At 39.2% G+C, this 61,365-nt stretch overlaps 1 protein-coding gene across 4 annotated transcripts; it reads left to right on the forward strand.

Moving 5' to 3' along the window:
- The first annotated feature begins 4,357 nt into the window (after nucleotides 1-4,357).
- On the forward strand, nucleotides 4,358-36,992 carry Cav1 (caveolin 1). Of its 4 annotated transcripts, none has more exons than XM_015488270.2 (3): nucleotides 4,358-4,657; nucleotides 6,033-6,197; nucleotides 34,755-36,992. In XM_015488270.2, the coding sequence occupies exons 1-3, from the start codon at nucleotides 4,421-4,423 to the stop codon at nucleotides 35,094-35,096; spliced, it is 744 nt and encodes a 247-aa protein (XP_015343756.1). In that variant the 5' UTR covers nucleotides 4,358-4,420; the 3' UTR covers nucleotides 35,097-36,992. The 4 variants fall into 4 exon arrangements, with proteins under 4 accessions (XP_015343756.1, XP_048641976.1, XP_048641977.1 ...); XM_048786019.1 differs by lacking the exon at nucleotides 4,358-4,657 and adding an exon at nucleotides 5,158-5,350; XM_048786020.1 differs by lacking the exon at nucleotides 4,358-4,657 and adding an exon at nucleotides 5,236-5,372.
- Nucleotides 36,993-61,365: the final 24,373 nt, after the last annotated feature.

The following is a 61,365-nucleotide window of genomic DNA, read 5'->3' on the forward strand; positions in this document are numbered from 1 at the left end:
GAGAGAGAGAGAGAGAGAGAGAGAGAGAGAGAGAGAGAGACTGGGATAGCACGATTCTTTTCAAGGGCATACCCCAAAGACCTAAAGGCCTCCCACTAGTCCCCACCTCTTAAAGTTTCTACCACCTCCCAGGAGCACCACCCTGGGGACTATGCCTTTTTCACATGGGCCTTTGTAGGACACTAGTTCCAAACTATAGCAGAGTTCAAAGGACATATCAAAGAAGCATGAAGGACAATATTGTGGTCTCCAAATGAACTAATGTCTCAGAATAGACAAGTTGAAGTGCTTATTAGTAGATGCCAAGATGCAGAGTGAAATAGGAAACTCTCCTCCACAGACCCATCCTGAGATCCCTGGGCATTTCATAAGTCCCTGGAATTTAGATGTGATGCTGACAAAATGGAAGAAACTGGGAATTGACTGAGATGAAGATTCTGAAAGAATGAGGATATGGAAAAGAAAGCAGATTCTGTTATAGAAACAGAGAGTTGCAGTCATAAAGAACTTTGAGAACATCTATGATGTTTTCTATTAAGAAAACTCTAAAGCAAGTCAGCAATAAGGCAAGCCAAGCAAGGTGGCACACGCCTGTAATCCCAGCAGCTCAGGAAGCTGAAGCAGGAGGGTCACAAGTTCAAAGCCAGCCTCAGCAAAAGCGAGGCACTTAGCAACTCAGTGAGACCCTGTCTCTAAATAAAATACAAAATAGGGCTGGGTATGTGGCTCAGTGGTCGAGTGCCTCTGACTTCAATCCCTGATACTCCCCTAAAGAAAAGAAAGAAGGCAAAATGATTGTGTCTGATCAGGCTTAATGGTAGGTGTTCCTCCTACTATTTGCTATATTTTGGATGGTTAAACTATTTTATGATTTAAAATACTGTGAAATACATGTTTAGTCATGTCCTAAATTTGTGGACTTAAATGTGTTCCCTTATCCCTAGCATTTATCATAATTAGGGTAGTAATCTCAGTGCTTTAACTGTATCATCTCATTAAAAAATGCTCATAGTGCCCCAATGAGTAGAAATCAATGACATTTTCCATTTTAAATAAGAAAAATTAAGCTAGCTTAAAGAAATTGTATGGAAATAGTATACTCTAGGCATCTTGATCAGAAGACTTTTAAAAAATATATAGTAATAGTTGTTTGCATGTTTTTTGAAGAAAATAAATTGAAAAATATTTAAAATACTCAAAATGGGAGGCCCCAACCAAAGGAAGAATTTATTTGTGCCTTCAAACCAGACAGGGGTAGGAAGAGCTCAGGTGATGTGGGAACTCTTCTGTGAGAAAGCCATTACTCTCCGTATATACAATGGTGAGATATGGGAAGAAGGCCTCTGTGGAATTGGTGGATGGGGGTAAAAGAGGAACAGCTGTACGAGGGGGTGATGGTGATAAATAGAATGAATATTCAGCTGAACACAGAAATTATAAAAATATCGACCCATTTATGCACTTGTGTGTAAACAGTCAATTTTCTGACATGTACTCCCTGCCCTTATCCTGAGGGAACCTAACTTCCTGATGATTCAGCAACTAACCGGAGTATTCTAAGGCAAGCCCCAGTGCTACCTTAGATTGGTGACCAGCTTTGCCATACTGGTTGTTAAAAAATAAGATTTACATCACACCTAGACATAACCTGTATTATAATCCACACTACAATCCCTTTCTGGCTGGACACAGTGGTGCACTCCTATAATCCCAGCAACTCGGAGGCTGAGGTAGGAGGCTCTCACTGACAAAGACATGTTTGGGGGTAAGGGGGGGTCACAGGATTCTGAGTGTTGGGAAGTGCTGAAAAGATGCCTGCTTCCTAAAACCATTGATAGCAGTGTAAGTGGTCAGACCTTAGGCTTCAATCCTAAAGTGAGAATGAGACGAAGCTAGCTGAGATATGAAAAGGACCATGATAGTAGGAATGGGAAGAGGAAACAAGGCCAATAGAAGGGAACAAGGAGCAGAAAATGAGAGGAAAAACAGAAGTAACTAAATTCACCATTTTGCCACAAGCCAGCTCTGACTAGCCTACTTAAAGAGTCCCGTGTCCCAGAAGTTAACAGGTTGTATCAGTTATTTATCCACTTCAAAATGTTCTATTATTCAACAAAACTTCTTAGGAACAAATACTTTCAGTTGTATGTAAACCTTAGCTTTTTCATCTCTAAGATGGTTGGCTTAGATAATCTGGGTCCTATTTCTTTTTCTTTATTTCTAACCACATATAATCCGTGAGCTGACTTTTAATTCTGCTTCTGAAAAGAAAAAAGAAAAAAAAGGGGGAAAATGAGTTGCCATCTACCCATTTTAGTAAATGATTCGGAGAAAGTTATTGACTTGCCTCCAAGCCTAGTTGTCTGTGTGGGTATCAAAGAAAAAAATTGTTTACATCCTCTATTCATTTCAAATCTTGTACCTATGCTAACAAAGTTCTTCATCTTTATTTTTCATGAAGTTGGAACTCTCTCCAAGTCAGCTATTATATCCAGAACAGGATGTGTTTCTTTTGGGTGCCAGCTTCTTGTTGAGGCAGGTTACTTAAACAGTGTGTGGTTTTTCCATTCATTAGGAATTCATTTTGGCATTGACAACGCTTCACTGATCCTTATGATTACATGTGCTGCTGTTGATTCTATTGACTTGGGCTTCCCTAGCAAAGCTGCTTTCCCTCTGCCCAGTACTGGTTAAGCATTCACTCAAGGGCCTCCCCAGAAAGTCCTTTCCTTGCTGGAATGCAGGACGAGCTCTCTCTGCATTCCTGTTGACTTTTTCATTTAAGATTACTCATCATAGCTGAAAACTGAATAACAATAGATGGGAAATGGTGTCCACATTTTTCCATAGAACAGAACCCAACTCTTTGCAGCACTCATTTATAAAAGAATATTTACACACAAACAGCAATCTTTGAACAATCTTCAGAGGTGAGCTAGGTACTTCGTAACACATTGAACTAGCTGCAATCCTTTGGGAACACACCATTCGTTCAAAGAATTAAGAAAGGCAATTTGGAAGAAATATAACTAAGAAAACTCAATTTTTAGAACAGCTTTTGTCTTCTAAAAGTGGATAGCCAGCACAAAGTCTTCCCAGTTGTGACATTGACATTTTCTTTGCCATTCCAAGTTGAAACTGATCCTTTTTTTTCTTTTTTAACAAAACTTAATGCTAATTACCCTGACTTGATCAGTGCATGGCGTATGTATGTGTTGAATTGTCACACTGTGCCCCATTAATGTGTATAATTGTTATGTTTAACAAAAATAATTAATTCAAAAAATGGATTGCCTTTTTGCTATCAACAATAGCCTGTCCTTTATAGTTCCCTCATCTTTATGTCTTCTTTCCAACTAGATAATTAATATTTTTAGTGTTCCATTTTCTATTCCTTCTCATCTCCTCTTTCCAATTTCATATTCCCCTTTCTGGACAGCCAGTATTTTAAATTTAACCTGTGAGACTTCATGGGTACCTCAGTTTTTTATTTCAAGTTTTTGTATATGGATCCTTAGGTAAAACACCCTTTCCTTTGATTAGTGAATTTTCTGAATGCTTATAGTAAAAAAAGTAAAATCACTGATCACTATTTAATTTTTCTTGTGCTGCTTTTTAATAAAGTAAAAAAGAGGGATCCCAAATTCAAAAACCGACATTTTAATTGCTAATACTTAAAAAAAAAATCTAGTCACTTTGTAGAAAAATCAAATCTCTGCTTACATCCAAGCACATTTTTAAAAGTAAACCCTCCTTAGTATTAAACTTGAGGCTCTAATTAAATTTTTCTACAAATGTAACTATTCAATATGTTTAATAAATATGGCATAACCTGTTAGTATGAATATCTTTTGTTCCAGAAAAGATCAGTAATAAAATTATAGCAAAGTTAAACATTTCCACTATTTTCGAAGAGTTCGGAAGAAGCGAATGAGAAACGTTCAATTTTGCGTGCCTGCATCTGTCTCCAGGTTTCCATCCACACAGACTGGATGTCACCAAAAGCATACCTCACACAGGCACCCACACAGATTCCTTCCTCGTGTTTAGATGTGAAATGTACCTAAAGGCTCTGAGCCTTTTTTCATCTCTTCTTCTGTGAAAAAGGATAACAGAAGTGTCTTAGAAGGCAATGAAACATGGGTGGGGGGAAAAAATTTCAGCACAGGGCAAAACACAATCTGCCGCCCGGTTGCTCATACAGGGCATCTCTAGATTGCTGGGCTCCTCCACCCCTGCTGAGATGATGCACGGCGAAAATATTCGCCCTCCCCAGGATGCCTCTCCGCGGTTCATAGGGGAAAATGTTGCCCCAGGTCTAAAATATCTGCCCAAACAGCCTGGCGCGGGTGAAAGGCTTTCTCACTTGCTCTGGGCTAGCTGTGGGCGCTCCCCGCCCTCTGCTGCCAGAACCTTGGGGATGTGCCTAGACCCAGCGCGGCGCACGTCCCGGCCAACTGCGAACAGAACAAACCCCTGGCGGGCAGCCAGGAGGCTCCCTCCCAGCCACCGCCCCCCGCCAGCGCCTTTTTCCCCCCCATACAATACAAGATCTTCCTTCCTTAGTTCCCTTAAATTACAGCTCAGGGAAACCTCCTCACAGCCTGCAATCCAGCCACGCGGCAGCATGTCGGGGGGCAAATACGTAGACTCCGAGGTAGGCTTGGGTGTGGGCGCGCCGGCCCTGGGTGCGCGTGGAGTGCCTGCTTCTACTATCTCCCACTCCAAATATTCCGGCTGCTTTTCTCGCCCTAGCCCTCTCCACTTCGGAGCACTCCTCTCGGGTTGGCACCGCCAAGGAATGGGCCTGGGCGGGGAGGTGAAAAGAAGCCAGGAATGTTTTATATTTTCCTATTGGGGAGGGCATCAAGGGAGCCCCTGAGTAAGGAGACCACGGAAAGGGGGATCGAGGTCCTGAAGTTGGATCCGGCCGAAGGCAGGTTCCCGGATGGGTCCAGGGTGCTCCCTTGACACGGGGCCCCAGAAATCTATCCGCTACGGTGTGGAAGGCGGGGAACTGGAGCGCAGGGTTGGGGGTCATTTACCCTTAGTTCTTAGGACAGTCCCTGCCAGGCGTCTGGACTGGCTGGCCGGGGAGGAGACGCGCGGGCGCACGAGTGTTTGCGATTTCCTAAGTTCTTCGGCCATCTCAAGAACTCTTTCCCTATCTCCAAGGCTGCAGAGGTGTGCAGAGGTGCACGTTGCGGGTGGGAGGAATCTCCCTTCCCCCAGCTACCCCCACCCGCAGTCGTCTCTCCGCGCTCCGGCTCAGCCTGGGTGTGAAGACCACGTTTTCCCCAAACGCAGCCTCTGTTCAGCTACCCACCGGCAGCCTGGAAGGGATCTGAGGGTGGGTCGGGTCAGTCGTGCAGGTGAGATAGAGTTGTAGGGAGTTTAGGGGGTTTGGCATATGGTTCTTCCCAGAGGTAGGTGTATGCGGGATTTTTACCATCGCGGAAGTGGGGTGGGGTAGCCATGGAGATACAAAGTAGAGAGAGGGGTGAGGAACGGCGGCAGGTGCGAGGGGGACGCAGCCAAGAAGCATCGAATGTGGGACACTTTATGGGTCAGGAGATTCAGTTGGATCTTAGGGATAAAGCTGGAAGGGGTTATGGGGGCAGGGGTAATGGGCCCGGGACAGGAAAATGGAGCAGGTGAAGTACTAGGGGCGAGGGTGGAGTGGCTGAAAAAGGGTCAGAAGAAAAGGTAGACGTCCTCTCCGGTGGTCCCCACGGGTTCCGCAGGCAGGGCGGGCGCAGGCCGGGGCTCGCCCTGACCCCTGGTGGCGGGCGGGGGAGGCAGGCGCTCCCTGCCTGGTACCGAGGGGTGTGGTGTCCTCTCCTCGATCCTCTTAAAAAGCTTGCAGTGCGCAGGAGTTTTCTGTGAGCGAAGCAGTAGCTGTTCAAGCGGTTAGTTCGATTTTGAGCTCGAGTTTTGCTCCGCCGCCAGGCTGACTTCTGACGTTTGTTTTTCCTTTTGAATTTTTTTCTTCCCATCGCGGTTGCCACCCTCCCCCTTCTGGCCCTCCGCAGGGACATCTCTACACTGTTCCCATCCGGGAGCAGGGCAACATCTACAAGCCCAACAACAAGGCCATGGCAGACGAGATGAACGAGAAGCAAGTGTACGACGCGCACACCAAGGAGATCGACCTGGTCAACCGCGACCCCAAGCATCTCAACGACGACGTGGTCAAGGTAAGTCCAGTTGGCCAGAGACTATGCGATGTGCCCGCGGGAGGCCGCTGTCAAGGGCCCACTGCCCTTCTCTGGCAAGCAGCTGTGCATCCTTCTCTAACTTACACACACACACACACACACACACACACACACACCGTTTTCTGGGCTTGGTTTGTGGGAACTCCTGTGGTCCTCAGAAATGTCACATCTCCCTCCTTCCTCCTGCTGGTTAGTTCAGTTGGAATTTAGCTAAAAGGAGTTTTGTAGGAGTTCACGTAACTACACATTTCTCCTGACAAATAAACCTCCTGACCTCAATCACAGAGGGGCCCACACTTCTTGGTAGCGGAGGATGATTGGACTGCATTCTCAGGTTGAAATTCTAATGATGAGTCCCCTTTGCACATTGAATTAAAGCAATAAAATAATTGTGCCAAAGGCAAGAGTCAGAATGGGCATGTTCCTCCAGCTAAAATAACCTGAACTGATTCTCTTAAAAATAAAAATAAAAAATGATAGAAATGCTGAGGACTGACAAAAGTTATATATTTATAAATTTTATGTGATATTGTATGTACATATGAAAGATATGGTAACTAGGAATTTTAACTAGAAAGATATTCTAAATAGAAGAAAGTGGCACTTGTGCAGAAGTAATCCAATTTATAAAACCAAAAATAATGCCCACCTCTTGATTTTGCCTCTGGATACTTCTAGTTAGGTGTGAAAAGTTGCCTCTTCAGTGATGACCTGGGTCAGCCTGCCCTGAGCTAGCAGGACGTTTGAATTATGGTTCCTTGTTATACTTTCAGGATGTGCTTGGTGGCATTGAAAATAGATTAATTGTCTGGATTATTGGCCAAACTTGAATCTGACACAGTGGTCAGTTTTTTATTATCATGATGTTATTCAACTTTGACCTTTTTAACAAATTCAGTGGGAGGAATTTATTGTCTGAACCCATTTGGATTGGGAAATCATGGATTTGAGCCATCCCTGGCAAAGGATTTCTTTGAGGGGCCAGGGAAGGCCAAGGAAAATCCTGGCCTCTAGGGAGAATATGAAGTCAAAGTTCTGAACAACCTCAGAGCAGCCAATGAGGTGGATGAGCAATTTCCACCCACCCACCTGCTTTCCATCTATGGATGGGAGGAGCCGCAGAGACTGTTCACAGTTATGAATAATGCATTTCAATAGGGGGAACAGTTTCATCTGTAACTGGAAGGAAAGTATAGCTGTCAGAATTGACTTGCTTGGCTTGCTGGTAGAGGAAAAAGGAAAATTGGAGCATTCACAGATTTTTCTATTAGCCAGATTATGGAGTTTTTGAGAGCCCCAGCAACAACAAAAGTACCTTATAAACTGGGAGTTAGAATTGCTAAAAACTTTTTGCTAATCACATTACCTTAAAGGGGAGAGGGCATTTTTCCTTTTTTTTTGCCTTCTCCTGTAGCTTTGGACAAGAGGGAGAGTTGCCAGGAAAAGAGGCAGATTTGAGAAAGGGCTCACTTCACTGGATCCTCCCTGTTGTTCCACTGCACTGTGAACGGGATTCCCTGGAGCAAACCAGCCTCGCGGGATGAGTCAGAGAGGCCAGCAGTGTGGATGTGGGTCTCCACACATAGCATGACTAAGTTGAGAAAGAAAGGCCCCACTGGGAAAAGAGGCTTCAACACAGATGGAAAAAAGGCATAACAGGCTTGGAGGAAATAGCGGTTTACAAAACAGCATTTCAAAAAGTAAGTGTGGAGATCTTCAAATTAAAGAAATTAAAAGAAGAGCTAAAGCAAGCTCCTGCTGGCCTAAAGAAACCAAACCCTGCCCACTTGCTCATAGAGCTAAGAGCAAAACAAGAAAGTCAGACAAGAAAAATCTACCTTGAGAAGAATTTGGCAGGATCACTAACTCAGATGGCCCCACCTAGAAGGATTGACTTCAGAGAATGCCCTGCAGAGATACAGAGGCCACAGATGCAAACTAGGCCCAAACAGTGGGTGGTGGAAGGGGACCTACCTATACTTATGAAGACTTATGTTTTATAAAGTTTTATCTTTGAGTCCAAGCTCAAATGTAATGATAAAATAGGGAAGATCCTCTCCCTGTTACCATGATGGTAAATAATACATTTCCCTAAATTTTACTTTTGACATCAATTTCTTAAATAATAAATAATTATTCTTAATTATAAAGACATCTAAAACTTTACCATGAATAAATGGTAGTTCATAGCCTCACACAATGATAAAGAGACAGTATTGGTGGAATCTACTATTAAAAGTACCAACCAAGTAAGGAAAGTTCTGTTCTAGAAGCAAACAGCCTATAAAAACTGGTCTATCCAATAAGGTAGTTACCAGTCACTATGGCTATTTCAATTTGAATTTCACATATTAATATTAAGTGAAATGTAAAATTCAGTTCCTCAGTCATACTAGGTATATTTCAAGGGCTCAGTTTGTGAGTATAGAAGCATGGATGTATTACATTTCTCTATCAGTTGGTCACAAGATGTATAACATGTCATTCACCGCAGAAAACTCTATTGGATAGTGTGTCCTACTAGAGTGTAACATACATTTTTAAAATGTCCCCATACTACGAAGTAACAACTCTAGATATAGAAGAAATGAAACCCGATATAAAATATAAAGAACAACATTGTGTTCTGTACATATTCGTTCAGTCCCGTAAAACAACTATTTAGGAAGGAAAAAAAAAACTTGTGAATGCTGTAAGTTTGTATTTCAAGAAGGTGCTAGAAATTAAATGAACAATTTATTTATTTATCTGCTAGAAATTAAAGAGTACAATTTATTTCCAATAAAATTATTTTATCTTCTAAGTTTGCTGCTCCACAGTATGATATACAAACATTTATCCAAAAATATTGTGATTGTGAATATTTTCTTAAATTTCCACTGATTGAAGTGGGAACAATCTCAGAGATTTCATTCTCTTCCTGAGATTTCTGGGTTTTGTTTTTGTTTTTGTTTTATGTTCACATTTTCTTTTCTGTATTCATTATGTACTTATTTGGAATTTCTAAGTAAAGAAAATGGCTTCAAGTTGATGATTCTGATGTCACATTAATCATCAATAAATTTATTCATCAAACTGTTAGGCTATCTTATGGAATCTAGAGTATATGCTTTGCTACATGATTCCTAAAATAAAGCCCAACAATCGCAGTTATCACAGTTAGTGAAATGATACTCCCAATCACAATGATAAGTCTCTGCCAAATAACAATGGGTCCTTTAGTTTTGCCTTGACATAGCTAGATTTAAAATTTGATTAACCCATGTTACCCTCTTCCACATTTTGTATTTTCACTTTCTTTTATAACTGGCATATTGTTTTATTAGATCTCGACTGTAAACCTTCTCATTATCATTTTAGAAACAGACCAGAGACATACTACAATAAATCAAAAGTAAATAATACTGAATATTATGCAATATTCAGTATTGATATTCAGTGAATGGTATTGATAGTAAATGTTAGACCCTGCTGTGAACAGGGTAATGGGTGCAGAGAATGCACTGTAGATGGTTTAATGGAGGGGGCACAAAAGAGGTGCAATCTGAGTTGGGTTGTGGGGAATAGATGGAATGCAAATAGCTGAGCCAATCAGAAGACGCCATTCTAAGTGATCAAGGCATGGCGATAGGAATGTCACACACAGGGAAGTTTTGGTAACCCATTTTGATTGGAATTTGGGAATTTATGTGACAGAGGGGTAGGTGATAAAAATAAAAGGATTGATCCCGGACAAATGCCAGAGTACTGAAGCCAGTATTTATGGTGTTTGAACTTTCTCACATCAGATGTGAGAATCTCTAGAATACATTACGCCCAGGTTTGGCATGGTGAAGGTGGGCTTTTTGGAAGATGATGCTTATGAAGGCAAAGGATATGATGAAAGATAACCATTCTGGATAAGTAAAAGAGTCAAGATGTACAGATGGTCCCTGACTTACAATAATTCAACATGATTATTTGGCTTTCTAATGGTGTGAAAGCAACACACATTCAGTAGAAAGTGTACTTCGAATTTTGACCTTTTCCCAGGCTGGCAAAATGTAGTACAATGCTCTCTTGTGATATTGGGCGGTGGCAGTGAGCCACAGCTCCCAGTCAGCCATAAGACCACAAGGGGAAATGACAGATATTCTACAGTGTACTATGTGGCTTAAAAAAAAAAAATGATACTTGGTAGGTTAGATGTGTTAAATGCATTTTAAACTTATGACACTTTGGACTTAAAATGGATTTATGGAACCCCATGGTAATTGGAGGACCATCTACAATTGTACCAGGGTCCAGATGTGAGATGAAAAGATTAGGGCATGCATTGAGGATTGAACCCTATAAGCATTTTAAGAATTTTAGGGAACATAGTGGTTATCAGTCTGGCCTCCAATTTCTCCTTTTTGACCTTAATAGAAGTTAAGAGCTAACGCAGCTTAAAATTTTAGCCATTTTTTTCAAATAGTTACTGCTCAAAACAGTTATTTCGAAGTATATCATGAAGGAAGACTAGACAAGACAATGTGATTGATTCATCATGGATTATTGTCATAGGGAGAAATTAGTTTTGATGAGTCTGAGATTAGCACTGAGACAAATCAGAACATCTGGGAGGAGGTCTTTGTTGAAAAATAAAAATATGTAACTTTATTTTATAAAGCTTGAATGTAATGATTCTTAAGTATACAGACAAAAAATATTCGTTTTTCTTTTTGTACGGGGGATTAAACCCAGAGATTCTTTACCACTTAGCTACATCTACAGTCCTTTTAGTTTCCTTTTTTGAGACAAGATCTCGCTAAATTGCTTAGAGTTTCACTAAATTACTGAGGCTGACCTTGAACTTGTGATCCTCCTGTCTTAGCCTCCTGAGTTGCTGGGATTACAGGCATAAGGCACCATATCAGGTCCCCCAAAATATTCCTTAGCCATGGAGGAAGGGTGCATGCTATGCTACAAGGCAATCAGATCAGTTTTGGTTTTAACATAATAACCTAATGCCTCTATGTTTCCTTTCAACTGAAACATGTTCTACAGAATTTGGTGATTAATGTCAGCATTATCATTACTTATAAAATTATGTTTATCTTATATACTTATCCCCAAAGCATATGATTTAAAATATCAGATTGTATCAAAGTCCTTGGTACCATGTTAATATTCTCTTTTATTGGAATTGGCATTGGTTTTGCTTGCTTGTTTGTTTGTTTAAGAGATAACTTCTCAAGATGGAAATTGATATTCTGTCACACAAGAAATCATGCATGGAATTCAGAATCCCTTGCCTATAAAATAGCATGGTCATCTTTGGTAGAAGATTGTTTTCACATTACTGAGCTAAGAATGACATTGCAATGGGGGACACATCATTCATTCTTAAGCATCAGACATGCTTTCAACTTTAATCAATAAGGACATGCATCCATGCTTATTAAAAGAAAAAAAAATTTTCTCTATCTCTTAGCTCTGGAAAACAGTGAGGAACTAGCTCAATTTTGATTTTTAACTAAGTATAATTTCATACTATTTATTAGAATTTAAGACAAGGTACACCAAATATCTTTCAATTATGAAAAGGTTCATGATGCAAGATATTCTTTCAGTTAACAGGCTGTTGGCTACATTTTAAGAGAGTTAAAATATGAACAGCTGCAATAGTGAGCAGCACCTGGAAAGTCCAGTAATTTCAAAAAGCCACCTGCTTATGCATCCTGCCCACTCAATTCCACAGAATAGCCAACACTTTCATACTCCAAATGAGACTGCTTTTTAGTTTGCCCTACTTTAAAAATAAGTTTTCTATAATGAAATGCCAGAGACAGCTGGTCCCTGAGAGATGGGACTCCATGCACTGACCTGTGATCCTCTGGCCAGGGTTTGCAGTGGAGAAAGAGCAGAACTTAGAGGATGGTTTATGCCAGTAAACAAAGCAAAATAAGGAACCTCTATTATTTTAAACAATTTGCTCCTATTTTAGTTCTATAAAAATTGTAATTAAATTGTGGGAAACATTTCAGTTCCTTTAATATTTTCTCTTCCGTATTCAAATTTAGCCAATAATGACATGCATCCATGCTTATTAAAAGAAAAAAATACTTTTTCTTCTAATCAACCTTTTATCTTCCCGTTGACAATTTGAAATTTGCAGCCTTTTTAAACCCCATAACCTCTTTACAAACCCAAGAGGATTCTTAAATTTTTCTAGGAATCAGAATGGCCAAAGGAGTTTTAAAAAATATGGATGCAGGGGCCTACCCCAAATCTATTAGTTTGGAAGATCTAGAGTGGACTCTGATTATCTTTATTTTTCAGAGCTTCAAAAGATCATTCATTAAATGATGACACTTAAGTGTAGTCATGTAGATTTAGAAATGATTGTACCAAGGTTGGTTTAAAGATACACACCCTGTGGATTCCACTCTAAGAGAACAGATGAGTCATATGGTAGAGATATAGCTGTATTCCCTGCCAGAACACGGTTTGAGGGTTGGACTATTTTAAATCCTCCAGAGAGTTTTGAAACACCGTGAAGTGTTCCCAAATCAATCTTGCTCAATGGTCCTCCATCTCTTAGGCCATTTGGGCTTAAAGCCAACTGCAGGCTTGAAGCCTCAGGGTGACTGAGGAGTAGGGTGGCCATATGTTCTAGGTTGTTCCATATAGGCACCAAGTAACTCCCATAGTGCCCCTTTCACATTCAGAAATGTCACAGTTTGGAAGAAAAAATAATGGTCACAAGTGGATTGGAAATGAATGACCTGTTACTGATTGTTGCACTTGGAGCACACCAGAAATCTCTACTCACACTCATTTTTAGAAAGAAGCTACAGAATTTCCACGTACCAGGCACCACATGCCTCTTTCTTCCCCACCTCATTCTCTAGTGCTACCCTCTCGGATGTTTCATCACAGCAATCAGGCTGTCTACTCTACCCTCCACCCTTAGTTTCTTTCCCTGAAACACAGGGTTAATAAGACTGACATCCTTCCATCTCATGTTTGTCAGCTACTCCATCAAAGATTAAAATGTTTAAAATAGTTTTAACTATTTTTTTTTCAGTGAGTCCAGGAAACATAAAATGGCATGCTTTCACATGAACCATTGTTCACGGTGGGGGAAGTGTTCTGTCTTAAAGGAAATCTGCATGATCCATGTACTATGCAACTACCAAGGGAATTAGTTGGTAGAACAGATTTACACCTGCACAGAATACATATTTCCTGCCTCTCACAGGAAACGTGTTGATGGTTCAGATATAAAATACATCTTGTTTTCTTTATTGAATCTTGAGATGTTGTCTCTTGTTTGATTATTTCATGACAGGGAAGTAAATATTCCAAAATACACAACCAACCAAGTTTTCCCTTAACCATTGTTAGCTGTTTTGGCAATTAAGAGCCAGGCATTTTTTAATTTTGAGGTGGTTTAAGTGAATTTTGATGGCAACTAAATATGCTTAATATTCTATTTCATAGCAATTTAAAAGTTAAACTTTTAAAAGCTGAATTTCATTCAGTATATAAACCTTTTCTGATCCAAGTAAGGCCTTTGCAATACAGATGGACATTGATGGATTTTATGTAAAATGATAAATGGTGTCTAGAGATTGCACTGGGTCATATATGTCACAGCTATCAAACACAATCACATTTTCTCATTTACAATGAGTAATGAAAAGATTCTGAGCCCAAACAGTGAAAAAGTAGGAGATTGGGAAGCAAAGAAGCAAAGATGAAGAAAGTTTCATGAGGCCCTTGTCCCTGGCCTGCTATCTGCTTTGTGCTGGACTGGGCTACACACATCCCAACTCCAGGATTCAACCTCTTCCATTTCTTTGCACACTTCTGCCATGACCAAGGACCTGATCAGACTCAGGTATAGACTGAGTAGTTAAATTACAGCTCCTACTCCCCATAGGGTTTAGAATTTAGTGGGGAAACATACATGTAAATAAATCTGAATGAGATCGTGCAACTAAAAGATGGGCCCCAATTGGGCACAAGGCAGAGAGTTTTCAGCTTCAAAGCCAAACATATATTCACAAAGAAAGTGATCCCAGTGGAAAGAGCAGCAGGAGCAACCAGAAAGATAAGAGAGCCTGGCACATGCTGAATATTAGCAGCAGGTCAGAGTGACTATGTCAGGGACACAAGTGGGAACCAGATCAGCAAAGACCTCCTTTGCCCAGCCAAGGCATTTGTCTCTTTGTAGGCAGCAGTGACACCCTGAGGGGTTTCTGGGACAGGGAGTGTCCAGAAGGGATACAGCCTTTCAATGGCCAGCTTCAGTGTATGATGTTAGAAGTGCAAGTGGAGTGAGACAGGACGTGGGATGCTTCCTGCAACACTTCCTACAGGCTGGGTTGGTAACACAGGTTGTTTAATGACTCCTTCAGTGGGCCCATGTGCTGGGTACTATTATTAGCATCACCATCCTATTCATTTTGCAGGTTTGGAAACTTAGGATTAGCCAGTTGCTCAATTACACAGGTAGAAAGTGGGGGAAGCAGGGTTTGAACTCAGACAGTGAAATTTGAAAGCCCGGCTTCTTGACCATAACTCCCTGTAATGAGGCACAGTCCAGATTGCTAAAAGATGTACCACTGCTCTCACATTCATCAGACAGCAAATGGCAGCAGGGATTCCCGCCATGGTTTGTGTTGGGAGGAACAGGTTTGTGAGCCTAGAATCAGACTCCACATCCTAGCAGGTAGGTGGGGAAGGAGGAGAAAGACCAACGTAAAACCCCAGATGTCAAGGAAAATAGAGGCTGGGAAGATAAGTTCCACAGACCAGAATGGGGTGTGTCTCAGGGATGAGAAGAGGAACCAGATAAGTTACTAAGTGACACATGAATTACCTGACTCTTTAAAGGGCCCAGATCACCCTGCTTGGTCCGGGCATCTGGGGTGGGGCTGATCTTGCAGGGTTGCAGGGAGGGTAAGTGTGAGGGAACACAGCAGGTCCCAACAGGAACTAATCAGCTTCTTTGAATGTATTCAGTTTGTCAGTTCAGTTTCTACAGACATTCTTTCCACCAAACCTTCCATTGTAAAAACAGGAAGCAATTGGGGGAAACCTTAGTTTTCTGCTGGTGAGAGAAAGGCCTATTGAATCCCTCAAGCAGTTTCTCCAAGACTTCCTCCCTAGAAATTACATATTTGTTCTAAAAAACAAACACCAGAAGCAAAGACAGACTGAACAGTGCATTTCATAATGCATCATTAATCTCTCAGAAGAATACTTGAAAAGTTTCATCAATCATAACTTACTGCCTGCCTTTTCTACATTATTAGCAGTGATGCAGGGGTAGAAATGAGCCTACCAAAATATGTCAAGGAATGGGAATTGTATTCACCAGATTTCATCACTAACAATATTTGTTATCTCAACAACACTTTCTTCTTCACTTGATCCTGAGAATCAGGCTTTTAAATAGGAAGAGAAATTGTGACGTGCCGCTGATGCACCGAACCACTTTGGGTTCGCTTTTTTTTTTTAAATATGTTTTTTAGTTGTTGATGGACATTTACTTTATTCATTTATTTATAGGTGCTGAGAATTGAACCCAGTGTCTCACACATATGAGGCAAGTGCTCTACCACTGAGCCACAACCCCATCCCTGGATTAGCTTTTATTCGTCTAGTTAAGAAGGTCTGAGAATGTGGGTCATTCCCATGCACTGTTCAGAGAATACACTTGACCAGTATTTAGATGAGATTGGGGGCATTCAGGTTGGTAGGGCCATGGACTCAACCGGTATTTAGGAAACATGGATTCCTTATTAGTCACAGAGCAGGTCATGAGTCCTACCTTCGAAGCCACAGCCATCTGCCAGGCTGGTCTCTGCTATCTGGGCCTCCTCAGAATCAGCCATCTCTTCTATTTTTTTCCCACTACATTTGGATTTTATCTTGGCTGTAGCATTTATCCAGCTATTCTGCTTTATTGTCCTTCATTATCCACTTTCCTCTTTCCTCCTTCCCTCCCTACTTCTGCACATGTCCTTCCTAGTGGGACAATTTTTCTTTACTCTGTAGCTGCCCAGTGCCCACAGGAGAACCCAGGATCCCATGGAGGTAGCCATCAGAAAATGGAGTCTGAATTGAATCAACACTCTGAAATTGCTTTGTAAGTGAACAAAAGGGCTCAATAGACTACATTATTGAATCATTTCCTTTGCTTTTTTTCTCTCTATTGGCCATATTTAAAGACTTTTTAAAAATCCAAAACATAAATAAAAATATAAAGAATATTCACTCTACTTACATAAGGGAAAAAGCATGTTCCTGTGTGTTATATATTTAGAATATTCATTTTTTAAATTGTTTTTAAATCCCCAGTCTTAAGAAGACCCAAGTACATCTCTTTTCAGCCTTCTGGTAATAAGCTCCTGGGGCCCTGGAAGATAAAGCTAATCTCTTGAGTATTGTGGTAAATTCCCAGGATGCCATCCACTCTGGCTTAGCATTGTCCATCTAATGAGACTAGAATGAGATGTGTGCAGGCTGGGGTTGGATCTCAGGCCACCTGAGAACTCACTTGCCATAAAGGGATGGAAGGACTCCCTAATGGAATCCACTATCTGTCCCTCCAAAATGGCAAGATTCAGAGAAATGACTAGATTAGGCGACAGCCCTAAAGAAAATTCCAAACTCTTCCATACCTGGGGGAGAAAACCGTTTTGGAAAATGCAAGCTTCTTCTTTCTCTTTGGCTTTACTACTTCTAAATGTTAAGTACACAGACATCTGAGATTTTACTTGCTGGGAGGCTTCTTTCCACCTCCAAGGTGGTCTCTTACAGATCTCAGATCTCTTTTTAGGGAAAAAAGACAAGAAAAACAAGGCAGGCAAAACATTTAAGTGTCTCTAGAAGGGATCAGATAACTTTCATTTATTACTGATGTCTGTGCCAACTGAAATGAATGTTAGCTCTTTTTCCAGAAGGCTTCCTTCTCTATTCTCCTATGATAGGAATGGATTCACTATAATGTGTATACAAGTAAGACTCAAAGATTTGACCTCAAATAGTTTCCCTATCAACAGGCTAAGTATAAATATCTGGGTTGTTATTCAGTCAAGAATAGGTAGGACTAGGAAGCCGTCATCAGAAAAGAGTGACGATGTGTAATGTCAGTTTTAGGTGTGACTTGGTTTTTAACATACAGCCAGGACCACAGTCCTAGCACATTTACTATTTTATCAGAGACCAGAGTGAACAAGTTAAGAGGACTCTCAACTTACAAATGACACCAATTAACATGACCTTGTTAACATCTACGATAAAAATAATATCAAAGTGACTTATGAATTATAAATAGCCCATTAAAAATAAGATAAAGACCCATACAAATTGCAGTAATATTAAAGAATTAGAAATAAAATATATAGATGCTAAGTAGGAAATAAATAGGTAAACATAAAAAATAAGAAAATATCAAGAGATGAATGTCATTTTGGAGAAAGCCTATAATGTGGAAAACCAAGATACCTGATGAACATAATAGAAAAGGAAACTCTTTATAATAATTCCAAACAACCAAGATCTCTGGGTTGAAAAGCACTATTGTAAATAAATCCTTAGATGAATCCCCACTGCACAGCCCTTAGACAATGGGAAACCCAAACTAAGTTTGTCATTGTTCTTAAACATTAATCTCTATAATAGAATGATACTTTATTTATTTAATTAATTAATTCATTTATTTTTACAATACTGGGGATTGAATCCAGAGGTGCTCTACCACTGAGATACACCCTCATCCTTTTTTAGATTTTATTTTGAGACAGTATCTCACTAAGTTGCTGGCCTCAAATTTGTGATCCTCAGCCTTCTGTTTAGCTGAGACTACAAGCATATACTCCAGAGCCTGGCTACTGATATTTTAAAGAAAACAATGAAGAATCTAAAAAATAATGTAACACACAAGGTTCTCCAACTTGCTATCTTCAGACTCATTATAAATGGGCTTCTGTTTTGATCTTATGAGAAGGCAGAGATTCTGGAGAAGCCCTGGGGAGAGCAAAGTGCAGGTGATAGAGAAATCCCCACGTGGCGCTGGGGTAACACTGCTTGTCTAGATGACTTGTTGCAAGGGTTGCAAAGGAATGTGGACCCGACCAACAACTGCCTTTGGTTATTGCCAGGTTATCACAAGATTTACAAGAAAACATTGCTCTGACACAGTCACCATTCAGGATAAGAACTAAGGGGAGGGCTAGTGTACTCAACTTAAAAAAAAAAAAAAGTACTGTTATGTGGGGAAAATTCTTTCAAGTAACAAGAGTAGTTAATCCAGAAAAAGTCAAAAGAGGTTGTTTGGTAATTGTTGAGTGTTAACTTCCTTATATGTACAACTCCCCAACACTTCTACCAGTTATTATTCAGTCTATAGCAACCCTTACACACACCCTCATGAAACACAGACATGCATATGAACACTTTTCTCTAATCCAGCAGGATAACTGGTTTGTAGGGGGCAAAGGAGAGTTGATGTAGCACTGTTTTAATCAGCAGTTCAGAATGCTAGTGGTAAACATTGGAAACAAAAATGCTGAAAAATACATGCATTGTATGTACTGAAAGGTCAGCATGAAACGTTATCTTTATGGCAAGCCTGCCCATCCACTCCTCCTACACACTACATATTCACAGAACTCTGCAGCTTGTATAAACCCCATTGTGATATAAACCCGTGAGAGATTGTAGTTTCTGCAAAGGGTGGCCATTCTGCAAATTTAGACTAGTGGCTCCTCATCCTGCCTGCACATCATCTGGGGAACATTTTCAAATACTGCTATGCATACTTATCCCTAGAAGCTCTGATGTAATTGTCTATGGTGGGACCCAGATTCACTTATTTTAATTTTTTTAGCTCCCAGGTACTGCAAATATAAAGCCAGAATTCAATTTGGTGTAGACGCTCAGTCAGAATTTCTTAATAATAAATTAATAATAAAATAAATAATAATAATAATTTGATAAAATAATAATAATTTAATGATAAATAAATAATAAAACTGTATCATGATAAGACCTTCAGGACCATAAGAACCACAGTGGGGTGTAATTATTACTTTATTAGGTCCTCACGGGGCAGGGGGTGGTCTTAGAATTTTCATTGGAATTTGATATTTGTCACACAGATTCCTATTGAAAAATAATTTCTGGAACTCTCCTGTAGCAACTGCATGAAAGATACTTTGTATATAGAATAAAGCTCATATTACCTTTGTGATCCAGCTCTGTTGTTTCTCCCTTATCTTTCCCTGTTCTTTTTATTCTCCATAAGAAAAAGTTCTGCTGGTTCAACCCACCCACTTGGCATACCTGTGTTCGTGCATCAGGGATACTGGAAATGAAGCTGGCAATAGGCACTGGTTTTTCTCCTAAAGGTGCTGCAAAATCCCTGCAGTGCCAGCAGTTCTGGGGAACTCAGGAACAGGAAGGTTGTCACTCATCTGTCTAGTACCTGGCAGAGAAGCGACACCATGTCATTGGGAAGTACTTTACTGATGTGGATCACTCCTCAGAACAGATAGGGAAACCGAGCCTCAGAGTAAATCTGAATTTTAGTCCCCTCTTGGGCCAGATCTCCAGGATTACCTTGGACCTTGAAAAGTCATGTGTACTCCCTAGACAGCAGTGTCTTCACTCACAACAATCAAAATGCAGAGGTATACAATCTCCAAGTTGCTTTCATTTCTAAAATGGATTCCACTGGACCAGTGTTCATAAAAGATGGAAGCATAAAAGTGCATTGGACCCACACAGGGAGAATGACAGGACTTCTCCTCAATGGCATTTTTTATTACTCTTTTCCTACATTTTACTGGTTGGCATTCCTCACTTTTAATATTCAGACTGTGGGATTTAATTAAGTCATCTTTGAAATACTGAGCTTACAGATGGACCTCTGCATGCAAATGTACCACAAGTGAGCATTTGACACTAAAGAAGATCAAGCACTGGAGTCCATTTCCTCCTCTGATCTGAGGTCAGTACTGTGTAGTCTTTCCTTTTATTGTCCTTGCCTTCAAATTGAAGGTTTAAGTTCCAAGAGGACCAGAAAGTCAGTTCCAAAGCTGGCTACAAACTTACAGTATTTTTATTGTTTTTGCAACCTGCCAATTCACCTTAATTCACATAACAGAGAAATGTGTAATTACTTGCAACTTCAATTAGAGCAATAGTTTGAAAAAAGCCTAACTAATAGAAAATGCTCAGATGACGACAGTTGTCAAATTCACCTAGATCATGTGGCCATGTTCACGAAGTTCTTTTAACAGCCCATCTGTGAGCAATAGGATCAGATGACTAAGAGCGACCAGGCAGAAGCACTATTACTTTGAGTCACATTTTCCCATTGCCCAGCTGTAAAGTTTGTTTCTCTCTGACCCATATAAAGTTTGGCCTTTAGGGCTCTGTATGATTTTAATCACATCACTTAGCATCCCAGCTGTATGATTCTGAAGGTAAACATGATGTCTGAATTCCAGGCCTCCTGCACACTCTTTGGAACCTATCATCTCTTCGAGCAAAGCTGTGTCAAAAATCTGTAGGTTTGAATACAAATTTTATGATAAGCAAAAACTGTAGACTATCTTCCTTGTGATTAGTCACCCTTTATTCGTTCTTTTATAAAAATCATGCCTGGGTTAGACAAAATAGATACAATCAAGGAATGAATTATTAATCCTTGAGCCAGAGAAGAACACATTCAGAGCTCTCTTCCCTAAAGGAGATATTATCGGGATGGTGCTCTTGTAAATAGAAGAAAGAGGTAGAGATAACTTAACAAATGGCTGCGTTCACTAAGCCATTCATGTATTCAGCAATATTCACTTAGTACTACTACATTTCAGAAGTGTATTTGTTAACAGAAATAATAACCACACACAATCAAAAATATATCACATATGTGACAGGCTGGACAAAGGAAAGGTCCAGGTGAGAAAAGAGGGTGGGAGTTAGAAAAAAGATTGTGAAGAAAGAACATTTAGGTTAAGACATTACAAATAACTCAGAGTTAGCCAGGTGAGGAGAAATGGCTTGAAACATTGCAGGAGTGTTCCAAGCCAAACCTAGAACAAGTGGGTAACTCTGAGGCAGGAAAGGGCTTGCGGCATTGTCCTGAGAGAATATTCAAGATTCCAGTCAGAATTCTAGAAGGCAGTGATTTGTGAAGCCAGGCATGTATAACTAATTAAAAAGGAAATGACTCCATCTCTTACATTAAAAATAAGGGAATGTTGCTGAGGTTGTGGCTTAGTGGTAGAGCACTAGCCTAGCACATGTGAGGCCCTGGGTTCCATCCTCAGCACCACATAAAAATAAATGAATAAAATAAAGGCATTGTGACTGCCCACAACTAAAAATATTTTTTAAAAAACAAGGGAATGCATCCCAGACCGAGGACCCTGCCCTCCATGGTAATGATTCCTGGGTGAGCTTGAAAAGCCAAAAGCCATCTTTGTTTTATTTGCACTGCCTTGTGAAAACATAGCCATAGCCAGCCCTTCAACCCTGAGCTGGTCCTGCCTTCTTATCTAACTTATTACATCCCCAAAGAGTAGGTACATTCCAAATATTGAATGAATGAATGAATAGGGTCACTATAGTGTAAACCCAAAGTCCCTGTGAAACATAAGCAATCATTCTAGGATCTAGATATTTCTAAACATAGGGTCCTGTCTCATTACATCATATTATGATTTTCTAGAGCAGGGTTCTCAGCCAGGTGCAATTTTGCCTCCCCTCCAAGAGGACATGTGACAGTGCTGAGACATTTTTAGTGTCATAATTTGGAAGATGCGACTGACATCCAGTGAGTAGAGGCCAGAGAGGCTGATAATCATTGTAGAATCCACACAGCACAGTGACCCTTTGCTCATTCTCCAACAAAAGGATTGTCTGGCCCCAAATGCCAGTAGTGCCCAGGTTAAGAAACTGTACTGTAGAAGTTATGGACTGTGTCCTAATAGTCACCTTACATGGAGTATCAGATAGTCTTGTACAATGGGCCAAGCTTATCCTTGCTTAGACATGGCAAGAGCCCTGGTGTATATCTTATCCCCTCTTTCCAAGCAGTGTTCAGAGATTTATTTTATTTATTTTCTATTTGTTTAATAAACAGACTCGAAGCACTGCAGGGAAAAATATCCCAGCAATGAGGTAAGACGAATGCTGTTAGCAACCCTAGTTTCACTTAACTGAATGGTAGGAAGCAACCTCTGCCACCAGGAAGTGTAATGTAGAAACCGAAAGATGTTAATGGTGTTTAAAAAGCTCTGGTTCAAAGAAACGTGATTGCAGACCAATGTGTAGCTTGAAAATAGTGAAGATATTTTCTTGTGTTTCTGATAAAATACAGCTTATATTTTCTTCAGTGTGGTAATCATTCATATCTGTCCATGACATGCCCAGAGGGTTAAAGAATAACAAACTCCTAAGTGTAAACACAGAATTCAGTGAGCAAACCAGACTTCTGGATGAATCCCTTAATTGCATATTTAGAAAACAAAACAAAACAAAAAGATTTCCATACATTACATGAGGCAGTATTTTCTCCCTGGGACAGAACCTTCAATACTCTGAAGGGCCATAGTTATTCCTCTTCAAGGATGGCAAAGACAAGTGCCACCAAGGTATCACTTCTCTCTCTCCAAGTTCACTGACTCATCACCGAAACTCCATGTTCCTATCGCTGGCCCTCGCTCAGCCTATTTTTACACTGTTCTGTTCTATGTCACTTGTTTGGTGACACTCAACATCAACAAGTGCCACCAAATAGATACCAGAAGGCTGTGGAGGAAAAAAAAAAGAAAGAAAGAAAAGAAGAAGGAATCCAGAGATGTGCAGCCTGCTTCATACAGATTCATCTACAATGGGACATTTTTCGTGATAATGAAAACCGAAGTTGTGTGGACAGGAGGGACCAAGTTCCCAAAGAAGGCTCCTGCTCAGCTGGTATACAGTACACCAAGGATAGCTTTAGGTTCCCACCCAGGATTGTCCTAAGAAAGGGTGGGCAGCCTGCAGGAAGAGGCATAAAAATACTCTGGAACCCCAAAACTCTTTCAATGAAGGTAGGTTCAAGCAACTTCAAAGGGGATCTGTATATATCACCTGGGGCTTCCCTCCAAAATGTCACACACTGGGTATCTAAGAGCCACAGAAACTTTTGGTCTCATCATTTGGATGCCCAGAACTCCAGAATCTTGAGGTCATAAGGGCCACACTCCCTCTGAAACTTATGGAGGACTCTTCCTCGTCTCTTAGCTTCTGGTGTTTGCTAGGGACCTTTGGCATGCCTGGGATCACTACTCCAGTCTCTACCTCAGTTGTCACATGGTCTTCTCCTCTGTGTTTTCATATGGCCATCTTCTCATAAGAATTCCAGTCATAGTAAGTGAAGGCCCACCTTACTCAGTATAATGTCATCTTAACAAATGACATCCATAATGACCCTGTGAACAAATAAAGTCACATGATCAGTGGGGATTAGGACTTCAATAGAGCTGTGGCAGCAACACAATTCAATGCAAAATAGGATATAAAACTAGGAAGGTGTATCCATGTTATCAGAACAGAGAGATTCAGCTTCAATTTTCAAAGTGTGTTCTGAACCCTCTTCAATTTTCAAAGTGTGTTCTGAACCCCAGAATAATTCATACTCCCTCCTAAGAAAAGAAAAAGATGGAGAAATCTGATGTCTGCCTGCAGAGGAAAAAAGAAAAAAGAAGTAAGATAAAAAGAAAAGAGAGAGAGAGAGAGAGAGAGAGAAAGAAAGAAATAATCCAAAACAAAGAGAGCCCATGTATTTGGTATTGCCATCAGTTTCTCTGACACATCTGTGCAATCATTCGCCAGAGCATCTTCTGCCTTGAGGCATACTTGGCTACTGTGTACTTCATGGTATCAAACTCTAGAGGGGTAATTGACTTGCTGGTGGTAAACTAATTCTTCTTGCTCATTTAAAAGCAGAACACAAAATAAGAAGCCACCTATGTGGAAGAATTTTAAGAATGCCAAAAGGTTCTTTTTCCACAATATCTTCTCCATCTTCCCAGTACTGTTATTGAAGTGCCTGACATTTCCCTACTACTCCTGGCCAGGGCTCTTGGGTCAGAACTCCTGGTGTCACAGACATTGTTCTAAACAGTTTACATAAGCTAACACATATAAAATTCAGTCCAGCCCTAGGAGGCTGGTACCATTTTATTCACATTTTTACAAATAAGAAACCAAGGCACAAAATTGGTTAGTCATTTATCTGAGAGAGCACTGCAGAGCAGGAATTCAAACTCAGCTCTACGCTGTTAACCAAGAGCTCACATGGCATTTCTAAGTCCTTTCTATAAAGCAAGACAGTCACGTATCATACTCACTCAGATCTGGGTGTCAGGTTTTGTAGATGCTTTTGCCTAGCAGAGAATGAAGCCTAAGCTAAACTTCATTTCTCAAAGTGTCCTTATGGGGAAATGTGTTAGTTAGCTTTCCATCACTGTGACAAAATAACTGGAATAAATAACTTAAAGGTGAAAAGGTTTATTTGGGGCTCAGATTTCAGTGATTTTACTCCATGGTCGCTTGGACTTGTGGCTTGGGGGCTGTGGCAGCACAGTATATCATGGTGGGAAGCATGTGGTAGAGGAGGTTGTTCACCTCATGGTGGCCAGGAGGCAAAGAAAAGAGGAAAGGAGTGGGATTCCCCACTCTTCAAGGGCCTAACTTCCTCACAGTAGCCTCTAGCTCCTAAAGGTTTCACCACTCCAAATAGCACTTCAAGTTGGCCCCCAAGCCTTTAGCCTGTGAGCCTTTGGGATCATTTAAGATCCAGATCATAGAGGGAAGGAGGGACAGCTACTTGGATCCTATCCGCAGACAACTGATTCAAACTCAAGGTCCAGGAATCTGTATTTTAACAGGTATCTTCAGAAAATTCTTCAATATGCTAATAATATTTGAGAACCATTGTCCTAAGAATAAGGTCAAAGTCAAATGATCCAACAGTCCTGGCCAGAGAAGAGTGAGGTCATAGGGAAGTAAAGCTAAAAGTGGAGGGTTGAGAGCAGCCCCTTCCTCCTTCCTCCTGCATGATCACACGCCCTTTCCTGTGGAAATAGTCAACTGATAATTCAGCAGATGCATTTTCTGTTAGTTTGGTTGGGAAGTCTGGGTGCAAGTAATAGAACAACATTTGGGGGGTTTTGTCCATTTTGTAAAATGGACAAAATAGGACCTATCTTCTAGGTATTCACATCTTAGAGACATATAGTACTTAATAATGTAAATTATTGCAATTCCAAGACCTCTGAAAAATTCTCTTGCCCCAGAGTATATACACCACACTGTTGCCTGCAGCCCATTAATGACACAAAAAGATAACTAGAGAGGATCCTCTGCTTTCCCTGCACAAGACTGAAGAGAGGCACCTAAATTCATTCTAAAGTACAAATTTCCTATGGACCTTTTTGCCCACAGTAGGTCACATGCATGCATACAGACATGCCTTTTTGTGCATGCGCGCGCACACAGACACACACACACATACACACACAGAAGATGTGAAGAAAAGTGGAGGCTAAAGGCACCAAAGGACAAGTTCACTGTCTTTCCTTAGCCCTTCCCCAACAGGACTGGGCCTGGCTGCTGCTTCTACCTCCTCCCTGGGGCTCCATCCTTCTCACAATCCAGTGCTTTCAGGCCAGGGCTACACAATCATAATTATTCAGATCACTGGGACAAAACCTAATCAAGTTAAAAACATACTTTAATCTGTATTTTCAAAATCATTTTTCCTTAAAGGTGACACTTGGAGCTTAAATCACGTGCTTCTCTGTGTGTGGGCTTCCCAGGCTGACCAAGTCTCCAACCTCTATTTCCTGTTGAGAATGGTGATGGTATAAAACTATGGTGAACAAGAAAGTCATTTGGAATAAAAAAGGATCCAAAAAATAAAAAGATAAATAAAATTACATTTGTGATACCTGGCAAAGAATTCTTAAGAGATAATATGACTAGTGAAATGCCATGTATCCCTTCATCTTTTCAAAAAAAATATGATGCAACCAAGAAATGTTTATTTGCTAATTCCCATGTACGTGGCACTGCTAAGCATTATGGAAGACAGCAGATGGTTTCAATAGACACAGGCTCTGCTCTAAGTCCTGGTCTTGGTCTAGTCACTTATTACTTCTGACCTTTCCATAGTCTTAATGGGAAATAAGATCCTGTACACCATTCGGATTGTGAAGATAACCTAGAACTTATTAAGTTTGTAAAGAGAAGCAGACAAGGGAAATTGGGCATTATAAATGTAAAATATTATTCCAAGCCTCCATGATGACTGAGAAGCAACAAGAAACAACTCAGTCCAAAGGGAGACATACTGGGCCCAAGTGGGAGGCCCAGGCCTGAGACTGCAGCTTCCTCCACATCCTACATCTCCCACCCCAAAACTTTTCACTCGCTTACAGAGGTAGATAAATACCCACATTTCTGCCCTCTTCTATTTGAAGCCCTGGTTAGCAAAGGATCCTTCTCACTTCCTCCCTAAGAAGCAATCTTCTGTAGGATGAAGTGGCCTAGTATCTACCACTTCAAGGTAGCCAGCCTTCAAGTCCAAGAACACATATCAATGTTCCTACCTCAGACTTCTATCCTTCCTAAAACTTCAGGTGGATCACACTGAGATCTCTGTACTCACAGGGACGAACAATTCATTCTAGGCCTCCTGCTTTCAGTACAAGCTGTAAGAACACAGCAGCTTCTCCCCAACAGTGCCAGTTTGGCCCAGTAAAGTTCATCCCTGAGAACACATGGGTTTTAGAGCCAAGTTCTTGTGTTCTGGTAACATTTAATTGTGCTGTTTCTCAACGCTCCCTGCACCCACACACTCCTGCACAACATTTATTCCATCAGCTTCAAAGGCAGTTCAACATGTTGGAAATATGTGTGGGAACAGAGAAAGGAATTGGAAATTGATTTAGACCCTCTCTCCATTTGACTGGGTTTAGTACATACATTAGGATTTTAGAAATACATATTTGATTTTTAAAAACATGCATTTGTTTATACTGAGTGTAGAATAATGAAAATAAATCATTATTTATTTTAGGAATTCTATTGTCTGAGTGTTTTTCATAATAAATAATGGTCATTTATCCTTGTCCAAAAACAAACATTTGTAGGTTGAAATGAGGAAAAGCTTTTCCAAGAGCATTTCCATTCCTTTATCCATTAGAATCCAGATGCCATCCAGCACACAATGATGTCCTAGGAAGAAGCAGGATGAAACCCAGGGCTGTGAAGCATGGAGTAGAGAGAGTGGCATAGACAAAAAGGAACTGTCATTAAATCTGAAAAGCCATGGCATACACTAGCATAGTCTACTGCATGAGAAAGGAGAGAAATCTTGTTAAAAATACAGATCCGCAGGCCCCACCACAGAGAGTCTGAGTTGAGTCTCAAGTGAAGCCTGAGAATCTGCATTTTTAACGTACATCCTTCCTTGTCTGGTTCTTTTGTCACACAATTCTCTTGTCAAGAATTCCTGAGAAGTAAGAACCTTATATTATGCCTTCAGGAGCAATATATTTAAGAGCCTAAATTTGGTGATAGATTTTCTAGATGGAGGTGGCTCTTAATTTTTGCAGCATATCTGGTTATAAAACCAAGTTATTTGAGGTATATGGGTGAACAGTGCTACACAAACACTAGAAAATAGCCTAAATTTTTTCTAATATTATGTTTGGTGTGAATTATAGAAAGTTGAAAATGCTATGTGTCCTTTTATTTCCGGACTTTGCCTCAGATCTTTTCTGTAAGCACATAAGATAGAAAATAAGAAATGATAATCAAAGTGATTTGTTTTGTAATTCTATTCTTTGTCTCTAGCTGCATAACAAATTTATCCCCAAAATTTTGTGACATAGAATGACAAGCATTCATCATCTTATATATTCTGTGTATCAGGAATCAGCATGACTTGGCTGAGTAGTTGCTCAGTGTCTCTCATAGGGCTACAATCCAAGTGTCAAGGCTGGGGTCCTCTCAAAGGAGAGTTGAGAGAGGATTTACTATGCCAGGGCTCCCTCACATAGTGGATTCAGTTCCTGTTAGGCGGTAGCACTGAGGGCCTTGGTGACTCCATGGCTGTTGGCTTCCTTTACTTCCTCTCCACATGGACCTCTCCACAGGGCATCATCATGGCAGCTGGCTTCCAGCAGAATAAACTGGACAGCAAGATAGGCAAACAAGACAGATACCCAGACATTTGTAATGTCATCTTGGAGGTGACACCCCATTGCAATCGCCGTGTTTTATTATTGATAAGTAAATCACTAATTCTAGCCCACACTCAAGGGGAGGGCTTTACACAGGGCATGAATTCCAGGAAAGGGAATCATTGAGACACTCCTTAGTTGCTGCCTAACACATCTAAATGTACTTTTCTAGATGAAAAAAATATATATATTAAACAGTTTCACACATGGTTTGTTAGCCTACTCATGCTTTCCTAAAACTATGTAAAGCAAACATGTCCTGATACAGATTAGGCAGCTTATTGTGAGGAAAGAGTCTAGTAGTGTTGGAAGGAAATGATGAGGTCAGAAATGGGACCCATATTTCTAAACAAGGAGAGGTGTACACTATGTTAACCAACTGGAAAGGGTGTTCTAGGAATAGTTCCAGCCACAGGTAACTAAAAATAAGTGTGTATGTGTCACTTAAGAAGTCAGGGGACCCACATTGCTGCATTATTTTGGTATCTTGATAATCACAAAAGCTGCAATTCTTCTAATCTCTTATCCTTTTAATCATACAAAAAAGTCACCCCATGGTCACAAGATGACTTTCTTCACCCAGGCAGCACACCCAATTCTAAGCAAAAAGAAAGGGGCAAAAAAGCCTCTTTTCATAAGGAAGCAAGTCCCACCCACCAGTCTTCCTCTGAAATATCATCGGTCAAAATAAAGTCACATGTCTACACTGAACCAATGATTCACCAAAAGGACTAAGTGACAATGTTAAGTATAAATCAGCCATGATTTCCTATGAGATCAAAGGATTATTCCAATTACCTGAGTCAATTAGGAATCTGTAGCACAGAAATGGGACTGTGAATGCTGGCAGATAGTCTTCAATAAATATCTTCAGTATTTTAAAAATATGTTCTATATATTCAGTGCAGCCCAAAAGTGTTTAATTATGTTCTAATATAATACATTTCATATGTTCCAACACAATCACAGTTTCCACTGAGACTGAAAAGATATTTACCTATAGAAACAGAATGTGTAAGCATCACTGTGTCTGAAATCTTAGATTTATTTAAAGTTTCCTTCTTGAAAATTCCTTATTCAGAAATAAAATGTCCATATTTTGAGATAAAAAATGACTGTGCTTCTTTTAATCCTGTGTACATATAAACTGTTTTAAAATATTGCCTTCAGATAACATTTAACAGGATGAAATCTTCTGAGATTTACTGCACAAGCCAAGTATTATCAAAACACAACAAGACAGATTGCTTTTCTTGACATCTGCTGCTAGATTTTTTTGTTAACTTATGTTTCTGAAATTGAAGCATCATAAGCCAGTGCTGTACAAAGGTATTTGACATCATTTATAAAAATCTAGTAATATAAACTGTTGACTCCTTATAAAGCATCTATTGAGACAAAAATATCACTGAAGCACGTTCATGCTTTTGGTCTTTAGGTCTGCATAATGATTCTTGCCAGAAGAGCACTTGTTCCATAGACTGTGGAACAGAAAATCAGTTCTTGGGAAGAGCAGCTCAGCTTCATTGGAGGCATCCCATTCCCATTCTGAGAAATTACAGGAATCTACACCTATTGGGCTTTGGTTTTGTTTTGTTTTTAAGCACATTTCTAATTCTTATTGTACTCCAGATCTCAGTAAACAGAAAATACTTCTCCAGGGGGCAACTTGTAGGCAACTGGAATGAGTCCCCTAGGAAACAGAACTTATCATGATTGTTTTGATGAGAGATTAATCAAGCTGATGCTGCACGTAAGGCAATGAACACACTGGGGACTGGCAAAAAGAGGCACTATCAATCACTCAACAGATAGACCTGTGGGGTCTCTTGAGAGCAAGATGATGTTGAAGTTCAGATGCAAACCTAGTTTCCTTTCACGTGGTCCACAGAACATAGCAGCAAGACTGTTGGGGCATATGTGGGACAGCAGCAGTAATAGGAAAGCACAGGAGAGTTCCTGAGCCTCAGTTCCAATCTTGGGTCTGCCTTTAAATGGGAAGGTATCCTTAACTCAGGCAAGTGACAGCTGTGGTCAACAGTTTCTCTATCTCAAACAGGACTCCACTTCTTTAAGGATCCTTTTAGCTTTAAATATCTATGAACCTGCTGAAATAACTGTGCTTTGATTGAGGTGGGATTTGGAACTGCCTTTGATGACATAAGTGTTCAGTTAGCAGAACTTTATTGGGTTCAGTGCATTTTGAATGCAAATCAAAATGTACAATGAAAATATTTCTAAAAATATTCTTCCCAGTTTTCTTCATTCTAGGTGATGTACAAATATGCCTGTGTTTACATTGTGAAAAGAATAGTACTCCTAAGCTCGTGCAGAGATAACTTTCAAGTCCATGCCTTAAAGACAATACATGTATGAGAAAGTAGAGAAATGAATGGGATAGGCAGAGAAGGTACAGGGAGGGGGTGGAATGAGTTCCTAAGGAAACAATGTGGTGCAGAAGGCTGGACGTGGTCCTGGGAATTGTGAGTTCTAATTTCAGCTTTTCCACTGACTCACTTGGGACCTTGAGAATGTATGGCGCATTTTAATCATCCTGTGCCTCAGTTTCCATATCTGCCAATTAGAGTGAGAGTCCCTGGCTCAGTGCCCAGGATTGTGAGAATATACTGTGCAGAGCCATAGAAATAGGATCAGCACCACAACTGCAAAACATCCTAGTTACTAGATGTCCTGACTTAAAGTGGAAATGTTAGCAAGAGTCATTCTTTTAATAATCAAAAATGTGATGTTTTTAGGAAACCCATCTAGCAGGGTGAAATTTAAACCATGAGGATCATTGTAAGGGCCCTAGGGATACAGAAGCAAAAGGTGGAGACTTGAAATATGCCAAGTCTAAGCTTTGCTGCCTAGCATCTGGGTGATATTGAGCAATTTCTTAACCTCCCTCAGTACCTTCATCTGTAAAAAGGGGAATAATGACAAGTGTCTCAGAGGACTGAGATGAAGATGATTGCAGATGCAAGTTAGTGGTCTTGAGTCAGTTATGGGGTTGAATTCTAAGCCACTGTGTGCTTTGCAACTGAGAATCTCTCTTATTATAATTGTCCATTAAAAAACCTAGGCATCCAGGGCAAGTAATTGTTAACATTGCTACTTACTGGGCATTTTGTATACTGCAATGCACTGTGCCCATATTGAGTAGTTCATGTGCATTCCCTCCTGCACTCTTCATAGAAACCTTTTGGTGTGGAAAAGGAGGTAGAGTGAAACCAAGTTTTCCCTCTATCTTCATTGTGTCTCTTCAGGCTGCTTTGCTTTAATTTTCCAGCTGTACTTTTAATATTGTTTTAAACTACCTCAAATTTTCAAGGCAAAAGCAGCAACTAACTGAATATATTTATATAATATGTTATTTTGGTCTTATTGCTGTCTAGCCCTGGAGACCTGCTCTAAATTCACTTGGATTTTTGAGACAAATGATGCTCACTAACTCTTTCTGGAAAGTACTGAAAATACAGACACCCCAAAGTTTACTAAGTAACTTAAAAAAAAGCATTTGAATTTCCAATATGATCATTGAAAGAAGTACTTATATTTATGTTTGGAAAAATTATTGTCAAGAAATACTTTGTATCCTCATATGTTCATAGATGTCTTCAAAAACTGAATATGTTTATATGACACGGATTATTTGTGTACAAGGTGTAATACTGTCCTCAGAGGTCATGCTAAAAGGACTATTAGTTCCAAAAGGGTTAAATCCAGCAAAGTCTTTTTTTAAAAATCTGTGTGCCTTTTAATTACTATGAAATACCATGCTCACCTTAGAGAAAACATGAAAAAATGTTTTTGTAAAGTGTGGTATTAACCAAAGCAGTGGTTTATTTTAGACCAGATTTAAGCTTCTTATTTGCCTGTGAAATTCATTAACATTTGAAACCTCACATTTTTTATGAAATGGAAATAATTTATTGTAGACTTTCTATGAGTTATATCAAGAACAGTTGATTCTAATAACCTGTCAGCAAATGTTAGGAATGATTCCTTTCCTTGCAAGAGACTCTCAATGCAGACCTGCTGAGAGTCTGCTTTGTAGAAGCAAGGAATTGCCTCTCTCCAGTAAACCACTTCTTAGCTTTCTTTGGTAGTTTGCTTTATTCTGTAATAAAAGTAATGCTCCTTTTCACTTTGTACACTCAAAATTTCTATACCCATCTCAGGGTATTTGTGAATAACCATTGCTCATCCTGTGACCCCATGTCAAGAAAGATCTTCTAATACATTAATTTTGACTTCATTAAATTCTCTTACAAAATAATTTCATAAAAAATGAAAATGTGAGGGTTTAAAGGAAAATCACAAGTTTATTGTTTAAAACTGGGAAGAATGCAGTGTCAGAACAAAACCTCATTACAGACAATTATCAAAGTCACATAGAAATATCATTAAAATGTTGATCCAATTTGCCACGTTTCCTACAACCTTTTAAAAAACACAAGTAAAAAAAAAGTAAAAATAAATAAAAAATCTGATCAAAATGGACAAAGAAATATTAGAATGATAATAAATCTATTTAACTTCATGTACAGAATTATAACCATACCATTTTTGCATATTACACTATTAGGAAATTGGGCAATAGATCAAGAAACAGAATGTTCTAGAAAATAAAGCTTCAAAATTGGTAAGCATCATGTACTTTTTCCAAAAGACATTTTATTGTGTTGAATCAAAGGTGACTCTTTGGCACTGAGCAGCTCCTTAGAGTCATCCAAGTCCTCATTCCCTAATCCTGAGCTTGGCTGGATCTCATTGACTTGTTTGGATTCCAGATTACATTAGATCCCTTCAGATAGCTGCCACCCACAAGTACTTGAGCTGGTGCTGCCCTACATTTCTGTTGATAATTTTGTTTTTAATTCTGCGTTAGTTAATTCTAGTTTAGTTAATACAAATTCTAAAAACTAATTGCATAGGTGATTAGGTCCCACAAGAGGATACTATTGAGAAAGTTTTTATTCTGAGTTCCTCCTTTGCTGTGTGCTTAAGTGGCCTTTGCCCTTCTTCTTTTACAAAATTCCAATAAGCTACCATCTCTGATGGGTTTGAAACCCCAGAAGACATACATGCAGATGATGCATTAGAGAAGAATTTACTGGCTCTAAGTTTCCCAACTGCAAACTCATTTCCTTACTTCCTAAAGCCCACCCGAAAGGACATCTATAGGATTCCTTAGGGGTGGATCACTGATAATCATATCTTTCATTATCCAAAACTTCACTCTTAATTTATTTAATTCAAAAGTGAACCTCTGGTTATATTCCCCCCCCCTTTTTTTTGACTACCTTCTTTTTCTAATGTACTACTTAACATCGCCTCTGTCCTCAGATCAGAAGCTCAAAGCTCATGTGAGCCCCACCCACCTCTTTGAAGTAACTAAGTCGTATGAATTCTTCCCTCAATATCCCTGGAATCCCTTCTTTTCTTTCCTTTATTTATTTGTTTGTTTTTATGGCCATTTTCCAGCTCGACCCTACTGTCCCCAACTCTGGCTGTTGCTTCAGTCTCTCTGCCTTGCACTGACTGAGGCTGTGCTTTCCTGCTCCGTCCGACATCCCCAGTAGACCTCACAGTATGAAGTCCTGCCTCAACCTGTCTTTCCATGCTTGATCACACCATTCTACTCTGACTGTGGTGCTCACTGTCCTCACCCTAGCTATTTCCTGGGATCTCGCTCACAACATTTCCAAGGCCCTTCTTCCTTCCTCTCCAAATCATACCCCACTTCCCAAGCCCTGTTCAAGTCTCACCATCCCATGAGGACTTTTCTGTGCCTCGAAGCTCACAATGATCTCATTTCCTGAAGGAACTCTGCTAATGGTGTTTGAAGAGTCATAAATTAATTCCAAACTAATTAATCATGTTCTTTGTATTTTACTGAGTTCCCAGTGACCTTATCCATGTCACTGGGTTTGAATTTTAAGCAAGATATTTAATCACATCCACTTGGTTGTTCCGAGAGCAGTAGTAGTTTTCAACCTTTGGTATGGTAAAATAATACCTGGGGAACATGTTAAAATGCTATTAAGCTCCACTATAGCTACAATAAGGTCAAAGTAGACCCCAAATATGTTTTCCCTATGAGTTCTAAGTGATGCTGTTGCTGCTGCTTGCTTTCAAGTGTCTCACAAAGGACTAGAACAGAACTAATAAATGTGTATAAATTCTGAGTAGTGTTTTCCCCCTCTTTTCTTCTGTCGCATGCTCATATTCTTTAACTTCTTTCTTTTAGATCGACTTTGAAGATGTGATTGCAGAACCAGAAGGGACACACAGTTTCGATGGCATCTGGAAAGCCAGCTTCACTACCTTCACTGTGACAAAATACTGGTTTTACCGCTTACTGTCCACCATTTTTGGCATCCCGATGGCACTCATCTGGGGCATTTACTTTGCCATTCTCTCTTTCCTGCACATCTGGGCAGTTGTACCGTGCATTAAGAGTTTCCTGATTGAGATTCAGTGCATCAGCCGTGTTTATTCCATCTACATCCACACCTTCTGTGATCCACTCTTTGAAGCCATTGGCAAAATATTCAGCAATATCCGCATCAACACGCAGAAAGAAATATAAATGACATTTTAAGGATAAAAGTATTCATTATTCCTTTTTTTTTCCTTGTGATTTTCCTGGTGCCAATCCCAAGTTTCAAGTTGCTAGTGCAACAATTTATGAATGATTTCTCATGGTTCAGAACAAAGAAATCACTTTCTCAGTTTTCATAACTGTTATTTGTCTCTTCTGAGCTATTTCATCTATTTTTGGTGATCTGAATTTTTTTTAAAACCATTCCAGTTTTTTTCTGACCTTTTGATTTGCAAGTGGATCATTGGTTTATTGGCTAACATATGAACATATTGTTGAAAGATAATTTGACAGAAATATGAAGAACTCAGGAGGGGATAAAAGAGAACCAATAACCTCAAGTGCCTATTCTTAAAATATTGATCATTTTATAAGGAGGAAAGAATTCCAGGCTGTGGCCATGAGTGTACAAGTATGTGGGCTGATTTTAAGCACACTTTCTCCCCATCATGAGGAGTTAATGAATTGCTGCCATTCATCTTAGTAATCCAATTGGATCTAGTGATCCCTATCAAGTTAGAAAGCATAATCTTCTGCATTGACATGACCCCACTCATTCCTTCTTCTTGAAATTTTCTGTGCCTCAGTATTTGTTGTAGAGATAACAAAACCTAAGTGCCTTCCTGTTTGTCACATGGTCCTTTTCAAGTAGGATCTAACTCATCAACTGTCATTAGATCAGCAGCCTCCCTGAAGACCAAAATTAGAAAGAAAACCCATTGCCTAGCTCCCTATACTTGTTTCTGACTCTGAGATGCAGAACCTGGGGAAGCTCCTGTCTGCACTCGATTGTGTAGCATCTTTATCCATGTCAAGTATGGTCAACATTAGCCCGATAAAATGAATGAAAGTGGACGAATGGGGCTGAGCCCTCTCTGGGCTGGCAGGAGTAGACGCCAGCTTTCCCTGCCTCTCATCAGCTGAATGAGGTCAGCATGTCTATTCAGCTTCATTTATTTTCAAGAATAATCACGCTTTCCTGAATCCAAACTAATCCATCACCAGGGTGGTTTAGTGGCTCAACATTGTGTTCCCTTTTCAGCTGATCAGTGGGCCTCTGGGGAAGGGCTGTCAAAATGGAGGCCATTGTGTGAGACTGTCAGTGCGGCTGCAAACATGACCCCTTCTGAGTAAAGCCTTGCAACCATCTGCTATGCTGTGACACTCTGCCCCTCCCCCTGCCAGGAGCCTTGGACCTAATCCAAGCATCATTTTGCTCAGAGAGAAGATGGGGGAGGAGGCCGTAATAAAAGATTGAGGTAATTTTGCTGGAATAAGTTCAAGTTCTTCTGAACTCAAACTGAGGAATTTCACCTGTAAACCTGACTCATACAGAAAGCTGCCTGGTACCTCCAAAAGCTTTTTATTCCTCCTGCTCATATTGCATTTCTGCTGCTGGAAATTTTTTTTTAACCTCCAGTTACGCTTTTATTTTTTATTTTCATACACTTATTGGAACTCTGCTTGATTTTTTTTTTTTTTGCCTCTTCCAATTTTCTTGACAGTTTTATTACCAATCTGTTACCTACTATGATTGTTTGCATTTAAAACAGACACTGGTGTGGACATAGTTTTTTTTTTTTTCTTTTAAGCAGTGTACATAACTGAAAAAATATACTATACTGCATACTTTTTAAGTATAAAGATATTTTTATCTTTATTTGAGGAAAATCATTTGGGAAACGGCTTTATGATTCAGTTTGTATACTGTATATCCCAAGACATGTCTGTTCTGTATAGAGGCTTAGTCCCTCATGCAAATTAATTGCTGGTCTGAAAAATTGCTGAAATTTTATATGCTTACTGATATATTTTACACTTTTTTATCCTGCATGTCCTATAAAAGTTACAAATCTGCACAAATAAAAACATTTAACAGTTAAACCATCAACTTTATTTTTTCCTCAAAACAGGGTTTTGTGTGTCAGTGTGTTTGTGTCTGTATGTTTGTATGTAGTGAGCATGTGTGTTGTGCATGTGCACATGCTTGTACTGTATTGGAGGGGGGCAAGTAATGGTCTTCTACTTTTCAATTATTACCAATCATTTAGTTGGGATCTTTTTGCTAAGGTCATTGCCATTCATGAGTTACTTCAGATAAAATTGTAATTAATAACAAAGACTTTTTTAGCAGTTGGCTTAATGTTTTATTATCTATTATCTAATATGAGCCCTCAACAACCTTGTGTGTTGGATATTAACACAGTCATTTGGTTAAGGACACAATTTGCATTTAGGAGGCAATGCCTTGAATTTTGCCAGGGCTTAACTGGGATTTATCAAAAGGTAATCATTTATTTTGATCCTTGGCTAAGTTTATATTCAGGACTTCTGTTATTAGTCAAAGTTCTCCAGAAAAACAAAACCCATAGGACTTAGAAACAACCGAGATAAAAATAGGGAGCAAGAGATTTAGTATTAAGTCTAGGCTCTAGGATTATGGAAGCCAACAAACTGTAAAATCTACAGTGTAAGCCAGCAAGCTGAAGATTCAGGACAGCTGACACTGAAGGTCCAGGTCAAAGTCTGGCAGGCTCAAGACCCAGGAAAACTCTATTTTTCACTTGAATCTAATGGCAGGAAAAAACTGATGTCCCAGTTTGAGGGCAATGAAGCATAAGTTCTGACGTGGGAGAGGGCTGGTCTTTGTTCTTCTCTGACCTTCAACTTGGGTGAAGTGTGCTCACATTAGGCAGGGCATTTGCTTTACTCAGTCTACCAATTTAAATGTAATTTTCACTCAAAAACACACTCAAGAAATATCCAGAATAATGTTTTCCAAACCAAATTTTGCAAAGGAGATCTTCTAATTTCTCTCACTCTGAAATTTATTTCACACAGTTTACAGAGTTCATCCTTTCTCTGGACTACCAAGGAAATACTGAGACTGCTGTGTTGGTAACTCACTCTGGGATTTGTTTTTACCCAACAATTCCTTTTCCAGATGCACATGAAGACATGCCTCTGAGTCTCTGCTCATGGCAGCATTTGAGATCCAGGCTGAAGTTACATCTCTAGTTCAAGCAGAATAAGTGAAGTGAATATAAACAAGGATTCTCTTTTGGTTTTATTACATGAGTCTCTAAATGAATATATATTAACAAAATTAGGACTTATTTATATTGTGATTCAGCCATACACAGGAAACAGTTCCAACTCTGGATGCACAAAAAAATAATTAGGTGATTTTGGAGGACTTATCTCTGTATTGGTGATCACAGCTGCATTCGTCACACATTTAATAAATGTCAGTTAACTTAATAATACACATCAGTTCAGCAGAATGGGGCTGTATTTGAATAGCTGATTTTCACTTGCCTGCATATGAGTGCTGATATTCAAATGTTCTGGTTTTTAAGTTATCCACATGCTAAAATTAGAGAAGGGAGAGTAAAGAAAGACATTCTTAACATAATACAAAATGTTAAACCATAAAAAATTCATTTTATGAATACATAAAAATGTTGTACTTCTATACCAAAAACTGTAGAAACAAATACAAAAGAAATTACATAAGGTGGTAAAAGAAAGCATTTGAGAAACTTATATCATGCAACGCATTATAATATACTTAAAATATAAAGAGTTTTCATAGATTAAGAAAAAGATGTTGTCAATAGAAAAAATAGGCAAAGATATAAAAAGATAATCTACAAAAGGACATGCATGACAATCACATGAAAACCTTATTAGGAGGTAATAACATCAGAGCAATGGGATACTATTCTCACCTACATATGCAGTGATTGAAATAAAGGTAATGCTCATACTGGTGAGGATAAGAAAGGCAATGCCTTCATCCATGACTTTTTTGAAGGTCACTGGTGGACAGTTAAGTTCTATAAAATTTATAAAATTAAATCTTTATAAAATTACAATTTTATTTACTAAATAAAAGTAACAAAGGCATACCAAGATTCATCATTATAGATGTTTGTTATTTGGTTGTCAATAGTATAATAAGTTGGAAACAACATAAATATACAAACACAGGGAGTCAGTTAAATAAATTTTGGTGCATGAACTTAACAGACTACTTTTAGCTTTTTGGTATCTTATGTAATAGAATAACCACATGAAAATATAGTCTTGATAATCTTAACCAAAAAAGGAAAGATAAAAATTATATGTGAAATATGCTACTAATTTGTTGTTGTTGTTTCTTAAAAATGGGGATGGGGTAGGGCTTTAAATTGTTGAATTATTTCTAAGTTTCTGTCTACTTTATAGGCATTATTGTATGTGTGTAAGATTTCAAAATAGGTATTGATATTCTCACTTTACAAATAAGATTTAGAGTGTTGTATTGTGTCACCAGCTCTCATAAATAAGAGGTCTTGGACTTGTGTGTTCAGTATCAATGCTCTGCTCCTCCCACTCCTCCACCTAACTTTATGTGGCTTCTGAGCCCTCAGCCTTCTTCCTCTTCATGAAGATTCCTGTTCCCACAAACTTGTAGAATCATTTCATCCACTTTGAATGTATAATAAGCAAGTAGTATGAGCAAAGTTGGAGTAAACTTTCTCAACAGTGAAGTAATAGCAACTAAAACTTGTAATGTTTTCTAAGTGCCAAGTTTATGCATTTTAAATGTATTAATTCACATAATCCTCCCAATAACCTCAAATGATATGTATTATCATTATCATTCCAACTTTACATATTAGGAAACTGAGGCTCAGAGGAATCGAGTACTTTGCCCAAAGTCACACAGCCAGTAAAGTCTGGGTTTTGAATCCATGGAGTCTAAGTCCAGGGTCTGGGAGCTGAACCAGGATACCAAACCATACAGTTAGCGGTAATGCCAAAAAGCAGAGAGCAAGGAGTATCTCTACTGAGAATAAGTAATAGTTAAAAACATAGGTGGTAATTAAAATGCAAATCAAAACATTTTACATTTAAAATATAAAACTAAAACTGCTCACAAACTTATCAAAATCATTGATTTATAGATTTAAATAAAAGATTTTACAACACAAAAATGTTTCATAAGAGTGTATATTTTGTCACATAGCTTAATGACTTCTAAGAATATAAAATGATTAACATTAGTTGATGTACAAACTCCAGGGCAGATATTTCACTGACAGAAGAAACATCCATTTTGAACTGAACCATAATGTTTATATCTATTTAGACCAAAAAAAAAAAAACCAGATAACTGATAGAACCATTTTACCATTAACACTCAGAACTGCTATTTTTTTTTCTCTAGAAATCTCCGTTCTTTACTTGACTTTCATACCTTAAATTTGCCAATTCCTTGAATGATAATGAATTTCTGTAGGTGTTATTTTTTACCCAACTTGCTTGAGTCCATAATACAAGCATCAGTGCAAACTCTCTCCTCCCAGAATGCACAACAATCTACTTAGATTTGCTCCCATCGTCTATTTCCCTTCTGCTAAAATGGATGATTCCCTCTCATACCAAAAGCCAATTCTTCCATAGGTACCCAAGTCCTACTCTTCATTTCCCCAAGATCTTTGCTCCCTTGGTTATCTCCTTTAACTTCTTTACAACCAACCCCTCCCTGTGTTCTGGATTGTTTGATTTCGCCTACAAACATCATGTGTCTATATTTCTCTTAAAAAAAATACTTTTCTTGTCCTCAGACCCTTCTCTGATCATCAACTATTTTCTTTATGTTCTTTTACAGGCAAACTTCTTAGAAAAATTATCTGTAGACATTATCTAGACATTATTAAATTACCCTAGCTAGCATCATATTTTTAAGCCACCTAGGTTTTTAAAATAACATTTTACTCCAGGTTCCTAGACATAATGTATATCAGAAATCAATACCGTTATTGTTCCTCAGGAGGCTGTATTTGATTTGACTTCTTTATTTTGTTATTTAATTATCATTATCATTAACACCTAAGAATTCATCCCCAAATCAAAGAACTACAATGGTGAGTATGTCATATATGCACACATGAACATGTGTGTGTATATCTATGTATACAGAGAATATATAAACTACTTCACTTGGTACCTCCTCAGAAATATTGTATCTTACTTATGAATTGATTAGTGAGTCTTTCTATCTTTAATTAATTGCTTTTTCCTAAATTTATTTCCCTAGATATTTATGTGACTATATCAGCTTACTTCTAGTTACATCAGCACTGTTCTAATATGTTTTTTCCCAGTATTTTATCCCTAAGGCTGCCATCCACAGCAGTACTGACAGTGTACTCTACCACTACTCACCGAATCACTCAGCATGCCAATCAGAGACACTGCTGGGTGAATGGCATCTGGGTCCTGCACAACCTTCCCTACTTCCTTATGCTTTATGCGTCTTTTATAAACAGTACAAAGTTAGAGTGTGTATTTTATCCTGATAGTCTGTTCTTTAAGTAGTAAATTCAGTCTATTATAAATAAATTTAAGATTATTGATATTTTTTTCTATTTTCTTATTTTTATTGCCAGTGTTCTAGTTTTTTTTCTTTTTGATACTTTCTGATTATATATATTACTCTAATTATATGAGAATTTTAGCACACATTTATGACATTGGCCTTCCTACACTAGCAATGCCAATCATGCTGACACTATCCAGAAGCTTAATTGAGAGATATTTTGAATCTACCAAATGGGGAGGTGACATGCTTTCTTCATTTTCTTAAATTAGCTTTTTTTTTTCCTTCAGAAAATGGCAAGTCTACCAAGGTTTCCTGAGTTAATTGATGTATTTTCTTTTTCTTCCCTTCCTTCCCCTCTCTCTCTCTCTCTCTCTCTCTCTCTCTCTCTCTCTCTTTGTTTGTTCTTTTTTGCCACTTACTCTAAAGGTATTTTCAATGGGAGTCTCTTGATTGGAGCTTTGTATGTCTCAGAATATTTTATTGTGGTCACACATTGAATGACAAATTAGTTACTTGTAAAACTCTATCTTCAAATTCTTTCAGTATTTTAAAAAGATTATTGCACTGCATCTGGCATTTGGCATCACTATTTAAAAGACTTAGGTCATTTGTGTCATTTATCATTTTCTCTTTGTCTATGATATTTTTATATCTTAGTGTACGATTTAAAAAGTGTATCTATGTGTGATTTTTTTAAAAAAGAGATCTGTATTTCCCATTTAGTCCTCTGTAGACTATTTCAGTCTATAGTTGTTCTTTTAGAAATATTTCTCCATATTTCTTCTTCAAATGTTTTCTTCTCTCCATTTTTATATTTTCTCCTTCAGTGGTTCCCAAAGTATCTGGTACTTCTTGGGAGGCTGAGGCAGGAAGATCAGAAGTTCAAAGCCAGCCTCAGAAACTTAATGAGGCTCTAAGCAACTTGGTGAGACCCTATTTCAAAATTCAAAATAAAAAGGTCTGGGAATGTGGATGTGGCTCAATGGCTAAGTGCCCTGGGGTCAATTCCTGGGACCAAAAAATGAAATAAAGAAAAGAAAAACGCAAATCAAAAACAAACAAGTTAGTACTTATATTATCTCTGCCTCTGAACATTCACATTTCCTAGGACTCTCAATCTGGTCTTACAGTGAACTAATTCATTCTTAACCTGATTTTATGTCACTTTTATCCGATCTATTAGGTTTCTTCAACTCTTATATTTTTTATTCTAATGTTATACATAATTCTTTTGTGATTTCTTTTATTATTTCATACTGTTACTCTATTATATTTCCATTTCTCAAAGTGTTCATTTTAGACAATACAAATTTTTGGTCCTTCTGTTCTAAATATGTCTGCTTCTGATGGTATTTGTAATCCAGTTTGTTGTTCTCTTTTTGAGATAATTTGTTCCTCAAAGGTCCTCTACATTACCATATATGTTGAAAATTCCCCAGGCTTCATCCTAAACCTTTTCCTGTCCCTTTATCCATGTGACCTCTGGACTCTCTCTCTCCTTTGGATGTTTCACAGATATTTCTCCTATATCCTATTCAAAACTATTTTGTTGATGCTTCCTCCATCCTGCAAAATATTCTACATAATTTTAAATTGTTTGGTAATCTAGGCAGTTACTCAAGCCCCAAATCTAGGAGTTTCCCTGAAATATTCTTGCCATGATCCCTATTGCCAATCCAGCAAATTCCATTAGTTCCATCTCCATGACACATCTTGCTTTGGCATTCTTGCCTCATTTCTACAGCTACTACCTCAGTGTGAACATTTGTCATTCAAATCCTGGTCTGTCCTAGCTAATCTATTTCCACTTTTGCTCTGTGCCCAACTCATTTAGTCACTTATTACACAGAAACATAAATTGCCCCATGCATGTACACACACACACACACACACACACAGACATATACTATAGCAGAAAATTCTCTGATGACATATTATTGCACTCAGTATAAAATTGAATACCTGTACCAAGACCTATAAAGTCTTATGTGGTCCAGTCTCTGCCCTTCGCTCTCTCTTGCACATCCTCACCATCTGTACACCAGACCCACTGATCCTTTTTCAGTCCCAAGAGCATGCTACGCCTTTTCTGGTCACAGAACTTTGCACAGCTGCTCCCTGTGACTGAGAAGCTCCTTCACCTTTCTCTCTTTCTTATCTCCCTTTCATCCTTTAGGCCCAACCTCAATGTCACCTCTCAGAGCTCTTTCAGGTCTTCCTTACCTGAAGCAAGTCATTCTTTCTTAATCTGTATCTTAGCCTCTTTTTTTTTCCATCACAGAATATATCAATTATTTTACTTGACTGTTTGTATTCTTTTAGTCTATTCCCCCTTTAGGATTTAAGCTCCATGAGGCAGAGATTTTACCATAACAAAAAACTAATGTTTGTTGAACAGAAGTATGGATGGATAGTCAGACCAGCCAGGGTCTATGCAGGCACAAACTGTCGAATTTTGGCTTTAACCCCTAATAATATCATGAAGAAAGTCATCTAACCAGTTCTGAAATAAGCTGCAGTATTGTCAGCAACACATCTATCACTTGTTTTTCTTCTTCTACATCACAATATTTCTCCATAATTTTGTTATCCAACAGAGTGTCTCAATTGTACCCATCTGAATATTTCGTTATAATCAAAACATAAGTTTCCCTAACAAAGATTCTAGCAAGAACTAACATGGATGTTTGATATATGTATTTTTCTTACTTGAATAATAGCAAACACATGTTGATACAGCTATTAGGGAAAAAGATGTTTTTCCAGCAGCTGTTGACTTCATCAATTCCACTATGCAATGAGTCACTCTGACTTCCACAGAGCTAGAAAGTTACAACTAAGGAAGTAGGAATTTTTTTTTATTGTGATGAGAGAGGAATGAGAACAGTTAGACATGGAGTAAGTTGAAAATTAAATCTACTCAGAGAAGAGATTTGATTCTATAGAAAGTTGAATAATATATATGCCAAAGGGAAAAAACTGGACACCTACCTAGAATTTCAGTGAAACAAGTGAAAATTGGCAATAAGGGGAAGGTATTTGCAACAGGAAGAAGGCAGTTATTAAGAAAAAAAAAGAAAGCAACAGCTGGCAGTGTGAGCTGCTCTCTGAATGGCCAACAAAGAAGCCTACCTCTTCCTGCAGTTATTATGTGATGCCAACTATTAATGAGATAATAACTATCCCAGGCATCAACCAACATTCTTTCTAGAGGAAATTTCTTAAATTCCCTATCACATTGCACAACCTCTTGGAAAAGGTAAGATTTTAATTACCTGAAAACTCTAAAACAGAAAGCTGTGTTGACTGTATAGCACAACCAAGCACTCTGACTACATAATACAGTATGTATATTGATGGATATAATTTGGCTTGACACAGACTTAGCATTTTCACAGTGATTTTTTTCTTCATTGCCTTTCATATTGCTCTAAAAATATATATTAAAAAACCTTTCATTTATTGAACTCAGACCATATACCAGGCAGTGTGTTAAACAGTTGACAAATATTACTACCAACAACCCTGTGTCCTATATATTATTTTCTAGATCAAGTGGATACTATTGCTCTGTTCTAGAGATTAGGAAACAAAATTTCAGAGAGGTTAAATAACATACTCTTGATTACCTAATGCACTTAACACTCAAAGTTCCTCTTTGGGGCTGGGGCTGGGGCTCAGCGGTAGCTCATTTGCCTGGCATGAGTGAGGCACTAGGTTGGATTCTCAACACCACATGTAAATAAATAAAATAAAGGTCTATCTACAACTAAAAAAAACATGGGGAAAAAAAAGCTCCTCTCTATAGGGACACTCACTAAGTGCTCAGGACTGCACCATTTGACAGTCATCATTGTATGTCATCAGTGGGGGAAAAAAGAGGAGTAAGTGGTTAAAAGCCAAGTAAATAATGTATTCTCCAGTGTATGGTGCTGTTAACAAAGTTGTTCATGCTATTCCTCCAACAGGAACTTATATGGAGCAATTACTATAGGGAATAGAAAAATAAGATAAAGATGAACAATACAAAGGCCTCTGCCTTGGTGGAGTTCAGTGAAGCACTATGAAGATGCTTCAGGATGGACTTCATATTCTGCTATTTTTGACAGTAAATTTTATAGTTTAAGATAGTAACTTTAAAATCCCCTGAGAAGGCAGAGGTGATGAGGGGTAAAGATCAAAGAAATCGTGTCTACTATTTTCCCTTAAGTAGACAAGTTCTTGTTTAAATTATTTTCTTATTAATTTTCAGCATTGCATTTTATTTGACTAAATAGTTCCATTGCCAAACAAATTTGAAAACCACTGATTGACCCAGGGAAATAAAAAATGCATATTTTATACCAGCTTAGATCTTAAACAAAACATTGCTGCTTGCTTTCATCATTAGCACTCAAATACACTTTAATATTTTTTGAAGATACAGGCTTAACAGAGTAGATGACCAAACACAAAAAATATCTATTAAAACCATGAGTAAATACCAATTAAAATACAGGATAGTCTTGCAAATTCTCACACTCTTGTTCTAACAGAAATGAGTAATGACTTGAGTGGGATGAGTAGGGAAAACGTGGTAGTGTCATTTACATTCCTGAGGAGAAAATAAATTTAACAGCAAGACTTTTGGCATTCAGACAGATATCTGGGATGCTGTTAAATATTGCTCAGGCAAATTACAAATAAAGTATCGGCCTTCCATCTTTACATTGGACTAGAACATTTTCTTCAGATCTTATTTCATTTTCAAACTTTAACCTTAAACAATAATAAAAAGCAAACAATCAGCCATTGTGTAGCAGAAAAGACTTTGAACTTGTAAGCAGGAACCTATCATCAAATGCCCAACCAACTTAAGAACCAGCTGTGTGCTCCTACGTAAGACCTAGAACTGACTATGTGCTCCAACTCAGTGGCCATAATGCTTCCACCTCATTAGACGGGTGCCAATGAAAATGTCTAAAATAAATATGGGACTTAGAACATTGCAGGCAAAGAAACAATCAGTGAAGTGAATGAGAGCCTACAAAATGGCTCTCTATTTTACCACACACACATCAGAGAGAGCACTAATCTCTAGAATACATAAAGAACTCAAAAATCTTAACACCAAAAAACAAATAACCCAATCAATAAATGGGCCAAAGAACTGAACTTTTCAGAAGGTGATATACAATCAATCAACAAATATATGAAAAAATGTTCAACATCTCTAGCAATTAGAGAATGCAAATTAAAACTACTCTAAGATTTCATCTCATGCCAGTCAGAATGGCAGTTATCAAGAATACAAACAACAATAAGTGTTGGTGAGGATGTGGGGAGAAAGGCACACACATACATTGCAGGCGGGACTGCAAACTGGTGCAGCCAATATGGAAAGCAGTATGAAGATTCTTCTAAAAAATGAGAATGGAACTACCATTTGACCCAGCTATTCCACTCCTCAGTCTATACCCAAAGGACTTAAAAACAGCATACTAAAGTGATGCAGCCACATCAATGTTTATAGCCACAATTCACAATAGCTAAATTGTGGAACCAACCTAGTTGCCCTGCAGTAGATGAATGGATAAAGAAAACGTGGTATATATATACACAATGAAATATTATTCAGCATTAAAAGAGAATAAAATCATGGCATCTGCAGGTAAATGGATGGACTTGGAGAATATAATGCTAAATGAAGTAAGCCAATCCCCAAAAAACAAATGCCAAATGTTTTCTCTGATATAAGGATGCTGATTCATAATGGGGATGGGGGTGGAGCATGGGAGAAATGGAGAAACTCTAGCTAGGGCAAAGGGGAGAGGGAGAAGAAGGGGGTCACGGGGGTAGAAAAGATGGTGGAATGAGAAGGACATCATTATCCTAAATACATGTATGAAAACACAAATGGTGTGACTCTATTTTGTGTACAACCAGAGACATGAAAAATTGTGCTCTATTTGTGTAATATGAATTAAATTTACATTCTGATATCATATATAACAGATTAGAATAAATAAATTTTTAAAATAAATAAAAAAGAACATTGTAGGCAGCCCTTCATTCCTTGACCCTATCTCACTGGCTAAAGTAACAGGGTCACTTTTCTGTTTTTCGTAACATGTCCAATCCTTTCTCATGCTTCTCTTTGCAGACTAGACTTTTTTTTTGTTTGCTCATTAGAATAATAAACATGGTTTATTCTGAGGCAATAATAACCCCTAGCCAACCCCGAGCTCTAGCTTCAGTCCCCAGTAAGTTCCCCTTAGCCCCATCTGGCTCCATCTAGTCCCTTGAGCCATTTCTTTATATATTATTTATTTATTTATTTATTTTAGTTGTGTATATATGATATATATATATATATATATATATATATATATATATATATATNCTGACGTTAGGAAATTTTTTTTAAAATATAATAGTTGGACACAATACCTTTATTTTATTTACTTCTGTGTAGTGCTAAGGATCGAACCCAGGGCCTCGAATGTGCTAGGTGAATGCTCTATCACTGAGTCACAAATCCAGCCCCACTTGAGCCATTTCTATAGGCCTCTTTGATATACACGCCAGACAAAGGAGGAACACTGCCAACAGCTTACATCTGTGTGTACATGCTCACGAGCAAATGATTATGACGTTGACTGCATATGCTGAATCAGAGTGTTTATGACCTTGACTACCCACTAAAAACAGCCTGCTGGAAGCCTTAGTGAAGGAGCATAACTATGACCATTTGGGGCCTGCCCTACAAATTACTACCCAGATAATCATTATCAGAGGATCAATGCACTGATTAGGTTAAGGCTTTCCTAACACAATCATTTCACCTCTGAACTTTCTTGCATAGTCTCACACGTGAGATTTTGGGGGACTCTCATAGCTAAATCATAACAGGGACAACTCCTAACCCCCTTTACAGATGGGAATAGTAAGTCAACAAGGATAAATGACCTACCCAGGGTAATTCATTGAGACGGTAGTGGAACGGGCAATAACTTCAAGTTGAGGGATTAAGCTGTCTTGTCTCTCTGTAACAACCAAGACTGCAAAAACTTTAAATTATATAGCAAGTAGCATAAATGCTGCATCTGTAGCCATTGTGAAGGCAAAGGCACAAACATGAAGAAAAGAAGGAACTATCCAAGATCACTACAGTGAGGAAAGAAACCAGCTTAAAATAGCCTTCTGTCTCCACAGAGTTTTGCTTTCACTCCTGAGAAACCTCCACCCAGTAGAGGAACATTAATGTCATTGAGGAAGGAACCTGAGGGTTAAATCCTTGGCCCCAGCCCCCGTGGCAATGGGGAGCTCCCCCTTGGCCCCATAATTCAGTCAATAAATAGATGTCTCTTTCATACAAGAAAACACAGCCAATAGTCACTACTCAGAAAAAAAAATGAGATATCCCACTGTAAATGACATAACTATTTCATTATCTGTGCAATTCAAATGAAACATGCTAAAGGAAGAAGAGACAGAAAATAGCTGCTACCAGAGTTTCAATAAAAGATTGCTGTTGGGCACCCTGAGAACTGTGGGACCATTATGAGGCATAAATGTTTCCTCCACCTGACCTGTGGTGAGGGCAGGGGCCGGAAGGGAGGTTCTCTCAGCTTTAAGCAACAGAGTGCAGTGAGAAACATCATTGGCGTGAGGTCTAATTGCCTGCCCTATGATTAATGTTGCTAAGCAAATTTGGGAGTTGTCACGGTTCCCACCCTGTGGTCCACGCTCATTTGGAAAATAGAGCAAATGGAGCCCAGTGCTTTGAGAATGTCCATGTAAAATTATAATAATTGCTTATTACATAATACAGTTATTAAAGTATTTTCTGTGTTGTTCAAGAAACAAGGCATGTATGTTGATGACAGAGAAGAAGGAAAAAATGGGCATAATTGTGTTTGCCTCTTGTAACTTTCCCAGGCAAAGAAAGTTGCTTTGGTCCCCCAGGCCTTGAGACATTCTATTCTTATCTCTATTGAACTATAAACTCCCAGGGGGTAGAGACCGGAATTTGGGCATAATTATATTCATAGAACTTAGTATAATGACTGGCAGAAGAAATATTTGCTAAATTAAACTGATACCCTATTGTAGAGTTTACCACTATATAGAAGGCACCCTATTATAACACTAAATTCTGTCATAGGCACACAATAATTACAAGTTTTTCAAATGGAAGGACCAAGCCTGGTTCTTTGATATCATTTTAACTCTGGAGTAGTGGTGTCCAGTAAAACTTTTTATGATAATGGAGATACTCTATTGCTATTATAAGAAACAGAAAGTTTTTTGAAACTTTTTTTCTTTAGATTATAAATACACATTTCAATAACAACCACCAGTTACATGTGGTTGCTAAGCATTTAAAATGTGGCTGTGACTGAGAAACAAATTTTGTTTCAATTAATTTAAATTTAAGTCACTCCTTGTGTCTCATGGCTACTATGTTGGACACAGAGCAATAGAATCTAAAATGATGCTCAACATATTATAGTTTGAATTGAATGGTTACAAATGCCCAATCCCTCCATAAACCTGCATCCTGCCAAATAGCTCTCAGCTACAAAGCACTGGGCACTCAATTATGTGGTTCTGTCAGCACAAGTGAATTACACCATAGAGACCTTCTTCGTAGCTAGTGTTGACCTAGTGTTTTTCCCAGTCACCCTTCTGAGAGGAACAGTTCCCATTGTGTTTCTAAAGACCTCTCAAATAAATGGAAGAAATGGAAAAGCAAGACCAAAGAGCAATCTGGGTAGCATCCTTCAAAACTGGGAAGACAACAAAGCCACCTGAACTCCATAAGCACTAGCAGCCTGTGCCCTGATCCCTTTTAGTAACCCAAGAAACAAGGAGACCCCAGTAGGAAACAGCCACCTAGAGTTCCCATGGAGCCTTGGCAATAACCTCAGTGTTCCAGGATGGAAGCCCCAACTGAGCCTCCATCTTTAAAGAAGAGTTCAGCTTTGAAGTCTGAGCACTTCAACAGTGGTCTTTGGGGATCAGATATTGGCATCCTCATGGCACCATGAAAGACAGCACCATGATAAATCTTGACCTTTCCACTAGTCAGGCCAAATGAAGGCTTGCAGCATATTCATTTTATTTAGAGAAAGGAAAGAAATGTAATATTACTCATATCCTGTGTTTTAAAAGAAAAATCATATTGCCTGCCTCTTGATGACTGTGATTCAAAGCAGGCTGCCTTCCACTCTACATTTTTTTACAGGAACTATCATGAGGTGGACTTTTGACTCACCCTTTGTCACAACCCCCAACCCTGTAGAACTGGGAGGACTAAGTCTGGTTACCCTCGCTAGGTTGTGTTCAAAAGACCAGCGTTTCTCTCTAACTCACAAGCAATTTTTCTTAGATCAAGGGAGTGTACCTAGGGAACCAACTAAAGCAAATTTTTCTGTTCATGAATTTTAGGTTCCTCTGGCAAATGTTGATCATCTCTAGCAGCTAGGAACAGATGAGAATTAGAATTCTTCTCCTCCACAATCTCATTACTGGTTGACATACTATCCAGAAGGCATATTTGAGACCAAGGATGTCATGTGTTCAAATATTCAAAGTAGGCTCCAAAACAACTATACACCCAAAACAGTAAGCACAATGGAGTCCCAGGCAATATCATGCATGAAAAGGTTCCTCAAGGCAGTGCATAAATATCCTGATGAATTCTGATCAGAAGTCAAATCACAGGCTCCCCTGTTGCACTTTTGAATGAAGCCAAGGTCCAAAAATATCCAAGTGAAGGGAGGAGTCGGGGAAGCTCTCCCTAGATTCATACTCCCTGTGTTTATACAAGGGCAGAAGTGCCTACATAATATTTCCTGCTAATCTACATATGTTTATCACTACTCATTTCACCAATGAATATTTACTTCTAGAATCTGTGGTTGTTACCCAGCAAACTTTCTGTGTCCATCGAAAATGGGTTATAATCAGAAGCCTGGTTAAGTTCCTGCAGACACTGGCTGAGGATCCCTGGAGCTTGAACTTCTTCGCCAGCCATTATGAAAGGGGTATGCTCTAAAATACACACACAGCCTTCTGTTAGTGTGAAAGGATCATAAAATAGTTCACAGAGAATATAATAGGGCTGCTTTCCCTTCAGAAGAGTTCTTCCTGTGAACGGCTGAAAGGTTTGAACTCTTGCTTCTTACAGGATACAGAGGTTGACCTTGGAGTTCAGTGTTTCCCGTCATTGTCTTTCCTCTAGGTCTCCCAAACAAACAAGCCATCAAGCCGACTTTAGATACCACACGTGCAAAATCATTGTGGGTACACAGCTTACACACACCCAGCTCCTGGTTTTTCCAGACAGCCAGAACACACATGCGCCAACCTTAAGAACAACTATAGACCCAGGAGTGCTGTTCCAAACATTCAGGGTCCTCCAATCTGCCAGTTTCTTTTCCCCAGAATGGGGACAGTTGGAAAAATACCCAGATGGGAGCTGAACATCCTGGTACTTCAATGTATTGACTTTTTTTTTTCTTCTAGAAGCAGAGAATAGTAATAAATATCACAGCATAGCTCTCAGTGCTATGCAGTAATATCTACGACCAAAAACAAAAAATACTTTACAACTCCCTTTTTGAAAATGTTCTTTCTTTGAGAATCCAGTTTGGCTGCCCTGTTTTTTGTCTTCTTTATCTAATGTTGATCAAATTCTGAGTGTTGACTTTTTATTTAGTCTATTCAGGTGCTATAACAAAAATATCATAAATTGAGTGTCTTATAAATAACAAAAATTTGTAAGAAGCTGAGAAGTCCAAGATTAAGGTACCAGGAGTTTTTCTGGCAATGTCACTGTGAGGACACTGTGTCCTCACATGGCAGAGGAGGTTGCAAGGGAGCTAGTTTTTGTTTTTTTTTCAGGACATTTTTATAAGGGCACCAATCCATTTTGAGGGTTCTTATGACCTAATCACCTCCATAAGTCTCTGCTTCCTAATATCATTGTCTTGAGGGTTGAAATTTTAACATACAAATTTGGAGGGGACACATTTAGATCACAACACCTGTTATAGAATTGTGAAATTGATTTACTGGGTAATGACTACCTGAAAATGAGGAGAAAAGATTTAAAAAGAAAGGGGAGAAGGGGAGGGAAGAAGAAAGAAGAAATATCTGAGTAGATCCCAGATTGCAAGGGTAATAGGATGAGTTTAATAAGACTAACAAGTCACAATGTGTGTAATATTGCAACATAAAGCATATTTAGTACGAAAGACAATATCAAAAAAATTTAGACTACTGCCATAATTTATTTGAAAATAAATTTTCTTTGGATCCCAAGTAAAGTGTAATAACATTGTAATGGAAAATCCTACATACCTATCAAGATTTAACTAGGGAGAAATGTTTGGAGTAAATTTTATCAGGATCCCAAAACATCTGCCTGTGGAAATATTAAAGTGTAAGAATAATCCCCTCATGCAGCCCAGGACATTTTCTGGAAAAGTGTAGTCTTAGTTTGTATCTTTCCAGAAACTGACCCTGAAGCAAAGATCCACAGGCAAGTGGTCCATTTGAGAAGAGAAGGGAATATTAGGTGGGAACTAGGAAAGTGATACATGAAGGGGAGCAGCTAGCTCATATACATGGGAAAACTGAGGGGAAGACCACATGTGGCAGAATTATCCCACCCAAGGGACAGAGAACAAGTATACATAGCCAGCTCTCAAGTTGGTGGAAGGGTGCTGCTGGGGCCAGGAGTGGGGAGTGGCAGGTGTTAATCCTTTGACACTTCTGGCCTTCCTGCTCTTAGGCAGAGTAAGGCAGAGAAGTTTCCACTGGTGGGGGTGGGGAGGCCTTGGGCCCTGAGATGCAGACACTGAAAGATCCAGGAGTTATGCACAGAGCACTCACAGCATCTGCTCAGGTGACCAGATCTTACAGAGACACATCTGAAAGGTCAGGCCTTCTCTGCATGCTTGTTTCCACACACTTACCTTGGAGTCAATTCTTTCCTTGGTTGAGGACCCACATAACACTGAGGACAGAAAGCAACATGAGTAATGTCAAGCATTGTTTTGGGGCTAGTGTTTGTAGAAAATGAAGAGTGGGAACCTTTTTTGGTTATTCTAAAATTCCCATGTTTTGTGATGGGAACAGTCTGCATAGATCTAAGAGGAAACCCCTAATTTCGGCAGATGTTAAGCCACTCATTCTAGTTTCTCCGATCCTGAATCATCAACCACATACTCTCACTGTGCTGGCCTCTGGTCCATTCTAGATTTAGCAGTGAGCTTGAAATTCAGGGCTATGAGCTCCTGCATACTTTCTGAATTTGCCCATTCTTCTGGCCTTGGCTTCCGCTGCCTACTAGAAGGAAGGGGACAGCCAACTATCTGAGACCCCATCATCACCTCCTACTTTCACCACCTCCCTCTCATTGTGACTAAACTGAGATGGTCCAATCAAATGCATCTCTACATCCTTTGCTGGAAAATGCTCACCTTCGGGAGACATTACTTATAATTGTGGAGTACACTTTCTCATTAATCATACAATTGCAGATTCACATGGGGGATTTGGCTTACAGGTTGCCAAGTTGACTGGCCAAGAAAATGGTATAGAGTTACCAAGACAGTTTGGGATGTGTAGTGGAATAGAATTAAGGAGTCTACCACTCTGCCTAACAGATTTAAGGAAAGGGGAAAATGGTATATATAATTGCTTTCTCCTACTCCAGTTGGAGATTCTGGGGTCCTTTAACTTACTTAGCTTCAGGGTTAATTTTACCAAGTCTGATAGAGCAGAGATCCTTCTCTATCAGGAGGTATTGTTCAGATTTCACTTAATATATTATATACAAAACATTTGTCCCAATTCCTGAGCACCCAGGCTACAGCTTCTCCTAACTGATTGAATTGGTCAAGAGATATAATTTCAACTGTGTTTCCACCTTGGATCCTGAGATCACTCTTCCTTATCCCATGACTGGAACTTGTTTGGGCCCAGATAACTTGACCATGATCTTCCTTCCTTACAATCCTACCTGGTTCTTCCTAGTGATTTCCAGGGCACTGAACCCTATTCTCCATCCTTCTGTCACTGACCTCTTCAAACTAAACAGACTCTTCAGAAGCAGGTATACAATCACGATCTTCAAGACTCCAAGGCTCTCCATTGCTTGAAGACCAGAACCTGTGATGGACCAACCATTAATAGTAGCTAATCTGGGAAGTGGGCCTTGGCCACTGAAACAGAAAGTGGCAAGTTGTATATGCATGTTTTTAAAAATTTTTCTTTCCAGAACACACTAGAATACCTGTTCCATCCTATACTGAACTGGTCATGTGCTGCAAGATCTGGTATTGGAATTTGAGAAGAGATCATAAGTTCTATTTCCAGATCTGAATCATAAAAACTTCATATGTGATCTTTTACCCTTCCTCTAACTGTTGGCTTCATATCTAGATCAAGGACATCTACAAAAGTCATATGTTGAGACGGGAAATCTTCTTACTTTAGGTGTTCAAAAGACTGCATAGAGGACAGCACCATCCCCTACCTTACCTGACTCTCCAGCACTAATGACTTTTATCTGAGTAAGAAACTGCCACTGAGCTGAGCTATGAAGATTTCAGGGTTTATCTGTTACAGCAGCTGGACTTACATTATGGAACACAGTCATCCATGCCAAAAGCAAGGCTCCCGGCCAAGTGAGTTATCCCAGCTGTCTGGAGCTTGCCCCCTCTCATAGTTGTGGAGGTCCCAGCCTTCCTTACTGCCTACAGAGGCAGTTTCAGAAATATAGGGTGAGTGGGTGGGAGGCACTGTCAGAGATGTTTCTCTAGGGAAAAGCATTGACTTTTCCATTTGGTCTGTAATCAGAATTTCTCATGGTCACACAGTGAGTCACAGCAAAGCCAACATTTTTTGTCCTCCCTCTACTGGGGCATCTCTCCTCTTGCAGGATGAGGTCCAAGTACTATTCCTAAGGTTATGGGGGGTTGGTCGATAACAAGAAGAGTCATGAGCTCAGGATCCTACCTTCTGAAGAGAATGTTGAGAAGACAAGCATGCCAGCTTCAGACAAGCAAGGAAACTTAAAATCAGCTGGACTTAAATATAATACAGTCTCCCTCCCTTTGGATTTAAATATAATACGGTCTCCCTTCCTCTTTCCAGTGATGTTATTGCATCAGTTTCTTTGTATCATTAGAAATGCACCTTCTCATTACTGAATCCATAGAATGCATTGCCCGACTCATTTCTACAAAGGAGCAAATTGAAAAGTTCCACCCTTTGTGTCCTCATCACACTTCGCAGCTAAGTGCTATCACCCAAATGCAGAGCAAATAGCTGAAGACCTGAGAACGAAAACAAGTTCTAGCAAGGTGTCTTAGGGCTCCTAACTCTGCACTTGGTCCAAGAGCAGTTTGTCTCCTCCATAGAAGGCTCAGCTCTCCTCCTGTGCCCTGGGGAATTAGGGACACCTCATCAGCCCTACCCTAAGGAGAAAGATTCCTCAGAGTAGTGTAAAAAAGCTCAGGGTAGAGAAAAAGGAGGAGGCTCCTGAGGAATGCCAAGGCTGTCTGCAGAGACATAGCTGGGCCTGGGAGCGAGTGCACTGCTGGGCCTATATTTAGTTCTACAGTGACATTTTGTGCTGCAGCACCATCTCTCACAATAGCAAGGGCCTGTGAGACCGAACGTTTTTCTCATTGTAGCAAGACTCTGACTCACTAGTTTAAAAAAAAAAAAATGAGAACAATAAGACCCAAGGGGACAAGAGTGAAAAAAGAAAAAGAAAAAGAAAAAAAAGCTAGTCATTCATTCCTGCAGGCTGAATATAAAGAACTGTCCTGGAAAAGTTTTCCAAGAGGCCTCCAATACAATTTTTTTTTTCTTTTGACTAGAGCACTAACCCAAATTATACCCCAAACTAGTTTGTGACTTCCACTGGAGTTTAAAAAAAATGAACCTATTTTCATAATGAGTATTGAAAAATAAAAACTTCTTAAGTGCCAACAGGACACAAGCATTGTCTCACTGCTAATAGCCTTTGAGAAACCAAACTTAAATTGCCCAAGCACCTCATTCAAATCAAGTGGTGGCCTGTTTGAGTAAAAAAGATTAGACACTATTGAATATCTTTAACCAACTCTGCTAATTCTGTAAATAATCCACTACAACTTATCCAGAGCCAGATAGCAAATATTTCAGAGCTTTACAGAACAGAATTTTTGTCACTACTAGTAAACTTTGCCATGTTCCCAATAAAGCAACCAGAGACAAAAGGTAAATGAATGTGCATAGCTATCATGCAATAAAATTATAGTTTACTAGGATAAAAAAATAGGTGATGCAGTAGTCCAAATTTACCTTGTGCCCATAATTTGCTGATCCTTGATTTAGTGATCAGAGCCAAAGTCGGTCAGTGACACCTGGCTTACACATACCATCCTGGGTTTCACCCCACAGGCTATCTTAAAACCCTCTCCTGGCCAATGAAGACTGAGCAAGAGAAAGTGAACCTATCTCAGTATTTCTATCAGCACCACAGGATTATTAACTCAAGCTCCAAGTTTGGAGGAAACAGAAGGTTACTGGAAATGTGGAAATGATTACAGGGTCTTTTAAGTTTGAGTATGAAGGAAAATGAAATTTCTTGAAACTCCTGCATCCACTGACAGGAATTGGAATATTAGTCAACTTACCTAAAGTGTGCCCTTCGTTAAGACCTGGTTTTCTTGAATATACTTAGGGCCATTATACAGGATTTGGCCTTCAGGAAGTATTCAAACTAAGAGCTCTGTAGGCAGTGTTCCTGGGATGAGGTCCTGGTAGTCAACTGGTTCTTGCCTGAGTGCCAAAGTTAAGGGTTGATTGAGTGGTCCCCCCAGAGTATGGATGTCTCTACTTTCTACCTGGTTGAGTTTCTTCAGGAAAATAACAAAAGGAATACACCCCAAGGAGATGGTAACTCTTACCATCCCAAGTAAAATCTCAAAATCTAAGTCCTCATTCTGCCTCTTTTCACAGGACAAAAAGCATGGAGTTGGATAGCAGGAAGTTCTTTTTTTTTTTTTTTTTTTAGGATAATTTAAAAGACAGGAATTCTAGAAGGAGCTAAGGCTTGATTTTGATTTATCCCAGTGGCTAAAAGCAGGTATGGAGGTGGGTATACCCAGCCTCTTGTGCACATAGAACATGACATCTGGGTAAGATGTCAAGAAGGAATAGGCAGATCAAAGGCACCGGTCCTCACTGTGCACATCTAAAGCAGTTTGATTCACCTATGGTGAGAAGCTAATGAAAGGAAGTAGCTCATGTGACTAGGGATGCACTGATGCCATCAACCTAGAACCTATTCTCATTATTTCCATCTTTGTTTTTAGGGCTTGACTTCCCCAGCCATGCCTGTATTCTGAACCTTTGCCTTCATGGAAGATAAAATTAGATAACTATAGAAAGTCAAGCTTGAGCACAGTGGTTTAAACCCTAAGTGTACATTAAAATCACCTGGGGAGTATGTGAAACTCCTAAAGCCCAGGCCATGCCCGAAACAGTTAAATCAGGCTTATCAAGAATGTTTTGAAAGCTCCCAGGGCCACTGAGATACTATACAAAGACCTGAGTTCAAAGTCTAATTCAACCAATTAGTGTTCTAAGTCTCAGTTTCCTCATCTATACAATGATGATAATCATGTCTAATTTATAAGATTATAAGGATTAAAGGAACTTGTTCTTTTACAAATCTCAGTATAGTTCCTAATGTTATCTCATAGCACCACATTGCCTTTCTTTGTGCCTTCCTATCTTTGAACTTCAGTGCCTTCCAAATACTTATTTTTCTTCATCCTCTGTGCCCTGTATTGCTTGGCTCTAGCTACTGCCTCATACTCCAGGTTGTAGGTTTGGCACTCTGTCTAGGCTTAACCCCTGCTTCCACTAAGGGTCAGGGAATAAGTGTTAGAGCATGGGACACAAGGAACATGCTGAAGGAAGGCAGGAACAGATAGGGTGACCAACTGTCCCAGGTTGCCCTGAGACATGCTGAGGCATTTCTCAGGATGTAGGACTTGGCATGCTAAAACTGGGACTGTCCTGGGGAATCTAGATATTACATCACCCTAATTGGAGCAGAGAGTCCAAGCAGGCAATGCAGGCAGGAGGTATCTGCAGGGATGTCAATTAGTAAGAAGATAAGGTCTCAAGTTTAGGTCCCACTCAGATGGGACCTAAAGAATGAGGTGCAGAAGAAGGGTCTGTGCAGGTTAGGCAGGACCCCAGCCCTAGAGGCATCTGTCCAGAGCCTCTTCAAAGATGAGAGAGCCCCGTTTAACAAAGCTGGAATGCAAGATGACAACAATGTAAGGTCAAGGCCCAACTAGTCTAGGTAGCATGAGGTTCAAACTAAAAATGCTTAATGCCTAAGACTTAAACAAAGCTGAACCACAGGTGGAGCTCTTCACTCCAAAGCAAAGAATGATGCAGATGTCCACCAAAGCACTCTGTCCTGCCTTATCTCCTCTTGAGCTCTTTCTTTCTCTCTCTCTTTCTTTCTCCTTTTTAAGTATTTCTTCTAATTGTGGCACAATATATATAACCTGAAATTTAACTTCTTAATAATTTTAAGAAATATATTTTAAGTGTACATTTAGTAGTGTTGTGTATATTCCTATTGTTTAACAACCAATCTCCAGAACCTTCTTTACCTTGCAAAACTGAAACTCTATACCCATTAAAGAACTGTGTATTTCTCCCTCCCCCAGCCATGAACAACCACTATTCTACTTTCTGCTTCTATGGGTGTGTTTGTCCCAGGTTCCTCCATATAAGTGGAACCATTCAATATTTGTCTTTTTGTCAGTGGCTTATTTCACTTGACACAGTGTCCTCAAGTTTCTTCCACATTGTAGCATGTGTCAGAATGCCCTTCCTTTTTAAGGCTGAACAGCATTTGGTTGTTTGTGTAAACTGCATGTTGTTTAGCCACCATCTGTCTATCAATCTATACATCTCCATGGACATTTGTGTTGCCGTGGCCATTGTGAATAATGCTGCTTTGAACATGAAAGAACCAATATCTTCTCTTGGAGACTCTGATTCAATTCTTTTCTGTGTACACCCAGAAGTAAGATTGTCTTGACCTCTCCTTAGGTTCTCATCCTGACTTACATGCCTCTTTGGAGTAGGCCACAGAGACTATTTGGGATTTCTGTGGCAAGAGTTTGCTAACTTTCCCAGGGAAGAGTTCTCCCTCTTCTGCTCCTATTGTGACTGTAGTTGCTGCTTCTTTTGTATCATCAAATCCTTGGGCTTGGAATATCAATTTTCTCGGCATGGTGAGCTCTTCATCATTTATTGAAAAAAAAAAAACACTTATTATGAGTCTGAGACCTGAAGACTAAAAAGATGATGACCTGGTGAATAGCAGAGGGGAGAAGAGCATCTCGAGCTGAGCAAAAGCCATGTGTGAAGATATGCTTAGTTAATCTCCTCTCGCCTTCCTTGTTCTGTATGACCTGTTTTTCTTCATTATGCCAAATCTATCTTAGCTTTAAACAGGTACTGACATCCCCTGGTACCTTCCTAGTCTTCCGATCAGGAAAGGTCTCTCCTTGAGCTTTCACTAATGTATTAGCCTCTCCACTTCTGACACCCTCACAGAATTATTTATTTATGGTCTGATTAACTCCTCCCTGGATGCTCTGAATGCATTGACTCTTAGAAACAATGATTCTTCCTCTATCTGTTCTCCAGTGGGGTGGGAAAGGTACTTTACTTGTTCCAAATTTTTTGAGGTATACAAGAACAACCCTAAAGGCAAAAGTCCCCTTGGGACATCTCTCTCTCTCTCTCTCTCTCTCTCTCTCTCTCTCTCTCTGTCTCTCTCTCTCCTTCTCTTTCTCACCCTTCTCTTCTCTCTCTTCTCTTCCAAAATTTTCTCTTTGACAAACCATACTGGAAGACTGTACATGAGCCACTTGTTAGTATTTAATGATAATAACTATCTTGGCCCACAGTTTTGAAGGTTTCATTCCATGATTGATTGGTCCTGTTGCCTTGGGCCTGAGCACAACACGAAGGAAGCACACAGTGGAGAAAATCCACTTGTCTCATGGACAGAAAAAGGAAGAGGAGAGATTGGGGTCCCAACTATCCTTCAGGAACATGCCCCAGTGACTTGAAGCTTCCCACTAGGCCCCACTTCTTAAATATCCCACACCCCCCACTAGTGCAAAGGTGGGGCCCAAGCCTTTAACATGTGAGACTTTGGGGACATTTTAGATCCAAACTATAGCAAATAACTTTTCCCATATCACATGTACTTAAATGACACAGCATACTCTACTATGTCGCTGATCACATTTACAGGACAGCATCTTGGCTGTGAATCACACCTTCCAGTTTGTTTCTCTGATAAAGAAAAACTAACTGGAAGAAAACTTAAAGAAACGTGAATTATTGCCTTTATTATTCCAATTTTTATGGATGTTTTAAATAAATGATCTACTCTTACTGTGCCAAAATCTGTCAAAAGCAATGAGACAAAAAAAAGCAAATGTAAGTTTCATTTATGTCTGAAGATTGAAGGTGAAGCAGTAGCTCAAATTTGACTCTCAACCTCAGGCAAATGCAATTAGAGGGTAAGAGGATGTTCTGTGAATTCTAGTGCATAGACTGCCATCTACTGGACATTTACAATATTTCAGTAACCTTCTCTAGGACCAAGCGCATTGAGTGACTGAAGCAGAACCTGTAGAAGAAAAGCTAATTACAAATGACACTAATTTTTATAAGAAAGATAACTATTAGGATAGCTAAATGGGATAAATAGGCAAAACAATGTTCTAGACTGGAAACTCATTTTTTTGGTACCTGCAAATTCTTTTTTTTTTTTTTTTTTTTTTT

Source organism: Marmota marmota, unplaced genomic scaffold, assembly GCF_001458135.2.
Source record: "Marmota marmota marmota unplaced genomic scaffold, marMar, whole genome shotgun sequence".
NCBI lineage: Eukaryota > Metazoa > Chordata > Mammalia > Rodentia > Sciuridae > Marmota > Marmota marmota.

Excerpts from the sequence above, each read along its gene's own strand:
- Cav1 (XM_015488270.2), top strand. The coding sequence starts at position 4,421 with ATGTGCCTAGACCCAGCGCGGCGCACGTCCCGGCCAACTGCGAACAGA. Across the intron at positions 4,658-6,032 it reads GCAAATACGTAGACTCCGAG|GGACATCTCTACACTGTTCC; the intron begins GTAGGCTTGGGT and ends GGCCCTCCGCAG. Across the intron at positions 6,198-34,754 it reads TCAACGACGACGTGGTCAAG|ATCGACTTTGAAGATGTGAT; the intron begins GTAAGTCCAGTT and ends TCTTTCTTTTAG.